At 62.2% G+C, this 60,948-nt stretch overlaps 9 protein-coding genes across 21 annotated transcripts in view; 5 read left to right on the top strand and 4 right to left on the bottom strand.

Moving 5' to 3' along the window:
* Window positions 1-1,058: 1,058 nt before the first annotated feature.
* IQGAP3 (IQ motif containing GTPase activating protein 3) lies at window positions 1,059-14,650 on the bottom strand. The gene is made up of 38 exons (XM_066986203.1): window positions 14,491-14,650; window positions 13,649-13,736; window positions 13,240-13,396; window positions 12,713-12,790; window positions 12,379-12,455; window positions 12,123-12,190; window positions 11,834-11,947; window positions 11,516-11,694; window positions 11,255-11,342; window positions 10,865-11,028; window positions 10,683-10,770; window positions 10,411-10,574; window positions 10,125-10,285; window positions 9,797-9,921; window positions 9,491-9,654; window positions 9,286-9,376; window positions 9,036-9,203; window positions 8,751-8,893; window positions 8,506-8,676; window positions 8,071-8,154; window positions 7,650-7,721; window positions 7,102-7,171; window positions 6,782-6,990; window positions 6,541-6,693; window positions 6,270-6,433; window positions 5,873-6,097; window positions 5,654-5,794; window positions 5,203-5,287; window positions 4,693-4,925; window positions 4,482-4,614; window positions 3,818-3,920; window positions 3,153-3,297; window positions 2,876-2,963; window positions 2,422-2,634; window positions 2,077-2,243; window positions 1,824-1,925; window positions 1,435-1,543; window positions 1,059-1,307 (listed from the first exon to the last, which is right to left on the bottom strand). The coding sequence occupies exons 1-38, from the start codon at window positions 14,519-14,521 to the stop codon at window positions 1,194-1,196; spliced, it is 4,929 nt and encodes a 1,642-aa protein (XP_066842304.1). The 5' UTR covers window positions 14,522-14,650; the 3' UTR covers window positions 1,059-1,193.
* Window positions 14,651-14,774: 124 nt separating this feature from the next.
* TTC24 (tetratricopeptide repeat domain 24) lies at window positions 14,775-20,329 on the top strand. Of its 10 annotated transcripts, XM_066986205.1 has the most exons (11): window positions 14,775-15,823; window positions 16,295-17,323; window positions 17,403-17,615; window positions 17,688-17,816; window positions 17,962-18,083; window positions 18,196-18,303; window positions 18,569-18,639; window positions 18,754-18,821; window positions 19,249-19,645; window positions 19,744-19,884; window positions 20,133-20,329. In XM_066986205.1, the coding sequence occupies exons 2-11, from the start codon at window positions 16,309-16,311 to the stop codon at window positions 20,188-20,190; spliced, it is 2,322 nt and encodes a 773-aa protein (XP_066842306.1). In that variant the 5' UTR covers window positions 14,775-15,823; window positions 16,295-16,308; the 3' UTR covers window positions 20,191-20,329. The 10 variants fall into 10 exon arrangements, 9 of the variants coding, with proteins under 9 accessions (XP_066842306.1, XP_066842311.1, XP_066842312.1 ...); XR_010827115.1 differs by lacking the exons at window positions 14,775-15,823; window positions 20,133-20,329 and having other exon boundaries at window positions 16,519-17,323; window positions 18,488-18,639; window positions 19,249-19,378; window positions 19,527-19,645; window positions 19,744-19,881; XM_066986204.1 differs by lacking the exon at window positions 14,775-15,823 and having other exon boundaries at window positions 16,519-17,323; window positions 18,515-18,639.
* A 134-nt stretch (window positions 20,330-20,463) lies between these two features.
* NAXE (NAD(P)HX epimerase) lies at window positions 20,464-22,587 on the top strand. Of its 2 annotated transcripts, none has more exons than XM_066986226.1 (6): window positions 20,464-20,666; window positions 21,213-21,351; window positions 21,429-21,539; window positions 21,663-21,776; window positions 21,864-22,011; window positions 22,095-22,587. In XM_066986226.1, exons 1-6 carry the CDS (start codon window positions 20,521-20,523, stop codon window positions 22,295-22,297), a joined length of 861 nt encoding a protein of 286 aa, XP_066842327.1. In that variant the 5' UTR covers window positions 20,464-20,520; the 3' UTR covers window positions 22,298-22,587. The 2 variants fall into 2 exon arrangements, with proteins under 2 accessions (XP_066842327.1, XP_066842328.1); XM_066986227.1 differs by having other exon boundaries at window positions 20,467-20,666; window positions 21,243-21,351.
* Window positions 22,543-25,189, bottom strand: LOC125181017 (G patch domain-containing protein 4). Its single transcript, XM_066986225.1, has 7 exons — window positions 25,054-25,189; window positions 24,269-24,342; window positions 24,022-24,114; window positions 23,737-23,844; window positions 23,498-23,598; window positions 23,359-23,409; window positions 22,543-23,229 (listed from the first exon to the last, which is right to left on the bottom strand). The coding sequence occupies exons 1-7, from the start codon at window positions 25,127-25,129 to the stop codon at window positions 22,848-22,850; spliced, it is 885 nt and encodes a 294-aa protein (XP_066842326.1). The 5' UTR covers window positions 25,130-25,189; the 3' UTR covers window positions 22,543-22,847.
* A 3,291-nt stretch (window positions 25,190-28,480) lies between these two features.
* Window positions 28,481-40,176, bottom strand: UBQLN4 (ubiquilin 4). The gene is made up of 12 exons (XM_066986230.1): window positions 40,107-40,176; window positions 39,968-40,062; window positions 38,053-38,204; window positions 35,394-35,593; window positions 34,814-35,076; window positions 33,419-33,577; window positions 32,475-32,700; window positions 32,167-32,306; window positions 31,638-31,721; window positions 30,868-30,983; window positions 30,092-30,269; window positions 28,481-29,663 (listed from the first exon to the last, which is right to left on the bottom strand). Exons 1-12 carry the CDS (start codon window positions 40,159-40,161, stop codon window positions 29,511-29,513), a joined length of 1,821 nt encoding a protein of 606 aa, XP_066842331.1. The 5' UTR covers window positions 40,162-40,176; the 3' UTR covers window positions 28,481-29,510.
* A 318-nt stretch (window positions 40,177-40,494) lies between these two features.
* LAMTOR2 (late endosomal/lysosomal adaptor, MAPK and MTOR activator 2) lies at window positions 40,495-41,903 on the top strand. The gene is made up of 4 exons (XM_066986229.1): window positions 40,495-40,650; window positions 40,979-41,141; window positions 41,268-41,357; window positions 41,691-41,903. The coding sequence occupies exons 1-4, from the start codon at window positions 40,583-40,585 to the stop codon at window positions 41,745-41,747; spliced, it is 378 nt and encodes a 125-aa protein (XP_066842330.1). The 5' UTR covers window positions 40,495-40,582; the 3' UTR covers window positions 41,748-41,903.
* A 135-nt stretch (window positions 41,904-42,038) lies between these two features.
* On the top strand, window positions 42,039-45,854 carry RAB25 (RAB25, member RAS oncogene family). Its single transcript, XM_048054330.2, has 5 exons — window positions 42,039-42,575; window positions 43,600-43,795; window positions 43,890-44,083; window positions 44,264-44,344; window positions 45,061-45,854. The coding sequence occupies exons 1-5, from the start codon at window positions 42,536-42,538 to the stop codon at window positions 45,189-45,191; spliced, it is 642 nt and encodes a 213-aa protein (XP_047910287.1). The 5' UTR covers window positions 42,039-42,535; the 3' UTR covers window positions 45,192-45,854.
* A 996-nt stretch (window positions 45,855-46,850) lies between these two features.
* Window positions 46,851-51,933, top strand: LOC106048960 (ras-related protein Rab-11A). The gene is made up of 5 exons (XM_066986228.1): window positions 46,851-46,961; window positions 49,458-49,653; window positions 49,737-49,930; window positions 50,003-50,083; window positions 50,287-51,933. Exons 1-5 carry the CDS (start codon window positions 46,922-46,924, stop codon window positions 50,424-50,426), a joined length of 651 nt encoding a protein of 216 aa, XP_066842329.1. The 5' UTR covers window positions 46,851-46,921; the 3' UTR covers window positions 50,427-51,933.
* A 4,583-nt stretch (window positions 51,934-56,516) lies between these two features.
* The window catches only part of MEX3A (mex-3 RNA binding family member A), a 17,956-nt gene continuing 13,524 nt past the window's right edge, over window positions 56,517-60,948 (bottom strand). The window contains exons 2-3 of one of the 3 annotated variants that reach the window (XR_010827116.1): window positions 60,167-60,948; window positions 56,517-59,789 (exon numbers count right to left, since the gene is read on the bottom strand). The exon at window positions 60,167-60,948 is cut by the window's right edge and continues 1,931 nt beyond it. The gene's annotated coding sequence lies outside the window, so the exon portion shown is untranslated. The other 2 variants (XR_010827117.1, XM_066986212.1) reach the window with 2 other exon arrangements.

Here is a 60,948-nt window from a genome sequence, read left to right as displayed (position 1 = left end):
CATAGTATTTATTTAAGAATTAAGCTCGTCTGAAAGTGGCCTAAATTCCCCCTGCAAGAGCTGAGTCGGTGCCTCAGCAGCTGACTCAGCACCGCTCCAAGGGAGCCAGGACCCGGCTCCCGGGGGAGGATGCTGCAGGGTGGGGGGCCGGGGGGCAGCACCCCCTGGGGCTGGGGTGCAGGGGGAGAGCACCGAGCCTGGCGGAAGGAGGGGGAAGGAGCCAGAGCAGTTTTTCCTTTCTTATACATCTTTATTTAAAGTAAATGAGCAAGGGCAGCACAGGGGTAAAACGGTTGCAGCTTTTACAGGACAAAAAAAAAATCCATAAAAACCTCACAGACAGGACAAGACGTAAAAACCTTCTTGAGACAAGACAGACAGACAGCCTAGCCCTCGCTACGTTCGGTACCGCTGAGCCCAAGCAAGGGCTCGTCCTCACTGCAGGAGCTGAAGCAGCAATGGGGACTGCCTCAGGTCCTAAAAAAAGCTCCCAAGGGTGCCTGGGACCAGTACCAGCTCCTTTTCCCCCATCCCTGCGATGGGGCAGGAGCTCCTGGAGAAAGTGCTTTAAGAGCAGCCGTGGCAGTCTTAGAAGGAGCGATCCCACTCCACCCACCTCAGCCAGAGAGCAGGCACTGAAATTCAGCTAAAAGGGAGGAAAAAAAAATCAAAGGAATATCACTTATTGCACTCGGTTTACTAGCGAACAGTGCAGGGGCGTCCGCACAAGCCCTTATCGCCTCTGTGTTATAGGGAGCGTGCAGAGAGGGAGGCGAGTCTCATTCTGACCTTCCCCGTCTTTAAAAATAGTGAAAGAAAAAAAAATTAGAGAACCTTGATGGCATCACTAAAAACGTGCCTAGTGTCCAGAGCTCCGTAGTGTCCTCAAGCAGCCAGCCGTTAGCAACGCGGGAACTAAACAGCCACGACGCCGTTCAGTATCCCCCAAACCTAAATTATTATTTTTTTTTTACAAGCTACGCTGCAAAGCCGCAGCAGCTGCAGCCTCTGCTCTTGCAGGGCTCACGCCTGCTCCCGGGGGACACACAGGTGGGATTTTGGGGTGCCCAAGCCCTCCGTTCCCCCAGGCCGACGCCGTTTGCCACGGGAGCAGAAGCACGCCGCATGCACGCAGAAAAGAGGGGCCCTGGCAGGTTTGCATCGCCCCCAGTGCCCCCTGCCCCCCCCTCCTGTTACTTCTTGAAGAACTTCTTGTTGAGGAGGAAGATGAGCAGGTTGACGTTGACTTTGGCTTTGTCAAACATCTTCATGACGGCTACGCCCTCGTACTGCAGCTGCAGCAGGTCCTGCAGGAGGGGCGGCCGTCACCATGGGCCCCCCGCGTAGGGGAAAATGGGGCAGGGGGAGGCGTCCCCACAGCACGACTGCCCCGTCCCTGGGGCAGGACCCCCCCCCCAGCCCCCAGCTCCCCACCTGGTAGTGCAGCTGGAACCTCTCCATGTCGATCCCCATGAACTTGGCTTTCACCTGGAACCTCCCGGACTCCTCGCAGGGCACGATGTCGAAGATGACGTTCCTGAACCTGGAGGGAAGGGAGGCACCCGCTGCCCAGGGGGGGCTTCGAGGCTCTAACGCAGCCCGAGGCGACCACGGAGCAGGTCACGCATTCGCTGCAGCCCCAAAAGCACGGCTAAGGCCGGATCCACACCCCAAACCCACCTCCAGCTCCGTCCCAGAGATGCCCAGAACAACTCTCCCCATCCCTGGGGTGCCCACGGCTCCGGCGCACCCCTGCCACCTCCCTCCCTGTGCCCGAGCTCTGTGCTGCCACAGCTCTCCCCCCCGGGGGCAGGGGTACGTACTGGCTGACCGGCAGGTCCTCGATCTCCAGCAGCACGCCCTTCTCCAAGAGCCGCGCCGCCGTGTAGCGCAGCGGCTGCAGCTTCTTGCTCTTCCCGCTGGCCCTGGAAGAGAAGGGACCACGCGCTCAGCTCCGGCCACGGGGAAAGTCCCCGTTGCTCATCACAAAATCCAGCTAGGAACGCAAAATGACATATATATTTCAATTATTGGAGTTTTTCCTTGAAAAAAAAAAAAATATATCTATATCCGCACCTGTTACTGGCTGCCAGGTTGTCGAGGCAGGTCCTGATGTACTGGTTGTAGTAATCGATTTGCTCCTCATAAAACAGGGTCTTGGAGTCGAGGCCTTGCAGGGTCTGCCTCAGCTTCAGCAGCTCGCCCTTGCGGTGCTGCCGGTAGCGCCGCTGGTTGCGGATGTCCTGGAGGAAAGCGAAGCCTCTGAAGCTGACAGAGCTCGCGGGGAGCTTTAACGGAGCAGCAGAGCACGGTGGTGGGTGGGCTCAGGAGGCAGCCTCCCCTCTCGGAGCGGTGCTGCACGGATAAAGTCCTCCCATCGCCCCTGAGTGCACCTGAAGGGCCGCCCCAGCCCCAGCCCACCTTGGCCAGCTCGTTAACGAGCTCCTGGTACTGATGAGCAGAGTCCACGAGCCCCAGGCTCTCCAAGCGCCGCAGGTTGCGGACGATCTTGCGCTTCTTCTCCTCCATGGAGAGCTGGCTGTTGGCGGCCAGCGAGCGGTTGCGTTTCAGCTTGTCGGGGGTCTGGGCATCCCGCAGCGCTCGCCTGCGCATCAGGTGCTCGTGGGAGGCTTCCTGGGGACCAGGAGGGGGACGTTTGACGCGAGGGACTGGACTGGGACCCCAGCAGATGGAGCAGACCAGCTCCCAGCCCACGCTTTGACCCCAGCCCCAGGCTCTCCAAAAAAAACGAGCCGGCCACTGCTGGAGCACACGAGCAGGAGCCAAGCCGTCGAGCAAGGCAGGACGGCGTAGTGCTCGCAGCCTGCTTGCCTCTTCCCCATGTGATCGTGATTTTATCTCATGCCCATCCTACCTCGAGGTCCGAAGCCGGTGTCTGCAGGATCTCTGGCAGGGACCCTCCTGGCTGGGACTGGATCACGTCCACCAGCATCTGCTTGGTGCTGGGGACAAGAGAGAGGTCGGGCGCCTGCTCCACACCGCTGTGGCAGCTGTGGGTTATTCAGGTGCCTTCCAAGGGATTTTTTTGCTCCCCTCGAGCCTCCTGCCCCCAGAGACGCCCAGGATCCCGAACGGCCCAGGCTATGGGGTGGCCGTCGCTGTCTGTCTGTCCCCAAGGAGCCCGTGCTCACCTCAGCAGCAAGCTCCTGGCGTCGCTCTCCTCGCTGCTGGCCTCCAACAGTGGCTTGCCGGAGAGGGTGAGGGAGATTTCCATCTTGCTGAGCTGGGCGAGCACGGCCCCGGCGCTGCTCTCCGCTGAGCTGGGAGCGCTCTCCCCTGGGGGGCACAGAGCAGAGCGGGGTCGGGGAGCGGAGCCGGCATCCCCTGCCCAGCGCAGGGTCGTGCCCAGAGCCACCGTGCTAGAGCTTCGTGGGGAGGAAAAAAAAAACACCACAAAGCCAAAAAACAAAAGCACGCATCCCTCCCCTCCGTCCCGTGATGGGTGTGCAGAGCTGCTGCCCTCCCCAGGCCGAAGGACAGCACGTAATTACCGGGAGATTAAACCTCCCCGGCGAGATAAGGCAGGCACCACGCTCTGCCTCCTACCACGGGCACGTCCCTGCTGCTCCGGTCCTGCACAACCCCAGGCTGCCAAACGCCGACGTGGCAGAAACCTCTGCAAAAACTGCTCGGCAAAGCCCCGGCGAGCTGGAGCGGGGGCTTGGCAGGGAGATGGGATCCGCTCGGTGCGCGGGGAAGGCTGTGACCGGCACGAGGCGCTGCCTGCAGCGGCTCCGGGAGATGCTGAAGCTCTCGAGACCCGCTCCGTGCCGACGAGGGGCCGGGCGCTACGTACCGACGAGGGACTGGACGGTGGGAAGCTCATCGAGGTCTTCCAGGAGCTCGTGCAGGGGATCCCCATGGTGCGGGGCGATGGAGTCCTGGTGCTCGAGCAGGAGCTGGGTGGTGCAAGGGAGAAGAGTCGGTGGCAAACGGGCGCGTGAAGAAGCAGGGCTATGATCAAAAACCCCCAGGGAACGATGCGAATGTGGAAGTCCCTTCGCAATCCCCTCTTGTGCGCAAAGTTAGGAGGTTCAGGGGAAGACAAACAGCAAAGAATCCCACAAAATATGGATCTGTTGTTTAAAAAGAAGTCCAGGAGGAGCTGTGCTCGTGCTGGCGTACAGGGGAACGGGACAAACCACAGCAGAAAAAAAGCCCAAAGAGCTGGGGACAGCAGAAATGGGACCACTCGCCCTGCCCGGCGAGATGGGGTGGGATTCAGCCCCACGGCTGGCAGCAAAGAGCTCACGAGTCTCTGCTGGGAATTACGAAGTTACACGGGTGGGATCTGGGACACCAATGCCCCACGCTGGCAGCTGGGGACAACAGGGAGACAACAGGAGTCACCAGGGAACCAGGAGCTTGCCTCGGTACGGCGCCACGCGGATCTCCTGAGCTCCAGCGGCTGCTGAGGCTGTTTTACACCAAACCTATTGCAGGTGGCCTCACGCCCTCACCTTGTGCGTGTCGATGAGCTCCCCAACGGTGATGTAGATGACCGGCTTGGCCACCGCCACCATCTCCGAGTACTCGTCCACGTTGAACCTCTCCTCGGGCTCGGGGACGCGGCAGGCGGCGGCGATGAACCTCCTGCGGGACCGGCGGCGTCGGTGAGCCCCAGGGACACCGCCGCCACCCCCCGCGCCCCGGTGCCGACCCGGAGCCCACCTGAACTTGCCGTGGGTGTCCTCCAGGTAGCGGTTGACCGCGCAGAGGTGGGCGTTCTCCCCATCGAAGACCTTGCGGGCGGCCGCGTGCTGCAGGACTTTGGCGACGGAGCCCAGGCTGCGGCGCTGGTCGGGGTGCAGCGTCGCCCCAGCCGAGATGTCCACGATGTCGAAGCCGTCGGGGGCCACCACCGCTGGGTTCATGAAGCGGTAGTAGAGCAGGTTCCCCACGACCTAGGGCACAGGACAGCCAGGTGTCGGAGACCACGGCAGGAGCTCAGCAGGGAAGGCCGCCTTGTCCCCGCACCGCAGGGTGGGACCCTCCCGGAGGGGACATCAGTGCAGGGAAGAGCCCATGGTTGGCATTTCCTTCGCTGCTCCGGGAAAACGTTCAGACTTCAAGGCATTTTTAAGTCAAGAGGGAAATGGCAACCAACACGTGTGTCTAAACAAGATCCTGGCTCCCCTGGGCACGCAGGTTCCAACCCCACCAAGCAGCACAGGTCCCCACCTTGTCGACCTCCTCCTCCGAGGCTTTGGGGAACTTCTCAGCCAAGGATGTCCTCAGGATTTTGGCCACGTAGCGCATGCCGTAGCTGGAGAGAGGGCAGGGAGAGGTCCGTCAGCACGCATCGTCCCTCAGCTCCTTCTCCTGCCCAGCTGCCAGCCCAAATCTCCCTAAAAGCCCTCATCCTGGGACTCCCTCAAAGCTCAGCTTCTTCCTTGCGGGCACCCAACACCGACAGCAAAGCGCTCAAATCCAGAGGTAAAGAGCACCAACCCAACAGGGCGTTAGTGGAAGAGCAGGAACCGATTATTTTGGGATTTCTCCTTGCTGGCAGCTCAATAATGGGACAAGCAGCCCCCCCCCATGGCCCAAGCTCCCTTCCTAGGACCTTGCTGAAGCTGCCTTCCAGCTGAGAGCCCTGCGGGGCCGTGCCCAGCACCCCTCGGATACATACGGGATTTTGTCTACGGAAGAGGTGATGGCAGAGACGAACTTGTCTGTCGTCGCAAGAAGGTTACGGATGGAAATATCGAGCCGTCTTTGGACCTCGGGGTGGCTGAGAGCTTGCTCAGGGCTGACCTCGTAAGGGAGCTTGCTGCAGGCAGAAGACAAGGTCCCCATCACCGTCCCATCCCCCTGTGGCTGGGTTGAGCTCCCTTACCCTGCTCCTGACCTCTTCTGCCCGCTCTGCGACTCCGTCTGGTTGACCCACGCCTTGTAGATGTCCACGGGGTTGGTGCGGATGCTGAGGGTCTTGTCCTGCAGCACCTCCTGCACCGGGCCGCCCAGGATCTGCCGCAGGGCGTTCTGCCCGCGGGCGTTGCGGTAGAAGCTGACCACCAGCCGGATCACCGTGGCGTTCCCCGTCAAGATGTCGTGGATGTGATCCACCTTGGACCTGGGGAGAGGTGGGAAGGAGAGGAGGAACCGGCTCAGTTGTTCCCCGACACAGGGCTGTGAAGGGAGGCAAGGAGCCAGCAGCTGGAGGGAACCACCACGTCCCTGCTGACGTCTCCAGGCCAGGCTTTTTCTGAGTTTGTCCCCAAATCGGGGCACCCCCAGCCACCCACCTGATCTCCTCCTGCAGCGCCGCCCTGAAGAGCTGGAGCAGCAGGTAAGCCTCCCGGGGGTTGGACGCGTAGTTGTAAAGCGTGAAGATCACCGACTCCATGAACTTGGTGGACTTGTTTTGGGGCATCTGGAAGATCAGCCTGGCCAGGTACCCGGGCTGGGTCTGCAGGGAGGGACGGCGAGCACCCCGCTAAGCCCCAGCGCCACGGAGCGGTGCGGGACCGGGGTCCTCCCGTCGTGCTGGGCACGGCCGAGCGCCGCCAGCCTCACCTGCAGCAGGTAGAAGAGGTGCTGGTAAGCCTCCAGCTTCTGCCGCTTCTCCTTGCTGAGCGACTTGAGCCCCTTCTGCTTGTCTAGGGACATCATCTCCGAGAGCTGCTCCTTGTTCTTCTTGGTCAGCTTCTTGCAGTGGGAAACCACCTCCTGCAACGAGGACAGAGCGGCCGTGGCAAGCTCCGACTTCAGCCCAGCCTCCGCGGGGAGGCCACGGAGCTCGCGCCGCGCTCCCGACCTGCAGCGTGATCCGGTTCTTGACCAGCAGCCCGATCTTGATGTCCATGAGGTCCAGGTCGCTCTCCAGCTGCTGGCTGGCCCGGATCCTCTTCACCACCTCCTCCCGCAGCCGCAGCACCTCGGCCTCCTCCCAAAAGTCCTGCTGGCTCTGCTCCAGCAGGTGGATGAAGCGCCGGACGATGCTCAGCGGCGGGCTCCTGGCGTGGACTGCAGCCGGGCACGGCGCCCCATGAGCGCCGCGGCCCCCAGCGGAGAGGGGCAGGGTCCCCTCCCCGATTAACCGGGGTCGCTTCGGAGGGGAGACGAGCAGGCACTTACCTAGCATCCTGTAATCCCCGCGGGCCTTGTTGGCTCTCACAAAAGCCTGGATTTTAATTACGGCTTTAACCTGCCGAGACAAATGAGGGGTGGGGGATGCAGCCCTGCGGCGAGCCGGGCAGCGCCAGGACCGGGGACCCGCCGGTGCCCGTGGTGGGGGCACCCCAAACCCCACAGGGATCTCAGGACGCTACCCTCGGCCTCATGAGGTGCTGCACGCCAGCAAGCGCTGCATTTCACGTGCCCACGGGCAGCAGGCACCTTCCCCTAACCCTTCTCTCCCCTCTGATGGCGATCTCGAAGCCCCTGCTGGCTTTTGAGTGAACCGGAGCGGTTTTTCTCTCCTCGCTCCCCCCCGGAGCCCGCCAGCCTGGCACGCAGACGCGCCGGGCACTTTTTCTTTCCCCCAGCCCTGCGCGAGGACGCAGCAGCTTCTCCCTCCTCTCCAGCCACCCCACACACACTTGGGGGCTTGGCCACGCGTTCAGGGGCCCCCAGGACCTCACCGCGGCGGTGGGCAGCGCTCTCAGCCCCCAGCCCTCACTCACGTTCCTCCTGAAGTAGCGCAGCCTCTCCTGGTACCTTTTCCGAGCCTGCCACATCCTCACGCCCGCCTGGATCTGAGAGAGACGTCGATTCGACCCCGCGGGGACTTGCGTGGGCAGAGCAAGGCCAAGCAGGGGGGGGGAAAGGGGAGGGAAAGCTCTGCTCTTGCGAGCCACGATGCCTCTAACGCGAGCTGGCAACAAGCGCCTGCTGTTTGTGCACAGCGCCTGGGGCAGGACCCGCAGCACTGCAGCCAAAAGCCAGGTTTGCCACGCCGCATCCTCCCCGTCCCCACGCGCTGCCCGGCCACCCTGGGGCTCAGCTCTGCTCCCCCTCAGTGCCTTTTTTTTACCGGGCAGGGAGGGAAACGCCGGCGGGTGGGGATGCGAGAGTGGGAGCAGAGGGCAAAGAAGGGTGGCTGACCTTGACCGCAGCATCCGCGTGGGCTCGCAGGTAGCGCAGGCGCTCCAGGTAAGCTCTGCGCTGCTTCTGCCCCCTCCACCAAGCCTGGAGAGAGAAGAGAACTGCTACCGACCCGCGCGAGGCCACTGCGACGTCCGGCTGGTGCCCTGGAGAACGCACGAGACAACGCAACCACAACACCCAGCACAGAACAGACGAAACCAGAGCCCCGAGCGACTGCGGGGAGAAAAACGAGCCGTGCGCTCCCCTTATCAGCGCTTCACAGCCCCCGAGGCGAGCCTTGGCTGCTGAACGCACGGAGCAGCAGGTGCCCGGTGCTCCACGCACCATGGACTCGCTCCAGGCACCCCAAACCCCCCCGGGGAAATGCAGCAAGCGGCGCCAGCCGCTCGCATCCCCTGCTCGCAGCAGTGGGACGGATCCCGACTGCCTCACCTGGATGCGGAGGGCGGCCGGCTGCTCCTCCCGCAGGACGCGCCAGCGCGCCGCGAGCTGCTGGCGGACGAGGAAGCCTCGCAGCCGAGCCTGCAGCCTCACCACGAAGGGGACGTGGGACGCCCACAGGCGCTCGCGGTCGTGCGCTGCGGTCACTTGGGTGATGACCGACTGCAGGGACACAAGGCACCGGGTCACAACCCGACAGCGCTGCCAGCACCTGCCCGTCCCCGTGCCCCCCGGACCTGGATCTCCTCCCGGCTCAGGTGCGTGGTGCAGAGCTCGCCGTCGCGCGGCCGCTCCCAGCTGCCCTCGAAGGTCTGCAGGCTCAGGAAGTACTCAGCACCATCCTGCAGCCTGTGCTGCACCCAGCGAGGCTTCGTGTTCCCTGCACACCGATGGAGAGATGCTGGGGGCCCCCGCTGGGCTCCTGGGGCAGGGAAGCACCCCAGGACGCCGTCCCCCCCGGGGCAGGGAAGCACCCCAGGACCCCGTCCCCCCCGTGAGGGTTTTGCTTCCCCGGGCTCTACCTGCTTGCCTCTTGGTGGCCGCCAGCGCCGCCAGCTGCTCCTGGTACGCCGCGGCACAGGCATCCACCACGCCACGCAGCGCCACATCGGGGTTGCGCAGCACCCGCAGCGTCTGCGCCGCCTTCCCTTCCTTGATGGCCTGGTTGATGGCGGCGGTGCCCAGAGCCACTGCGGGAGCAAAGGGGGGGGGCTGACGGCGGCCCCTTCCCACCCAGCAGCGCCCCGCTCCCGCGGCACAGGCAGCACTCACTGCGCCTCGCTGCCGCCGCGTCCTCGTTGGCCCCGCAGACCCCGCGCTGGATCTCCTCCCACCAGAGGACGGCTCTGTCGTCCTTGGTGGCCTGTGGGGTGGAGAGACGGGGGTCTAGCAAGCTGGGGAGCCCCCACCCAAGTGGTTTTACGCCACGTCGCCCTCTGGGTGCCTCCTCCTTGGTGCCCCGCGGCTCCCACCCCACCTGGGCTTTCAGCGCCCGCGCCCGGGCGAGGACATCGTGGTAGCGCCGAGCGGCGGACACGGTGACACCGGGCAGGGCGGCCGCGGGCAGCAGCAACGCCGCCAGCGTCTTCTGGGGGTCCGCCTGCAGCAGCGCCTCGTTGATCAGCCGGACGGCGAGGATTCCTGCAAGGAAGGGGGGACACGCGGCTCAGCCCCCCGGCGCCCCAGGGGTGCACGAGGTTTTCCGGCGTCTCTCCCCACGCCGGCTCTCTTGGGGATTTGCAGAAGCATCTGCTCAAGCACGCGCCACGCGGGCACGACTCACTGTCGTTCTCGTCTTGCACCGCTGAATTGGTGGCGTTCACGCAGTCCTGAACGTCGTTCCAGGTCAGGAACTCCGCTCCTGCTTTCCTAAATTGGCCTTTCAGCTGCAGTAAGTCGTCGAAATACCTGCAGGAGGGACACGGGGCAATAGCTTAGAGCATTTTAAGCAGGGAAGCCTTCTGCCAGAACCAGCTGCCTTGCTTCCCCGGTGGGGTAAGGGAGGCACAGAGCGAGGCAGCTGGTGGAAGAAGCCCCAGCGCCGCCAGGATCCCTGGCTGTCCCCTCCCAGGGGATCTCCCCAGACCATCACGCCAGCGCCATCTCCTTACCTCTGCGCGTTTCCATCCTCCACGTCCGACAGCCCCAGGGCAGGGCTGCCCAGGCTGCTCCAGAGCCCGTCGGGGTCCCCAGCGTCCAGGGCTCGGTTCACCAGCGCCACGGCTGAAAGCATCTCCACGGCCACAAACAGCTCCTCCTGCACCAGCTCGCCCTGCGCGGGGCAGGCGGAGATGCTGAGCCCCTGCACGGCCCCGCCGCTCCCCTTCACCCCATCCCGCAGCCCCCACAATCGTGCAGGAAGCGCCGAGATTCCCCGCTGGGAAGCGGAGCCCCCACCCTTGGGTGCTGGCGCTGCAGCAGGGCCAGCTGGTGCTGGTACAGGGGGGCAGCGAGCGGGTGCACGGCGGGCAGCTGCGCCGCCGGCTCCATCAGCGCCTCCAGCGTTCGGTCCGGCGTCCCGCGGCGGATGGCAGCGTTGATTCGGCTCACGGCCTGCAGCACTGCGGGAGACGCCAGGGGACGGGGCTGCAGGACGCGGCCGTGCCCCCATAGCCCCGCGGAACTCGGCCAGGGATGAGCCGAAGGCGCCGTGCACCGCGGCCACTCACTGGCTCGCTCCTCCTCGCCCTTCTCGTTCGCCGCCGCGATGCCCGCGGCCACCTCCTCCTGCTCCAGCAGCTCCACGTAGCCCAGCTCCTGCAGGAGGCAGGAAAAGGGGGAGGCATCTACAAGTGCCCCAGGTCCTGCTTGGCCCCGGCTACCCACGGCCACGAGGTGCAACCCCAACTACCAGGGCCTTCTGCTGCCGGTCCGCGCCGAGCTGCTCCAGGTAGCGGTCGAGGTTGTCCCGCCGGAGGTGGCGCAGGGCGAGGACGGGGTCCTGCAGCGCACGGTACAGCGCCGGTGCGTCCTGTCTCTCCAGGGCATCGTCCACGTCCTCCAGAGCTCCTTGCACTAGGAGAGAGGCCGGGTCACACCTCCGGGATTGAAGCAAGCCGTGGCTGAGACCACCAGCCTCACCAAACCCCACTGATTTCTCCTCGGAAACGCGCACCCAGCCCCGCTCCCTGCCAGCTCTGAGCACCCAGCTCCTGTCTGCGCGCCCAGCGCCCCCAGCCAGGCTCTCCTGGAGCACCGGGACAGCACCCTGGGGCCCCCCCAGCAGGAACGCCACGCTCACCGTTCGCCTTGTTGATGTTCCCCTGTATCTCAGCCTGCGTCAGGCAGCGGTCGTAGATGTCCTCGCCCTCCGGAATCGCCCGCAGATGCTGCAGATGGGGTGCCCCCCCTGAGCTTTCCGCCCTGCCGAGCTCTGGGCTCATTTCCCAACCCAACCCCCTCAACCAGCCCCAAAAGAGAAACCCTTCCCCATCGCTTTTTACCCCCAGATTCCAACCAGGCGGCTCCTGCCCCCCTCGCAGGCCCTCGGCGCCGTCCTCACCCTGTTCCTGGCGTTGCTGCCCTTCTCCCTCTTGGCCCGGTGCAGCACCTCCTGGTAGGCGCCCGCCAGCCCCGGGCGCAGGTCGAGCAGCATCGCGCTGGGGTTGAGGAGCGCCTCCATCGTCTGCGCCGCCACCCCCTGCTCCACCGCCTCGTTGATGGCCAGCACGGCGGCGTGGACTGGGGACGGGGTGGGATGGGGAAGCGTGAGGCCGTGGCGTCCCTTACGGCGCCAGGGGTTTTGGCACCAGCTGGGCTGGCTGCTGGCGGAGACGGCAGCGGGCTGACGCGCTGCACCGCTCCCCCGGGACCCCCTCACCTGCCGCTTCGTCCACCGAGAGCTCGTCGGCCAAAATGCCCCCGATCTTGCTGAAGGCAGGCAGCTGCAGGCCGTACTTGTCCAGCTCCCGCTGCATGTTGTTGATCTCCTCCTCTGGAGCCGAGCAGAGGGGTCACCGCCCGGCCCCGCACCGCAGCAGAGCTCCTCCGGCGAGCCCGAGGGGCGCAGCAAACCCCCAGCGGCACCGAGCAGCTTTGGGAAAGCTCCCGACAGCTCTTTATTCCCTCCTCCCTTCCCCCAGGGGGACCTGAGGGCAGCAGTCCCGTACCTGTGAAGTCCACCTTCCCGTACAAGTCCTGGATCTGCGGAGCCAGCCCCAGCTTGAAGAGGTACAAGCTGGAAGACGAAGCAGACGCACGCCGTGACCGCTGGGTCTCACCTCTCCCTCCCCGCTCCAGGTCCTTTGGGTACCAGGACGGGAAGAGGGGAGCGCGGCAGCCCCGGTGCCACCACGACGCCCGCGGCCACCTCCCCGGGCGATCCCAGGGACGTTTCAGGAACAAACGCGGCGGTTTCGGACCCACCTGAGCGCGTGGATGCAGTAGACCACCCGCGGCATGTTCTTCTTGTCGTAGATGTCGGTGGTCTCCGGGTGGAAGAGCTGCCAGCACGGCGAGGTGGCCGTGAGTGCCACCAAACGCCACCGCGCCCCTCCGAAAAGCAGCCAACGGCACCGGCGGCGAGCCAACCCCCGGAGAAAACGGTGCCGAAGGTGGGAGGGAGAGAGACGAAGCCCCCCCTCCGGGCACCGGCGTTTCCCCCCCGATGCCACGCAGCCCCCCCCCCTCCACCACCATCACCTCCAGCGGGGGTTTTCGCAGGGGGGCGGCGCGCCCCCCGGCCCCGGGGACGCCTTACCGAGGGCAGGCCCACGCGGCTCATGGCGTCGCGCCAGTGGTTGATGTTGTCCGTGTGCCGAAAGTGGAGGCCGCTCGCCTGGGGGGGGGGTGTGAAATCAGGCTGGGCTGAAGCTCCGGGGTTCCCCCTCCCCAGTCTCCCCCAAACCCCAAAGTTAGGCACAAAAAAAAGGCAAAATCTCCCCCCGGCACAAGGCAGCTCGGAGCCCCCGCTAGGCCAAAACACCCCGAGGCCGCTGCAATCAGCCCCTTCCCCCCAATTTTCGGAGCCCCATCAGCTGGGGGCTTTGCACCCCCCCCCCCCCAGGGAAGCCCCACAGCCACCAAAGCCAGGAGAACCCCCCCCCATCAGCTGCCGGAGCAACACATTTGCTTTTTGCTGATTTTTTTTTTTAATGCTGAGTGAGAAGCCCTTTTTTGCGTGCAGACATTGCCCGGATGCCTCAAAACTTGTGTTGTTTTTTTTTTTGGGGGGGGGGTGGAGGCCCTGAGGAACGTGGTCCCCCCCACCCCGTGCCGCGGACTTGCCTTGTACCGCGTCTGCTCGCGGTCATAAATCTTCTTGGCAGGGACCACGTCGGGGGCGAAGCAGTGGCCCAGCTTGGCCAGCAGGACCCCGTTGCGCAGGCTCTCCTCCAGCTCCGTGGGGGGGGGCAGCTCCTCGCCCAGGCAGGCCTCCATCCAGCTGGGAGGGGGGGGAGAAAAGGGGGGGGGGTCACGGACCCCAAAACGCCACCCCAAACGGGAAGGGTGCGCCCAAAGGGGACGCGTCCCCCTCCCTCCGTGCTTACGGGGCCGCTTCGCGAGGGGCTCGGCTGCCCCGTAACGGGGGAAGGGGGATGCCCACCCCACGGGGCTTCTTCCCGTTCCCCCCCCCCCCAAGAAAAAAAATATTTGGGGTCTATTTTGAAGCGGGGGGGGTGGGCTCCGGCCTCACCGCTTGGCTTCCTCCAGGCGGCACAGGTACTGGTAGGCCACGTTCTGCCGCCGCCGCTCGTCCATCTCGTCCGCCGTGAGGCGCTCATCTGGGGGGGCACAGGGACCCCCGTCACCCCCCCACGCTCGGGGGGGGTTTGGGGTGCCCATAACCCCCCCCTCGGAGGAAGGTCGCCGAAGGAAAGCTGGGCTTTCGGCACTTTTTGGGGTCGGGAGGGAGGCTTCCAGTTCCCCCCTTTCCCAAATGGGAGCTGGGGGGGTCCCACAGCTGGGGGAGGTTTTTTGGGGGGGGGGCTGGAAATAGGCAGGGGACCCCAAAAGTGCTGGGGGCAACAGCAGCACGCCCCAGCCCCAAAAACACAACCCCCCCAGCCCCAAACGTCAAACACACACACAACCCCAAAAACAGCCCCCTGGTCCCAAAACCACCCCCCCGGTCCCAAAACCACCCCCCGGTCCCAAAAACCCCCACACGCAGCCCCAAAAACACCCCCCCAGTCCCAAAAACACATCCTCTCGTCCCAAAAACACGCACACCCTCGGTCCCAAAAACACGCCACCCCGGTCCCAAAAAAAACCACACACCCCCGGCCCCCAAAACACCCCCACCCCCAAAACCGCCCCCTCCGGCCCCCAAAAATCAACCCCCCAGCCCCAAAATCACACACCCCGCCCCTAAATAACCCCCCCCCCAGCCCCAAAATCAACCCCTCCGGCCCCCAATAACCCCCCTCCCAGCCACAAACAACCGCCCCCCGGACCCCAAACCCCCACCCCGGCCCTGCCGCCCCCTCCTCGCCCCCTGCACCCCCCCCCCGCTCCGTTGCCCCCCTCCCCGCTCACTCCGGAGCGACTCCGGCCCCGCTCCCTCCATGGTGCAGCCGCGGCCCCGCCCGCGATTCGAATCTCCCGCCGCAGGGCGGTCACGTGGGGCCGCGCGGGGGCTGTCGGGACTTGTAGTTCTCGGCGCGGGGCTGAGGCCTGCTGTGCCACTGGCCCCAAGTGGCCGCTGGTGTCACCCGTCACGGGTGGCTGGTTGTGTCACCCGCCACAAGTGGGTGGTTGTGTCACCCGTCACGGGTGGCTGGTTATGCCATCCGTCGTGGGTGTCCGGTTGTGCCCCCTGTCACAAATAGATGGCTCTGTCACCCATCACAGGCGTCCGGTTGTGCCACCCGTCACGAGTCGCCAGTTGTGTCACCTGTCGGGGGTGGCCGGTTGTGCCACCCGTCACAAGGGCCTGGTTGTGCCACCCGTCACAAGTGGCCGGTTGTGTCGCCTGTCACGGGTGGCCGGTCGTGCCACCAGGCGGCCGGTCGCGCCCCCTGTCACAAGCAGACGATTGTGTCACCCATCCCAAGCGTCCAGTTGTGCCACCCACCACAGGTGGCCACTTGTGTCACCCGTCACAAGCAGCCGGCTGTGCCACCCGTTACGGCCACTTGTGTCACCCATCACAGGTGGCCGGTCGTGCCACCCACCACAAGCAGCTGGTTGTGTCACCCGTCGCAAGTGGGCACTATTGTCGCCCGTCACGGGTGGCTGGTTGTGTCACCCATCACAAGTGGATGGTTATGCCAACTTTCGTAGGTGTCCAGTCGTGTCCCCTGTCCCAAATAGATGGCTCTGTCACCCATCACAGGCGTCTGGTTGTGCCACCCGTCACGAGTCGCCACTTGTGTCACCTGTCGGGGGTGGCCGGTTGTGCCACCCGTCACAAGTGGTTGTGCCACCCGTCACAAGCGGCCGGTTGTGTCGCCTGTCACGGGTGGCCGGTCGTGCCCCCAGGCGGCCGGTCGCGCCCCCCTGTCACAAGCAGACGATTGTGTCACCCATCCCAAGCGTCCAGTTGTGCCACCCACCACAGGTGGCCGCTTGGGCCACCCGCCACAGCCGCCACGCGCCCGCAGGCCCCCGTTACCATGGCACGGCACGGCCCCATGGTGGCGGAGCTGAAACCGGAGCCTGCGGGGCCATTGCGGCAGCGAGCCCTCCCCGCGGAGCCCTGGCCTCGGCCCCGCGTTCCTGCCGCTCCCCGGGCACCCAAGGGCCGCCGGTGGCCGTCACCAGCCGGCTGCGAGGCCAGGTGGCACTCGGGGACACCTCAGAAAGCCTCATCCTCCGCCCAGGGAGCCGTGCTTCGCTCCCTGCCCGCTCGGAACCTAAAACGACAACAGTAAGTGCAGCCGGGCGGCACGCGGTCCTCAAAGAAAACCCCAAATAAAAGCCTTCCCCGCCGCGCCTCCCCTCTGCCCGCGCACGCGATGAGCAGAGAAGCCGGGCTGGGGTCCCCCGTGGGAAGGTTTTTCCTCCTGTTTTTGCAGCAAACGGGCTACAAACCTGAGTGGTAATGATAATGAGTGATAATAAGAATAATAATGGTAATGATGATAATAATGGTGGTGAGGAGGAGGGTGGTGGTAATAAAAAAAATAAGAGTAGTAATAATAATAGTAATAGTGATTATAATGATATAATGATATAATAATAATGATGATACTAATGGTAATAGTAAAATAATAATAATAATAATAATAATAATAATAATAATAATAATAATAACAACAACAATAGAATCTGCTTGTGTTGAGGAGTGCCAGGACTCTGGCTGTGCTGTGCCAGGCTGCTCGGTGCTTCTTTCTTGCAGGTGTGTCACTGCCCATGGCTGCAGAACTGAGAGCACAGCCCACAGCCCCCGTGGACCCCACAGCCCCCGCGGACCCCACAGCCCCCACAGACCCCACAGCCCCCGCGGACCCCACAGCCCCCGCAGACCCCACAGCCCCCATGGACCCCACAGCCCCCGCGGACCCCACAGCCCCCACAGCCCCCACAGGCCCCACAGACCCCACAGCCCCCACAGCCCCCACAGGCCCCACAGACCCCATGGACCCCACAGACCCCACGGACCCCACAGCCCCCACGGACCCCACAGCCCCCATGGACCCCACAGCCCCCATGGACCCCACAGCCCCCACAGACCCCGCAGTCCCCGTGGACCCCACGGCCAGGAGGAGGAAGAGTCGGAAGAAAGGGAAGGAGAAGCTCGCGGTGGTGGAGGAAGCTGAGGAAGGGGGGAACGGTGCCGCGGGGCGAGCGGCCGAGATCGAGGGGTTGACGCAAGCCGGGCACCGGGCGCTGGGGCTGCGAGACGTGCGGGGGGCCCTGGCGTGCTTCAGGAAGGCGTTCCTGCTCTCGCTGGGCACCGCGAGCCCCCGGCTCCGCAGGGTTTGCGCCTTCAACCTGGGGGCTGCCTACGTGGAGGCTGGGAAGCCCAGAAAGGGCCTAAAATTCCTCCTCGAGTCCCAGCCCGCAGAGGGTGAACCCCTCGGGGGGCTTTATTTCAACATCGGGGCGGCTGACGAGGGGCTCAGGGACTTCCCAAAGGCTCTGGAGTATTTTGGCAAAGCGGCCGGGCCGTGCCGCGCCGGCAGCCAGGCGGTGGAGATGGGCTGCTGCTACCTGGGGATGCGGGAGCCAGCACGAGCCGCCCGGTGCTTCTTGGAGGCCGCGCGCAGCTACGCGGTGGCCGAGAGCCCCGAGGCCGCCGCGGTGGCTCTGAGCAGGGCGAGCGGCTCCATGCTGCAGAGCCGGCGGTTCGGGGCGGCAGAAATCGCACGGATCCTCACCTGGTGTCGCTCGCTCTGCGACAGCATCGCCGACCCGGCCCTGCGAGGTAACGCCGCGCCAGCCCCTTCGCTCCCGGCGCTTGGGAAGCGCCGATCCCCACCCGGCTTCTCCTCTGCGTCCCGCAGGGAAGCTCTACAACGAGGTCGGCCTCGGCTTCTCCCAGCTCCACGTCTTCTCCCTGGCCAGCGAGAGCTTCGAGCGAGCCCTCGCCCTGTGCCAGGGCACGCTGGGGCGGCGAGGGGAGGCTGCACTGCTGCAGAACCTGGGCGCTGCCCGCAACGCGCTGCGCAGCTTCGGCACGGCCCTGGGCTTGCACCGGCGAGCGGCGGTGCTGCACGGTAGCTCGCGCCGGCGTCTCTCGTGATCCCCTCTTCTGGCTCCGAAATGTGACCCCCTCGCTCGCTTCGCAGGTGCCGTGGGGAACCGGAGGGCCCAAGGGCAGTGCTTCGGAAACCTGGCGTACGCCTTCAGCCAGCTCGGGAACCACGAGGCTGCCGCAGAGAATTACCTCCACGCCCTGCAAGCCTTCCGGGATTCGGGTAAGGGGACACAAATCCCGGTCACGACGGCCCCGTCTGCCTTGCCGGGGTCTCCGCAGCTCCCAGCCAAGGGTCCGAAGGGGATCAGCGACGCTCCCTCCCCTGCGCCGTGCCGGCCAGCACCGCCGTCCCCTTCACCTCGCAGGGGACGTGCAGGGGCAGTGGCAAGCATGCGAGGGGCTGGGAGCCGCCCGCTTCCACCTGGGGAACCCCCAGAAAGCCGTCAGGCACTACCAGGAGGCCCTGACTCTGCTGTCCCACTGCCCGGTAAGGGAAACCCCAGGGCCAGACCCTCCGGTGCGTGGTGAGCGCCAGCCCCAGCGCAGGGACAGACTCGCCTGGGGGACAGACTCACCTGGGGGGGCTTTCTCCTCCGCAGGGCACCCCCAGGGCGGCCGGCGAGCGGATCGTCAGCCAGCTCACCCGCGCCCTCCAGCACCAGCTCTGCCTCCACCGCCACCCCTCACGTTGGGGTGCCCCGGTGCCGGTGAGCAGCACCCCGGGGCTGTTTGGGTGCTGGGAGCCAGATGGGGCCTGACCCCAGCTCAGGGTTGCAGAAATGGGGCCGGGGATGGTTGCTCAGGGGTGGGGATGCCAGCAAAGCTCTGCACCGGAGGCGTGCGTTTTCTGCCGTCTCCCCGAGGCGTGCAGCTGCTCGCCTCTCCTGACAGAGCCCTGCTTTGGGGTTTGGCGGACAGGGACACGTGCGTGTGGCCCCCGGGCCACCCGTCCTCCCTGCCGGTGCCCCGCAGGACCTCAGCCCGCTGCAGTTTTGCTCCGTGCTGCCCCGTGCCAGTGGGACACGGCTCCGGGGAAGCGAGGTGTGAGTAGGAAAGCTCCGGCCACGCCGGCAGAGCCCGGTGTCCTGCCCCCCGCTCCTCCATGGCTGAGTTCCCAGCAGCAGCCATGAGATAAATCTTCCTTCCCTCGACCCCAGGTCCTTCAGGGAGAAAGTTGGGGACGAGCCACACCAGCCTGCGCTGGGAGCACAGCCTGGGATTCCAGGTAAGAGGGTGCAGAGTGTGCGCCTGGGGTGGAGCCCACGTGCCCTGGGTGCTGCAGAGGGAAACGCTGTGTTTGCCCCCACACTGGCCACAGTCTTGGGAAGAGAGATTTTCAGAAAGTCAGACTTCCAGAAATCGGGATCAGCATTTTTTCCCTGACTTGCAATAAAAAAACCAGAGGGGCACGTCGCCTGGTGCTGGGCAGAGGAGTGGGGAGGCAGCAGCGGGGAGAGGAGCAAAGTAAAAAAAAAAAAAAAACCCTCCCGGAACAATTATCCGAGCAGCGAGGGGAGAACCGAACCCCATCCTCTTGCCAACTACGACCCAGCTGACATCTGAGCCACGCGGTGGCTTTCAGCCAGAGGCGAGGCTTCGGCACGGCTCGTGCCGGCCTCCTGCCTGTTCGCCCTTCCTCCCCGGTGGCACAGGAGCAGCAGCCCCGGCCCGCGACCCCGCAGCGGAGCCCCAGGCCCCTCGCCGGCACCCGGCCAGCTCCGAGGAGGATGAGGATGGCCCCAGCACACCTCCGGGGCGTCGCAGCCAGCCCCACGTTAACGGGTGGGTGAGAGGCACGGCTCCCTGCACCAAACCGCTGCCTTTTAGCCCTTGCAGCAGCAGCAGAAGCAACGCAGCGAGCGGCATCACTCCGGGGCCTGCTGCAGGCTCCGGGATGAAGGCGAACATCCACGGCGGTGCTGGATTTCAGCCGAAGCTTGCGCAGGGACAGGACGTAGGGACTGCGGCGACGGCTGGCCAAAACACTTCTGGCTGGCATCACACGTTGGATTTTAGAGGCCGCGTAGCAGAGGGAGCGTGGGCGCGGGGGTAATTCAGGCTGGGACGTGGGGACGGGTTGGTGGCAACGGGATCGGGCAGCGTTTGCCCCACAGCGCTCCCCATTTTGCTCTGTGCTTTGCTCCCAGGCACCCGAACAGCACCCGTCCGCGGCCGGGAGGTGCGTGCCGAAGCAAAACCCGAGCCCCCGTGCCCCCAGCCGCTGTCCCCACGCCGCGTCTCACAGGGCACGGCGAGCACCAACCGCGGGGGCCGCGCTCCCCGGAGCGGTAGGTGCTGTGCGGGGCCGCGGGCTGGGGTTTTCGGGCGGTATTTGGGCACCGCAGCTCCTTGCAACGCCCACGTCCCCCCCCCTCCCCAAAACCACTCGCGGCACCCAGGCGCTGAGGTCCGGCACCGGGGAACCCACCCCAAACCCTGGCCCCGCGGGCGGGGCGGCGGGTCCGCGGTGGGTGCCGGCAGCCCTACGAAACCCCCCGGTGGCCCCCACCCTGCACCCCCGCCCTGTGCCTCGCAGGATTTGGGGACCGGGCCGGGGCAGCGGGATGCCGTCCCGCATCTGCAGCCTCCTATGACGGCGGCGGGACGGCAGGAGGGCGGCGGGGAGCCCCCCCGGGGCCACAAGCGGCCCCTTCCACCGGCACGGCCACAGCAGGAGCCGACCTCGGCTGCGCACCCTCCGGACCCTCGGCCCTCCACCGTTTTGCTGGAAACCCCCCCAAAAATAAAGCAAGAACGGCTCGAGGGCCTCTCGCCCTTCCTCGCTCCCACCCCAGCGCCCCCCAGCGGCCCCCCCCAGCGCCCCGAGCCGGGAAACCCGGGGAGGAGCCGGCTCCGGGGCCGCCCCCTGCGCTCGCTCCGTGCTGCTCCGGGCCGAGCAGGGCCGAGCCGGGCCGGGCCGCTGCATGCGGGGTCCTCGGGGGCTGCTGGGGCTGGGGCTGGGGCTGCTGGTGGCGGCGGGGGGGGGGCGCTGCCCGAGCCGGGGCTGGAACTGGAGCCGCCCCCGCTGCGCCATGCACGGCTCCAGCGCGGGGGGGCTGCGCTTCCTCGGGTAAGGGGGCGTTTTTTTTTGGGGGGGTGGGTTGGGGGGGGGGTTGGAGGGGGGTGGAGGGGGTGCAGGGGGGGTGGAGAGGGTGCGGGGAGGTTGGGGAGGGTGCAGGGGGGGGGTGGAGAGGGTGCAGAGGGGCGGGGAGGTTGGGGAGGGTGCAGGGGGGGTGGAGAGGGTGCAGGGGGAGGGTGCAGAGAGGGTGCGGGGGGGTGGAGAGGGTGCGGGGAGGTTGGAGAGGGTGCAGGGGGGGGTGGAGAGGGTGCGGGGGGGGTGGGGAGGGTGCGGGGGGGGTGGAGGGGTGGAGAGGGTGCGGGGAGGTTGGAGAGGGTGCAGGGGGGGTGGAGAGGGTGCAGGGGGCTTGGAGAGGGTGCAGGGGGCTTGGAGAGGGTGCAGGGGGCTTGGAGAGGGTGGGGGAAGTACAAGGGGGGGGCTGACCCCATGTCCCTGGGTGTTTTGCAATGCGAAAGTGGGGTGGGGGGTGTTAGTGCAGCGGCACCCCCGTGCTGGCCCTGGTCCTGTAGCGCTGGGGTCCCCACGGGTGCCCGCAAGGGGTCCCACGGGTGCCCGCTGCGCCCCCAGGCAGGAGGAGGCCCAGGCCATCGACCAGGAGCTCTTCACCGAGTACAAGTTCAGCGTGGACCAGCTGATGGAGCTGGCGGGGCTGAGCTGCGCCACCGCCATCGCCAAGGTGGGTGAGGAAGCGGGGAGCGGCACCCTTGGGTGCCCACCCAGCCCGGTGTAACCCTGCCCTCCCGCCCGCCCCAGGCGTACCCCCCCGGCTCCTTCACCAAGAGCGTCCCCGCCGTGCTGGTCGTGTGCGGGCCGGGCAACAACGGAGGCGACGGCTTGGTCTGCGCCCGCCACCTGAAAATGTTTGTGAGTGTCCCGCACGGGGCTGAGGGGAGCGGGGCCGGCCCTCGCCCCCTGCCCCCAGGGTCCCAGGACCCGCGAGGTTTGGGGTTTCTGCTCCCCCAAACGGCTCCATCCTTGTCCTCGCAGGGCTACGAGCCCACCGTCTATTACCCCAAGCGCCCCAACAAGCCGCTGTTTGAAGGTCTGACCACGCAGTGCCAGAAGATGGACATCCCCTTCCTCTCCGAATTCCCGGCAGAGGTGAGCAAATAGCACCCCAAAACGGCACGCGGCCCCCCCTTGGGGCTGTACCCCCACCCTGGGGCTGGTTTTCCCCCCCCGCCGCAGGCTGCGCTCATCGACGAGCTCTACGGGCTGGTGGTGGATGCCATTTTTGGGTTCAGCTTCACGGGAGCAGTGCGGGAGCCCTTCGGCAGCATCCTCAGCACCCTCGAGCACGTCACGGTGCCCGTGGCCAGCATCGACATCCCCTCGGGTGAGTAGCGGCCGAACCCCTGCGGCAGAAGGCGCCCGGACAGGGTTTCCCCTGCTCCAGCCCGGCTTTGGGGTTCGTTGCAGGCTGGGACGTGGAGAAGGGGAAGGCGGACGGGCTGCAGCCCGACATGCTCATCTCGCTGACGGCGCCCAAGAAGGCGGCGCGGCATTTCGCCGGCCGCTACCACTTCCTGGGCGGCCGCTTCGTGCCCGCGGCGCTGCAGAAGAAATACGCGCTGAACCTGCCCCCGTACCCGGGGACAGACTGCGTCCTGCAGCTCACCTAGGGCTGGGGGAGCTCGGGCGGCCGCGCTGGGCACGGGCACGGCCAAGCAGGGCCCAGTTCTGCCAAAGGTGCAGCTCTGCGCCAAGAGGAGGCTCAGCACCGCGCGGGGTTTCAGTGCTACCCAGCTCCGGCAGCGGGATCCAGGTTTGCTGCAGGCTGCCAGGGCTGGGGTTGGGGTTAGAACCTAATTTGAGTGCTTCTAGGTTTAGACACAATCCAGGATCTGTCATACGGTGCACTTCAGGAGTGTTTCACTGCAATAAAGTTTTATTGATGCCCTCGGGAAACAAACCAGTGCTCGGTGGGCTCTGCCCTTGTGTCCCTCGGCGGTGGACCCGTAACAAACACGTCCCAGCCCTAGCGCTTGGGGGGATCTCAGCGCACCCCAGGCCGGAGGAAGGCTCCGTGGGTGGAACAAAACTCCATCCAGCCCCAGCCCAACAAGCCCAGGAGCCCCACGCAGCTCACGCAGGGCTCGGCCGCAGCTCTGGGTGCCCACCGGTGCCGCAGGCAGGATTGGTGCCCTCCCAGCCAGGCGGTACCGGCGGCATTCACTCCTCCTCCCTCCGCTTCTTCTTCCTCTTCTTCTTCTTGGGGCTGTGCCCAGCCTGCTCTGCCCCTTCTGCCTCTTCTAGAGGTAATTCTGTCTCAGCCAGTTCTTCCTTGTCCTTCTTTTTCTTCTTCTTTCTCTTCACAACCTTCTCTTCCTCTCCTTCCACCTCCTCTTCTCCACTTGGCTCGCAGCTCTGCGGCACCTCAGCCTGAGCTCCATCTCCAGCCCGTTTCTTTTTCTTCTTTTTCTTCTTCTTCTTCTCCTGCAGCTCTGCGGGCTGGGGCTGCTCCCTCTTTTGCTGGTATGTGGCGAGGAAGGCTCGCTCCTGCTCCTCCAGGCGCGCCAGCTTGGCGCTCATGGTCAGGCCGTGACGGGCCCCCCTGCAACAACCCCAGGTTTAGGGTGCTCGCAGCGGGGTCCGGCGCCCCCCGGGGCAGAACGCGCCCCCCTGAGCCCAGCCTGCCAGGAGCGGGGAGCCCAAAAACGCAGCTCCCCCCTCAGCCACTCACTTGTGTGCTCTGCGGCCCCCGCATGCTCTCACCAGCTCCTCGTCCGTCAGCCTGGGGACACAGACGGGACGCGTCACCCCCAGCACCGGCGTGAGCCGCAGCAGGGCTCCCCCTGCCACCCCTGTCCCTCCCTCCTTGCCTCCGGGCCGAAGAGCGGTCCAATTTCTCCTCCTCCTCGCTGCTCTCCGAGCCCGCAGGCAGCTTTGCCGGCTCCTCCCCGCGTGCCGTGAGCGTGGCCGCCTGCCGTGGGAAAGGGGGACGTGGAAAAAGGGGCTGCAAAGGGGCCACAGCAGCAAGCGGCTGCCAAGTCCGCGGCGCAGAGCGGGGGGGGCGCGCGGCTCGCGGCAGCTTTCGCAGAGCCGCGTCCCGAGGCGTCACCTTCACGAAGCGGCCGTACAGCTTGCAGCTGGTGCCGGCGGCCTTGCGGGGCTTCTTGTTGCTGATCCCAGCGCGCTGCTCACCAAGGGTCCTCACGCGGACGCCGTCCTGCGGGAACAGAGGTGCAAACGGGCGCGTTTCGTCTGCGCCTGTTGCCTTCATCCCCCCGCGGCGGCGGCGCTGGGGACCGTGCTGCGCCGGGCACTGCGCGCCTCAGGGGCTGCAAAAAACCCCGAAGGCGACCCCAAACCCCTCTTCCCGGTGAAATTCCCTGCCGCCCCCTACCTGCCCGTCCTCCACAGCGATGTTGGCCGCGGACTCGTTGAAGACGTGATCCCACCAGTGGAAGGAGAACTGCTCGGCCGCGTTGTGACCCACCTGCGGGGCGAAAAGGGGACAGACGGCGGGACAAAAAGGGGACAGACAGGGGGACCCTCCAAAGAGGGGACAGCCACCAGGACCCCCAGCACACCCCCCGGGGTGAGTTTTGGGGCCACAACCGGGGCTGGCCCCCTCCCGTCGCCCTACTCACCCCCGCGCTGTCGCACTTCACCCTCACCCTGAGGGCCTGGCTGATGCCGTCCTCCCGCTTGCCCAGCCCCTTGCCTGTGGACGGAGGGAGCGGCGCTCACGGGGGCTCCCCACGCAACCGGGGGCTCCGTGGGGCTGCGGCCCGAGGGGGGGGGATGCCCTGGGGGGGGTTCTCAAGGGAAAGGACCCGAAAGGAGCCCCGAGGGAGCCCCAGGCCTGGCTGCACCGCGCCTCCAGCCGTGCCGCCGCACGAAGGATGAGGACACGGCGTGGCTTGCCCGTGGAGGGCGGCGCCGTGCCCCAGCACCCATGGGGACCTCCAGGAGCCACGGGGACCCCTGAGACCCCTGGGGACCCCTGGGAGCCCTGAGCAGCCACGGGGACCCCCGGCAGCTGTGGGGACCCCTGAGAGCTGTGGGGATTCTCGGGAGCCACCCACAGGGGACCCCCGGTAGCCGTGGGGACCCCTGTGGGGACCCCTGGGGACCCCTGGGGGCCGTGGGGACCCTCAGGACCCCCAGCAGGTGTGAGGACCCTTGGGACCCCTGTGGACCCCCAGCAGCCGCGAGTCCCCCCGGCTCCTACAAGGACCCCTGGGAGCTGTGGGGACCCTCAGGACCCCCCGCGGCCCCCCAGCACCGACGGGGACCCCCAGGACCCGTGGGGACCCCGAGCACCCCCGGGGACCCTCAGCATCCCCGCGGCCCCCCGGTACCCGGGGGGGCCCTCGGGGACCCCCAGCAGCCCCGGGGACCCCCGGGGACCCCCAGCAGCCCCGGGCCGCACCCTGCCTCCAGCCGTGCCGCCTCAGGAGGCCCTCGGCGAAGCTCAGCCCCCGGCCCCCCGGCCCCGGGGCGCTCATGGCGGCGGGCACGGCCCGGCACGGAACGGCCCGGCCGGGGCGGGGAGGGGGAGGCACCGCCCCCGGGGCGGGCCCCGCGCGTGCGCGGTGGGGGGGGGGGGGCATAAAGACCCCCCCCCCCCTCCCCCCAAGGTCTCCCCTGTGCAAGGCAGGACCCTGCAACCGGGGGTCCCGGGGGTCCCCAAGGGTCCCCCCGACGTTTCTGGGGGTCCCCCCGGGTCCTGGGGGTCCCCCACAGCTGCTGGGGGGGGGGTCCAGGGGGGTCCTGAGGGTCCCCAAGGCTTCTGGGGGTCCCAAGGGTCCCCCCGGGTCCTGGGGGTCCCCCACAGCCGCTGGGGGGGCCACCCGAGGGGACTCCCAAGGGTAAGGGTACCCAAGGCTTCTGGGGGTCCCCCCAGGTCCTGGGGGTCCCCAGAGCTGCTGGGAGGCCACGGGGTTCCTGAGGGTCCCCAAGGCTTCCAGGGGTCCCCGTGGGTGCTGGGGGTCCCCACAGCTCCTCTGGGTCCCCCACGGGTGCTCAGGGTCCCCACGGGTCCCAACTTTCGCCCCCCCCAAGGCTGCTGGGGGTACCTGTGGGTGCTTGGGGCCCCCACAGCCGCTGGGGGTCCCCACAGCTCCCAGGAGTCCCAACGGCTCCCAAGCTGGGTCCCTGTGGGTGCTCAGGGCTCCCCTCATGGCTGCTGGGGGTCCCCGTGGGTCCCATAGGTGCTGGGGCACGGTGCTGGCATCCGTGGGTGAGCCACACCGTGCCCTTGTCCTTCCGGGTCCCATCGCCGCCCCGAGCTGTCACCGTGTCCCCACAGCCAGGCCAGGCTCATCCCGGGGTCCCCCCCCTCTGTTCACAGCCCCCGGCCCCCCCACAGGGACGTCAGCTGCTTCAGTTTTTGCTCCGTCTGCTGTGGCCGGTAGGGTGAAAACAGCAGGAATAACCCTCGTGGAGGAGGGGGGACACCGTGAGGCCGCTCCGCTGCTGGCAGGGCAGGGAAACTGAGGCAGCGAGGAGAGGGGCATCCCCCCCAGGAAAACACGAGCAAGGCAGGACCCAGCACCACGAAACCACGCCAAGAGAGACGCCTTCCCCAAAGCAGCAAAAGGAGCACGGAGATGTCCCCCCCTGTCCCCCCAAAGAGGGGGCTGGAGCAGCACCGTGGCAATTCAGCCCCCTCTCTCCATCCCTTCCTTACCGCTCCCAGGGCTGAGCAATGAAGATGTTGCAGCACTTTTATATGTTTTTTTTTTTCCCCCGTAAGCTATCCCCGCGCTCTGACCTCCCGACCCTGGGAGATTTCCCCGTCGCCCCCTCTTGCAGCACGCTCAGAAGTTATTAACTCGAGCAGTCGCTTTGACCTCGCACCCTCGTAATCAGGGCCACAGATGCTGGATGCAGCGCAGGGCATAGCCAGGGAGGTTTAGTAATAAAAAATTAAAAAAAAAAAAAAAAGAAAAGACTTCTTGAAGGGAATTTAGTTGTTCATTTCCTGCAATATCTCCCTCCTCCACATTTAAGAGGTTTGACTTCAAAGTTGAAAGTGTTACCTTCAGTTACTGGGGGAAAATGCTGCCTTTCCCCTCCAGGGAGAGGGGAGGAACAAAGTGAAATTAAGTCTTTTACAGCAGAAACGTCCCCCAATCAATCAGCCAGATTTGCCACTACCTGCTAAGGAAATTGCTCCTTCTATTACATTTTAAAGGAATTACTTATATTTATCAGAGAAAAATGAGAGGAAACAGTCAGCGAGAAAAACACCGTGGGGCAGTTCCTTGGGGAAGGAGAGAGACAACAGCGAGCAAGCACAATTGTTCCTCTAAAAGGGGGCTTTTGAGCAGCTCGTTTCTGAGGATTAGGGAGAGCTCTCCGGAGGGGATTAAGGTTTCACGAAAAACCTCCCTCCCCACCAGCGTTCAAAGCCGCCTTCTCCTCCCGAGCCTGGGCTGACCCAAGGTGAGGCTGTGCGGGGCTGCTGGCGAGCTGAGCATGTCCCAGCCCCGCTGGGGGGGTCCCCAGGGCCAAGTGGCTGCAGCCAAAGCCCCCCCCCGGGGGTCCCACCAGCCCCAAGCCCCTCCACGTGGCTCCAGATACGGAACCGGAGCCCCAAATCTGCGGGGTGCTCCGCACGCAGGCAGCAAAACCCCCAGAGCAGGGAGGGGAGCGGAGGGCGGCAGCTTTGCCAAATTCCCCAGGGGGAACTGGCGAGCCGGTGGGTGGGCATCAGGTGGGAAGAGGCTGCCCCCCGAGATAGCGGGCTGCCCCCTTATCCTGGTTTTGGCACCGTGGCTGGCAGCAGGTGAGGAATGATCTCGAAGTGACGCCGTTGCCAGCTGCCATCTCCTCTCCCTTGCACTTACCTGCTTACCCCATCCTAAGCGCAGGCGCAGGGCGTCCAACAAACCTAAGAAACCACCTGGGATCACGCAGGCCTTTTCGGGAAGCCACTTTCAGCTGCAAAGGGGCTGAACAGCGGCTCGAGGAAAGAGCTCTGCCTCCACCAGCGCATCAAGAACTTCGGCGCCCGTCCGTACGCGCTTGTTGCAAACGTTTGTGGGGTTTTGGTTTTTTACGTTTGAGGAGAGGTTGCAGAAAAAAAATCCGCATATACAAGCACAGCCTCCAAGAGAAGAGATTAAACCTAGGCATTCTGAATCCCTGCCTAAAAAAAAGAAACAGCTTTGTTGTGATGCACATCACACAAAGGCAGGAGCAATCCCAGGCCTCCTGCACTCCCACATCTCCTCTGGCTGCTCCGCCTGCACCCCAACACCACCGTGCCGATCGATCCCGCTCCAACCCAGAAGCAAGCCGGGCGCAGCAGGTCTTACGGGGGTCCAGAAAGCAGCGCTGGGATTTCTCCCCTTCCCTCTCACTGCCCAACCTTCCCCTACCAAAAAAAAATAACGTTAAAGAAACGCAGGACACTAGTGCCGAGCGAACAGCGAGTGCCCTGCTTGCTACTGAAAAGCAGGGGTAAAATCCACGGGGTGCAGAGCTGCCCGGGTTCCCCAGGGCATCAGCACTGCCAACATTTGTGGGGTCAGCGAAGAACCCGCTGTCCTGATACGCTCTGCATCGGGACATCCCGATCGTCCTAAATGCAAAAGCCCCTAATGAAAAGGCAGCACCTGAACGGGCACGTTTAGAGCCAGGTTTGGGGCAAGCCTTCAGCAGCGTTTCTTAAGCACTGAAGCGGCCAAAAGGTTTCCTGCCGCCGGAGCGGAGGAAGCCCGGCGAGGTGGGGAGGCTGCCCGACACCCCGCCTTACCTGCGAGGGGGATGAGACAGATTAATCACAAATAATTAGGGGAACTCAATCAGCTTCGGTGTGGCAATCAAGGAAGATACATGGAGCGCAGGGAGACGGATGGTTGTGCGCATTTATTTTTTTCTTTGATAAAAATGGTATGCAAATTACACAGCCATGGAGGCTCTTGGGAAAATATCACCCTGCTGGTCCTTGGGGAGAGTTTCTTGGAGAGTCGTAACATTCAAACACACCAAAATGTGGGGGGGAGGGTGCTCTAAACTGGGAAGAACATGAACGTCAACATTTTCCAGTGGAAAGAAGAGATCTGTGACTTATTTTTCGACCTCTTCTTGCTTTTACGCTTTCAGAAATGAACCTGCTGAGCCAACAAACCCTTGACATCGCTGCACGAGAACTGGATCGTTTGGGCAGAAACCCACCTTTCAAACACCTCCTGCACGCCGCTTCAACTCGAGTTCAACAGCACGCCTGATCCCTGAAGGCACCCAGGCTACTTTACACTATCCCGACAGCGTAAGGAACCACAGTGCAGATGGGGTTTCCATGCACATCAACCCTTTACCAGGAGATTTGCGTGCGAGGGACACAAGCTCGGTTCATCCAATGAAGTATTAACACAAATGACATCAGAAATTTCCAAGTCGCTTCAATTTTTCTTTTGATCCATTCCCAATAAGATGCTGGGAGAAATAACCAGAAACCAAACTTGGCTCAAGTTTTTAAATATTTGCCTGAAAGGAAGGCTAAGGGAGGGAATCATGTACAGTTAAAATCAAGCTACTCAAAACACAATCATTCAGGTAAATAACTAGAAGTATCGCCTCTACCATCTAGAGAAAGAGAGAAGAGTGTCTGAGACAGAGGGCATATTTAGGAAAAAATACACATCTGAAGTCTTTGTGGCCACGATGAGAACTGGAATCCACATACAAGCCAGTTAAAGAGCATTTCAACATGAAATCTTAACTTAGTAGGAAGGTCAGGGGTTAAGCTGTATCTTTTTGTTTTAAATACATGGACAGCTGTCAGATATGAAAATGATGGTGGGCTTTCCTGAAAGATCCCCCTGCGCATGTGTATGGATGCATGTGCTGACATCTGCGGGGCAGCATGACAAGAGCTTAGGAAGGCTGGGAGCCCAGCAGTCTCTCAATAGCTGCATTGATGTCTCCACCAGTGGCAATAAGCGCCTGGAGGTTGGCCTCACGATTAATGAAGCCCATGGCATTCAGCTGCTCCAGCTGCTGTTGGAATCGCACTTCAGGACTCTGCGCCTACAGGGGAAGAGGACAAAAGGCCTTAGCGGCAGAGAGCAGAGATGACATCCAACGGGGACAGCAACGGCCGCGCAGGGACCCTGTGCCGAGCACTGAAACTCTCCAGGCTCGTTTGGCGACGTTACCGCCTCCCCCAACCCGCCCCAGGCTCTGGTGGAGCCCTCACGCCGCACCCAGTTGGTCCCAGTTCTGTACCTACGGCGACGGCAGCGCTGCGCACGGCACTCTTAATTTTCAAAGCATTACCCCCAACGAACTAACCGCTCTGGGACACCAAATCCGGCAAATTTAGCAGGAAGCCCCGCGCCCAAGAGAAACCCGCTGCGGACCCGCGTCCCCGGAGCCGGGTGGGATCGGGACAAGCTCCAGCTCGCCCTGCAGGTGTCCCCCAGAAGCCCGGCGGCGTGGAGCTGAGCGTTACATACTTGAGAGCTTCCTCCGGCCAGCAGCTGGATCATCTGCTGCATGAGCTGCTGTTGGGGGTTACCACCCCCAGCTGGAGAGGCACTGGCCGGCGTCGAAGCAGAGGGTACGGGGTTCTCCGGGATTGTGCTTCCTCCTGTGGAGGACGGGGGCATTCGAGGCATGCCAAAGGAGCCGAGGCTGCAGAAAAAGGCAGGGTGTGCTCAGAGGCGAGCTGGCGCTTCTGGGCGTCCCCTGCCCGTCTCGTGGGAGTCAGGCAGCACCAGGAAGCCCCTGCCCCAACCCGTGCTTCGGGACAGCTTCGTTGACCTAATTGGCCTCATTTGTACCCCGCTCACGCACGCCACGGGGAGCAGGCAATGCCAACAGAGGTGCGGCCTGAAAGGAACTGCAAAGGCTGAAGGCGACCCGCGCTGTCAGAGAGCAGAGGGCCCGAGGGCTGCTGGCAGACCAGTTTGACCTCACTTCCCCACCCAACCTCCTTGGCTGCGCGTCTCATTTCTCCTCAGAGATAAAATTCTTGAGCCCAACCGCTACCAAAAGACAGGGGAGGGACCAAGCAGCTCCCGGCTCTTTTCTCCGAAAAGAAAGGGTCAAGGACTTCCCCGCACCAAGTGCAAACAAGCAGAAAGTGCTAATTAGCTGGAGCTCACTGAGGCCCGCAGGCACACACACACAGGTCCCCATGACTCTCCTTGATGAATCGACCACTAGTCTGCCTGCTGGTATCAAGCGTGTCAGCTCTGCCTGCAGAAACCCACTCTCCATCCCTCGTTACCTTGGCACTAGTCCTGGGGCCTCCGTTTGCAGCGTCTGGAGTCCCTGCTGGATCTGGAGGAGCGCCTGCATGGCGCGGGGGTTGGTGAGAATGGAGAGGGAGTCTGGGTTCTGCATCTGGGAACAAAGGGGAAAGAAAAAAAAAAAGAAAAAAAAAACACTCAGCGGTACCAAACAGCGACAGCTTCTGCAGCCAGCGAGCCACCAGCTTTAAATCTGAACCAGCCTCAGCACAGAGCTGCGCCTCGAGCCCTGCAGCCAGAGCAACCTGCGAGTCTGGTTTCTCCTTCGAGTCTCTAGACTGCAGGGCTCGTCTACACAGAGACACTGGAAGAGTTTAGATCAAATTTCCTAAATAGGCTAGGTGAATCGGATTAAGAAAGGGGAACACACGCCCTCAGAATTGAAGCGATTCTGTTTGATTTACCTGAGTGAACCAGCTGCTCTAGCACAATTAGCTGTTTTCAGTTTTGTAAGCTCATTACTGCGCGAGACTGTCCACAAAGGGGATTCATGCATCGTGACTAGCCCAATTTCAAGTCCACCTTTAGGTAGCTTAGATCACCTAATTTAGATGGCCTCGTCCAAATGCGCTCTCACTTTCCCTCTCCTTTGCGCAACCCCCTTTCTTCCACAGCCCAAACCACCCAAGCCCACATGCTTCCTACTCCACTTGACGACACAGCCGAGGCGCTCCCTTGCCTACAGAGGATGGAAAAGCTCTGGAGCCCGGGGGCTGAGAGCAGCACAGGGCCAGACAGGGGCCTTTACCTGCTGCAGGAAGACAGGGAGCTGAAGGCGGAGCTGTTCTTGAAGCTGTGGATTCCCAGCAAAGAGGGGGACATTTACCATGATCTAGCAAGAGACAGCACACGTAGGTAGGGTCAGAGGCTTGCTGCCGTTGGCTGTTAGACCCTACGTTAACTAAGCCACGAAGAACAAGTCAGTCGTGCCCCTGACTTCCTCCCTGGGCTTTCAGCACGTTCCCCTGCTCGGGGGAACTGAAATAAGACAGCTCAATTCCTGGCAGCAGTGTTGAACGCAGGATCCAAGGGCAAAGAGAAGGGCCAATGCCACGTGCCTCTGAAAGCCACTTTCTTTTGTTAGGGGCTCACCAAAGACACAAGAGCTCGCTACTTACTGTGACTACCTTCAAGCTACTGAGAAATAAAACAAAGTTGTACACATTCACTCAGCTCTCAGCGAGAAAAACCTCTCCAGCTACAGAAGCAGACTGGTCCCGTGTGTGTCATGCCCAAGGCCTGCCTGGTAATAGCAGATACAAACGCAACGCTTTTACCTGTGCTGCAAAGTCCGGGTTCTGGGCAAGAGTTTGCATCATGCTCCGCATATAAGGGGCAGAGATCATGTTCTGCATCAGCTGAGGGTTTTCGGAAATCTGCTGCAGGAGGCCTTGCATCTCTGGGCTGTTAAACATGCCTATAAGGGTAAACGAAAGAGAAGACAAAGGAAAACCCGTTACAAGCCTGAGCACTGCTGCAGTGCCTGAAGTACAACACCGCCTATCCACTAGGCAACAGGGAATGTGGCTGTAAACAGCCGCAGCTGCCTGCCACCCTCTTTCTGGTCCCTCTCTCGCTTACGTACCAGCCCCAATGCTAGCAGCATTCAGCCCGAAGGGGTTGGATACAGTCGGTGTGCTTTGGGTGGTTGCTGGGCCAGTGCTGCCTTCGCTGTTGGGCGCCTGGCTCTGGGAAGCAGGGGGCGTGGGGCTCCAGGGGTTCGGTAACGGCTCTCTGTTCTCCGTCCGCAAAGGCTGAGAGCTTGAGCTATCAGAGTTCCCCGTCAAGGAAGAGAAAGGATTGTTGCCAAACTAGGGAAGAAGGGGAGAATGAAGAAAGAGCCTTAATCAGTCAGCCCTAACAGGGAATGTTGGACTAACCCCACCACTGCGTGGCTAGAGAACAGCCCATCATATTCATCTGGGTCCAGGATTTGCTAAACACATGCCATAATTTGCCTCCTGAGAACTTTGTAATCCACAACACGCCACATTCAGAAAAACTCCAGGCTCGAGAAACGGCCACAGCCCTAGATTTGGCTCCCAAACACAGGCCTTCCAAACATCCATGTAAAATCAGCACCCGGACATACCAGTAGGTAATGCTAGACTGGAGTATGTCTGCGCAGCCTTCTGCGGCCAGACCTGCGCTCGCTCCTCCCGTGCTCCAAGCCAGCTGGATCCCAGCCAGCTCCAATCCGAAGGCGTCAGGCTTGAGCTAACACAGTAAGCCCTGCCGGGAGCCGAGGGCCGTGCTAACGAAGCTGTGGGGCTTTCGGATCGGCAACGGCTGGCAACCAGCCTCCTCGGAGACCGGGGGAGCAAGGGCAGGTCCCTGCTCAGATACACCCAAACCATGCCGTAAAGGCAGCTGCCCGGCACCGCACGACGTTCTGCTAACGGCTGCGCTCGTAATTGCAAGGGGAGGGGACGAACAGCTGTGGTTTGAGGAGGCTGCCCGCCACCACGGGGGTTAGGGAAAGACCAGCTCCCCGCGCTCGGCACGCTGCGCCCCGTGCACGGCCCGTACCTGCTCCCTGGCTGCGCTGAACATGGGCTCCTGGATGTCCGTGTACATCCGGCGCAGGGCGTTGTAGCCTCCTGGAATGCTCTCGAGGTTGCTCAAAGCACGGTCCTGGTTCCGCATCATCTCCTGCATCATGGCAGGGTTACGAGCCAACTCCATTGTCTGGGAGAAGGAGAGAAAGGTGGGAAGCTCAGGTCCACGTGCACCACGGAAGACTGAAGCGGATCGAGAGCCTGGTGAGCAGCCCAGCGGTATTCTACTGATTTATCGACCAAGCCCTGAAAGAGTTAAGTCTCAGCTCCCAGAAGAAAGAGTATAATTAAACCCGTTTCACAGCCGGAGAGCAGAGAGATCATTTATCCAAGCAAAGAGAGCCCAGGGATCCTGGCTCCTCCCACCCTTGCTCAGCTCTCTTCCTTCATAACCTCAATTCGGCCTTGTTTCGTTTCTAAGCAGTATCGGGACATCCAAACATTTAACACCCATATGTTCCCACTCAAAGCAGGTGGACCACGTTCAAAAACCGAGGTGGAAGAGACTGGATCCTTCCTGTTGCAGAAAAACCAAGTAATTCACCATCTCCCAGACTTCTCGTGGGTCTCCCCTGCTCAAAGAACACCCAGACCTCCTTTGAGGAGACGCATAAATATGGATCGTTCACCATTTAGGCCTGCAACGCTGGAATTTCACATAGGCCCAACAAGGTTGAAAGGAAAGACAACTGGAAGCGCAGGGAAACTACGCTCATACCCGGAAACACCTCCTGAAAAGTCTTCCTGGGGAAACAGCAGCGCCCTGCCAAATATTTAACACCCACACTCTCACTTTTCCCCTCACGCTTCCCTTTCGATAAACCTTTGGAGAGACAGCCAGCTCTCTGGGGCACAAACCCTCTCTGTTCTGGGACAGTACAGAAAAAAGAGACCTCTAGGATCCCAGCCTATGCCTGGCGTAATATTTTACTAGTAAAACATCAACCATACAGCTCTGTAAGTCTGTACTTAATCCGCCAACAGAAAAAGAGCAGAACGAAACCCATTCACAGTAGCTTCATTTCTCCGTGACTGCTTTTGCTCCCATCCATTCCACAGAACACAGCAGCCTTGTGTGTGGCACGCTACAACGATCCGAGTACCCTTTTTTTTGCCCACCACATAATAGATACAACAGCCCTGCGAGGGAGATAAGAGTTGCAGGCATGCGGGTTGTGTAATCGCTATTCACTTAACTCAAGACCACCATCTGTTTGTGAGGAGCTTACGGAGGGAAGGAAAAGGAAGAGATCTCTGAATTCGTCAGGCTGGCATTCACATGCCCCCTTCTGTGAGCAGACACCGAAGCTGGCCCACAAAGACGCTCCCAGACCCGCCTGGACCAGCCCCCGGTGCGCTGACCCACCTGCCTCATGAGCTCCGGGTTGTTCAGCATGTGGCTGATCTCCGGGTTTCGCTCCATGAGCTGCTGCATTTGGGGATTGGCCATGATCATCTGCCTCATGAGGTCCGGGTTGGACATCATGTTCTGCACCAAGGGGTTCTCCATGATCTGCGAGAGCATCTCGGGGTTGGACATCAGCTGCCGCTGCATCTGCTGCTGGAGCTCCATGAAGTTGGCCGAGCCCATCCCGAGGTTGCCCAGCCCGGTGATGCCGCCAAAGCCAGCTGGAGAGGGAACAACACACGGGGAGAGAGGCGTGAGTCAGAAACTGCCAGCAGCTGCAAAAAGAGGACAAGCGCCATCAGCTGAACTGCACCCACACTCATCTTGGGGTATCCTACTCCTACGGCAGCCAGCTCTGAGGGAGGACACCCCCTGCGCACGCTTCACAAAGGGTTTTGCTGTTATCCTGAGCAGGCAAACCGAGCTACGCTGAGGGAAGCGACTCGTGCGAGCGGCAGAGACAATTACAGGGGCTCCCAGCTCCTTCCCGTTCCTAGGAACTTCTCTCGCGTTCCGCTTTCTCCCAGCCAGCACTTACAAAGGATGGACGTGGCGCTGTTAGGGCCTCCATCTCCAGGACCTCCCACAGTCCCTGACCCGCTGCTCCGCCTGCTGCCGGCGTCCGAAGCGGCGCTGCTGGATGTGGAAGGCTGAGACGGGGCAGCAGGAGAAGGGGAGCTCGCGGTGGGGGCAGAAGCAGCATTGGGGGCAGAAGCAGCAGCTGTTGGATCTTGGACCCTGCAAAGAGACGAAACGAGGCGTTAAACTCCTGAGACCGGGGAGGTTGGAGCGGGATCCTCCGCGTGGGACGCGGGACCGCGCACCCCGGACCGAGGCAGCCTCCCTTCAAGCCCGCTGGCCCAGCAGCGGCCAGCCCCGGCTGCTTTCATTCCCGGCCGCAGGGCTGCACAGCTGCGGCTCCCAGATGCCTTCCATCTGTTGGAATCTGCCTCCCACCCTGCTGCATAACAGCCTCTGACATTTCATCCTGGCCCACACGAAGCGGCTCAACTGGTCTTACTCCGAGCTGCATCTAGCTCCCGCCTGAATCACGCTGAACTATTTACCTCGGCCATATCCTTGAGCAATGAGTTTGCTCCAAACAGGAAAATCCTCCTGCTGCTCCCACAGAAACCACAGGAGGTTACAGCAGGGCTAGTGGACGGGGTAAACAAGAGTTGGCTTTGCTGCAACTCCTCTCATGCACTGAACGTTTCTGTCGGTGCTCCTGGGGACAAAGTAAGCGCCTGCCTTACCCTACAGACGGAGGAATGAGGCATGAAGCAGCGAGCATCCACCCTAAACAACACTTCTGGCCGGCAGGGCTATGAATTCGCACCTCCGCTCTCGGTTTTACCTTATACGCGAGACTTCTCCTTCCACCACAAGCTTGCCGTGGCTTCTTTTAACACGCACAGGATCACAAGCCACAGCGTGGCAGATGCAGGACGCCAGCTTTACTGACTAAACCGACCCAAACCAGTACCTCGTACTCACAGGTCTTCCTTGGGATTTTTATGGGCCTTTAAAAAAGGAACACTGCAAAGATTCTCTGAAGCATCTGCAGTCATGGCAGCGAGAGTCCTGGACTAGCGCTGAAGAGCTTTCAAACGAAATCAGATGGCGAAATTCCCTTTACTCACCTCAAAAAAGGAACGCCACTTAAGTCGCTAACGCATAACGAACAGCAAGCTCTTGGTTTTTTGTTTTTTCCCACCCTTTTCTCTTTTCTCTCCTGTCCCAAACCCAGGATGATGCCCTTCTCTAAGCCCCTCTCCCTCTCCACACGTCTTCTAGGACTTTCAGAACCTGAACCCGAAGGCCTCACCGTGTTTTCCAGCCCCATCCGACCGGTGCCGAAAACCAACGGCCGCCGACAGGGAGGCAGAGCATGTGGGGAACAAAGCAAGTAGGAAGCTTAACAAAAAAGGAAGGAGGAAGCTGCAGGAAGGTCACTTGGTTTCTCTCGGCACAGGAAGAGGCTGTAACGACTTCAGTAAGCACTTATCTGTGACTATTAGAGAACAAAACGAGCAGCCCAGGACAGCTCTCTCATTCACCCTTTGAAAAGGTTCCCAACTACCGCAGTTTGCGGCGGGGACAGCGGTAAGCAGCATCAGCCTACCGAGCGACCTGGAGACGCAGGATTCAGGGCGAGACCTCCTGCAGAAGCTGACAATACGCGCGCTCGGCTTTGTAAAGAATACAAAAAAAAAAAAAAGGCGCTAATCTCCACTCTGTCAGCTCTCCCGGGGGGACAGCGGACCTGCACAAAGAGCTGCAGCCCCGTTCGTTTGCCAGGCGCCCCGATCAGCCTGCAGCAGGGAGCCCAGGGAACTGTCGCGAAGGGCGTTTCGAGATCAACAAGACGCGGCTGAGGCACAGCAACGGCTCCCCAGAGCCTCTCGTGCCTTCTGCTTCACTGGGCAGCGCCGGGAGAGGCCTGGCCTCGCAGGACCTCGCGCTCGCCCCGCAGCCCTTGCTCAGGCCAAGTGACAGGGCGCAGGCGGACGCGAGGGAGCTGCGCTCGAGCTGGAAGCCACCGAGGGGTGTGCCCGCAGCGTGCTCTCGAGCCGGTGACCTCACTGCAAGCAGCCAAACGGCCTGAGCCTCCCCAAACTCCCAGCTGCCTGCACGTGCCCACGCAGAGATGCCACAGGGAAGCCCTTTTGCCCCGCGGGGAGCCCTCGGTGTGCGCCGCGGGTCCTCCGCGGCGCCCGAGAAAGGCCGAGCTGCTGGCTAGAGCGCGGAGCAGGAAGCGAAAGGCAAAGCGGGCATTACTCTCAGCCTTAATACAAACCCACCGGGAAGGTCATTTCTGGTAGCAGTGAGTCACCTCGGTAAGAGCTAGGACAGCGTCAAGTTCAGAGGGGATCTCGCAAGATGACCAAGTTAGAGAGGCTCAAACTACGCAAAGCCACGCCTGCGAACTGCGCCGAAGAGCAGCCTGCCCCCGCAGGTACCCGCCACCAGCTGCACAACCCGGGGAAAAGACAGGCCGAGCGATAAACCCCGCAGTTAAACGGCAAAGCGGGGCGAAAACACAGCCTCCGAGAGTTGTCCCGCTCCGTCACCGCCGCTGGACTCGCACACAAGTGCTCTGCTTCAGTCCCCGGCGAAGCTGAGCCGCTCCACCACAGCGTAACCCCATCGCTCCTTTACTCTCAGCCCCCTCCCCGAGCCGAACAGTTCCTTACTTCTGTGGAGTCTTAATGACCAAGTGCACCGTCAGCCCGTCTTTGATCCCGTGTTGATTCAAAGTGTCTCCGTCCTTCAGGATCTTCCCAGCAAAGATCAGAACCAGCTGATCCTGTTTGGCTTTAAACCGCCTGGAAATCTCTTCTTTGAACTGCAAAACAAACAGAGCGCTTGTCAGGCAAACGGCCGTAGACCAGAAATCGAAAGATAACGCTCCAGGTATCACCGATCGACCCCCGCAAACGGCGTAAGGGAGCGACAGTCCTTCAGTACCTCACCGAAAAGGAGCCCATGCAGGCAGCAATTCAGTCACCACTTGCTGAGGATGTCTGAGGCGTTAAGGAAAACAAACACAACAACAACAAAAAAAAAAAAGCAAAGACAAGCTCTACACCGCTTACAAGATGGGGAGTAAATTTCAGGACGTATAGAACAACCACCTCAAGGCGAGCCGGAGGCTTCCAAAGAAAGATCAAGCGTGCCTCTTAGGGCTAACCCAAACACACCAGTTATCCGCAATGACCGAACTTTATTTGTCTGGTTTTTGTTGGTTTTTTTTTTTCAGAAGGAAAGCCCTGCTCTGACTTAACACGGGAAAAGGGGGCTCCGTCCTTCCTCAGCCACCGGAATTAAACCGGGCCTCCTCGAATTCCTACCCCTGTGGGCTGGACTCCCTATGAGTAGGCAACGCCGTGCACCGCTGACATCTCCTCTTTGCTGTGCGACGGGGAGGGATTAACACCTGCCAATAAGCTCGCCACCGCTAGCTCAGCTGGGGCATTCCCGTGTTGATTGGAGAGGGGAGAAAAAAAAAAAAAAAAAAAAAAAAACCTTTGCATTTGGAAGCCCCGGACCAGCGGAAATTCACAGGGAAAGGCCGGGAGGAGAAGCGCACGCCTCTCCCGGAGGAGCTCCGCAGCCTTTGCGCCAAAACCCCGCAAACCCAGCACCCCGGAGGGCGCAGCCCCGAACCCGAGGTTCTCCCGGCCGCAGGGCTTCGCGCTCTCCTCGGCGGGCAGCGGGCGCTTGGCACCCCCCCGAGCGCCGCCGGGTTTCGGGGGAGCTGCCCGGGAAGGAGCAGGAGGGCCCACGCACGCCGCAGCCCCCGCCAACCCCGCAAATCCCCCCCCCCCAGAGCTCCGGCGGGCCGTAAACGCCCTGAACCCCGCATCGAAGCGCGCTCCGGGGCCGACGCCGCTTTGACAGCGCCGGAGCCGCTCCTCGCGCTCCCGCTCCCCCGTGCCCTGCGCAGCTCCCTGGCGGGAGCGGACCTCGCACCCATGGGTGCCAGGCGGGCCCTGGGCTCCCAGCCCAGCCCCGTGCCCCCAGCTCCCCCCTACCCGGGGGGGGGTCCCCCGAGCCCTCGCATCCCCCTCCCCAAAGCCAACCCCTCCCACGCCCCCTCCTGCCACCCTCCCCGCATCCCCAACGACGCCACGTTCCCCCCCCCCGACACCATTCTCCCCCCCCCCCCAGACCATTCTCCCCCTCCCCAAACCACTCTCTCTCCCCACAAACGTTCTCCCCCCAAAAAAAACATTCTCCCCCCCCAAAAACCATTCTCCACCCCCCCCCCGACCTCTGCCCCCCCCCACCTCCCCCTACTCCCCCCATATAATCCAAGGGGGCATTACAGGACCCCCCCCCCCCCAAAAACCTCCGCTCCCCCCCTCAAACTCTTCCCCCCCGAATCTTCACCTCCTCCCCTCAAGCCAACACCCCCCGACCCCCCAAATACCCCCACACCCCCCAAATCCCCAATAGCCCCCCAAATAGCCCCCCAAATCCCCCCACACACCCCCCGAATCCCCAAATCCCCCCAACCCCCCCCACACACGCCCCCCAAATCCCCCCCAGCCCCCCCCCCAAATCTCCCTCAAACCCCTCCCCCCCCCCCCCCCGCCGGCCCCCCACCTCTCGCACGGAGGCCCCGTCCGCGATGACGATCTCCTCCTTATCCTTGGGGGTCTTCACCGTGACGCGGATCAGGGCCCCCCCGGGCCCCCCCAGCTCCACCCCGCCGGGGCCCGGCCCCCTCCTCCTCCTCCTCCTCCTCCTCCTCCTCCACCGCCGCCGCCACCTCCGCCGCCGCCGCTCGGCTCCGCCATCTTCGCCGCCCGCCCGGGCCGCCGCCGACAGAGAAAGGCGGCGCTCGCCGCCCGGGCCCTCCCCGCCTCGGGCTGCCTCTGCCGCCCCCTGGCGGCCCGGCGGGGGGCTGCGGGGCTGCGGGGGAAGGGTTTTGGGGGCGGCCGGGGTGGGGGTGCCCCCGGGGCCGAGTAGGCCTGAAGGGGGCGGTGGGGGGGGGGGGGCTGAACTACAACTCCCAGCGTGCCCCGCGCTGAGCAGGGCCGGCTGAGGGACGGGGGGGGGCGCTGCACTACAACTCCCGGCGTGCCCCGCGCTGAGCGGGCGGCGGAACTACAAGTCCCGGCGTGCCCCGCGCCTGTCAGCGGCCCCCCCCCCCCCCCATGACGGGGCTGGGGAGGAGGAGGAGGAAGGAGGAGGAAGGAGGGGGGGGAGGGCGCCGCCATGCTGCGGCCCAAGGCCCTGACGCAGGTGCTGAGCCAGGCCAACACCGGCGGCGTCCAGAGCACGCTGTGAGCGGGGCGAAGCCGGGCTGGGGGCGTCCCTGAGCCCCCCCCCCTGGGGGCACGCAGTGGGGTTGGGGGGCTGTGGGGGTGCTGCTGGGGGGGGGGGGGGGAAGGGAGCAGAACCCCCCCCCCCCCCCCCCAGGACAGAGCTCCTGAGCCTAAAGCCCAGCGGTTGGGGTCGCCCCCAGCTCCCTCAGCTCAGCCTGGGGGCTGGCGGGGGGCTGCCGAGCCCGGCACCCAGCTCTGGGGGGGTGACAGCCCCACCCTTGGGTGCTGGTGCCCCCCCCGCCATGCTCGGCGGTGCCAAATTTTTGTCGCCCCGTCTCTTCCCCAGGCTCCTGAACAACGAGGGCTCGCTGCTGGCCTACTCGGGCTACGGCGACACCGACGCCAGGGTCACCGCCGCCATCGCCAGCAACATCTGGGTGGCCTACGACAAGAACGGGCACCAGGCCTTCAACGAGGACAACCTCAAGTTCATCCTGATGGACTGCATGGTACGTGGGGGCTGCCCCCCCGCCCACCCCGCCCCCCGTCACAGGCACCCCCAAACCCCCCCAGACCCCCCCCAACGGGTCCCTGCCCAGCCGGGGGTCCGACAGGTGCCGTTTTTCTCCGGGCAGGAGGGACGAGTGGCCATCACGCGCGTGGCCAACCTCCTGCTGTGCATGTACGCGAAGGAGACGGTGGGATTTGGGATGCTGAAAGCCAAGGTAATGCGGCGGGGAGGGGCAAAAAGGGGCCGTTGGGGTAATTCCGGGAGGAAGAGGATGGCGGCGGTGGAGGAAGCAGCCATGCCAGGGATGCTTCGTTCCCCCGGGCAGAGTTTTGACAGCTCCCACGCCAGCTCAGGCGGGAAACCGCACGTTATTAAGGCTCCACGGTGAAATTTAAGCCAAAACGAGAACGCGAACGGCGTCCGTGCAGATCCCAAATATCCCCCGGGCGCTGGGGCAGGATGTGGGTTTGCCCACAGCGGACCGGGTCCCCTGGGGGGCTGCAGCCCTGGTGCGCTCAGCACCCCTCACACCAGTCCCCACCTGCAGGCGCAGGCGCTGGTCCAGTACCTGGAGGAGCCGCTGACACAGGTGGCCGCATCCTGACCCCGGGAGCAAGGAGCTGACGGGCTCACGGGGGGCACCGTGCCACGGCTGAGAGCTCCGACACCTCCGACACCTCCGGCGGCGTTGGCGGGGAGCCCCGGACGGCCGCTTGCTGCGGAGGGGACCAAGGAAGGGGGAATAAAACCGTGTCTGGTGCTCGTGTCCTTCTGTGCGTCTCAGATAAAAGGAGGGTGAAAGGGGGGGGACGGGGCAGCTACCCGCCAGCTCGGGGTCTGCAACAAGCACAAAAAAAAAGCTGCCAAGAGCCCCTCTGCGTTCCTGCGGGGAGGGTCTGGGGGGCTTCTTTCCCCCCAAGCCCCTGCTGCTCCCGGCTTTCACGTGACGGCAGCAGAGGCAAGGAAAAGCGCCGGTGTCCGGCCAGATCCCGGCTGAACCCGGGGCCCTGCTCCTGGCCCCGCTGCCCCAGCCTGCCCCGCGCTGCGCTGGCCCCAGGATCGGGCCCAGCTCCTCCTCCGGCTGCCCCGTGACGGTCCCAGGGGTGACTTTACCTGCCCAACCTGCGCCGCCGCCGCCACCCGTCCCACCCCTTGAGTCAACCCGGCCCGGGCCGCGCTGCTCCGCCGACGCCACCCGCGTCACCTCCGCTTCCCGGCCCAGCTCCCGAGACCCCGCTCGCTTCCCCGCCGCCGAGGAGACTTTGCCCTCCGCATCCCCTCCCTCGGCGGCCTCCACGAGCCCGCCCCGCTCGAGGCTTTGCGGAGGGAAGGAGGAAACCTCGAGCGGAGGGAAGGAGGAAAACCGGCCGGGGCGGGCGGCAGCAGGGCGACATGAGCAGCGCCGAGGAAGACTACAACTTCGTCTTCAAGGGTGAGGAGGAAACTTCGTCCCCTTCCCTTCACCCGAAGGACGGGGTGGGAGGAGGGCGGGGGGTCCTCCCCCCGGGCTGACGTTTCCCGAACCAGGACGGGGCTGGGGGCTACCCCTGCAGCTGACGTGCCCCGCGAGCAGGAAATGGGTGCTGCAGAGGGTCCTGGCGCTGGGGGCTGCGTCCCGAGTGGATGGCGGTGGGGTCGGGGGGGCTGCCTCGCTGCCCGTGGGCTCCGCGGAGGTACTGGGGACCCTCTGCTACCCCCCAGGGCACCGGTAAGCGGAGGGGGTGACACGGCTGGGGCCGTACACGCGAGGTGTAAACGTGCCGGCTGAGGGCGGCGGGCGCTTCAAAGTCGTCCGGCCACGGTGCCCGGTGGTGGCACGCGCAGAGGACGCGGGGTCAGACCCGGCCATGGGGGCCCGGAGCGATGCAAGCACCGGGTGCTGGTGTCCCCCCCCGTGCCACCGGCTGGACCTCGCTTGGGAGGACGGGTGCCACCAGCCCCACGTTCCCACCGCAGGCGTCCCCTGGGCTTGGCAGCGTCCTCGTCCTGCTCCTGCTGCCTGGATCCCCTCCCTGAGCGGTGCTGGGGCCTCAGCGGTGCTCAGGGAGCGCGGGGGGGGGGGGGGCCTACGAGCCCCTGGGTGGCTTTGGAGAGGGGCTGAGAGCTCCCACTGTGGGGCTGGGGCTCTGTTTGCTGTGCCGGGGGTTAAACCCATTTTCTGTCCATGTTTGGGGCCGTTGTCAATAGGGACAGGATGGTCCAGGGGCTGCTTTCCTCCCTTTTTTTTTTCTTTTTCTCCCCTTTTTCCCTTTTCCCCTTCACCCTCCCAGGCTCACGCTGTACTGGGGCTGTCCCTGTGCCAGTCCCCGGGACGGTCCAAGGCAACGGGCCGCTGGCGGGTCTGATCAGGACCAGGAAGGGTTTTCCGAGTTCTTTCCGAAGCCCGTCGGGTGCACGCTTCGGCCTCGGTACCCTCCTCGCCCGGCGCCAGCGGGATCTCTCGCTTCCCTCCCCAGTGGTCCTGATCGGCGAGTCCGGGGTGGGCAAAACCAACCTGCTGTCCCGCTTCACCCGCAACGAGTTCAACCACGACAGCCGCACCACCATCGGCGTGGAGTTCTCCACCCGCACCATCGTGGTGGGCGACGCCATGGTGAAGGCGCAGATCTGGGACACGGCCGGGCTGGAGCGGTACCGCGCCATCACCTCCGCGTAAGGACGGGCTCCCCATACCCCCCCCCCCCCCCAAAACCGAGGCCGCCGTGGGGTGTCCGGAGCACGGGGTGACGGTGGGGCTCTTCCCCAGGTATTATCGGGGCGCCGTGGGTGCCCTGGTCGTCTTCGACATCACCAAGCACCAGACGTACGACGTGGTGGACCGCTGGCTGAAGGAGCTCTACGACCACGCCGAGCCCAGCATCGTGGTGATGCTGGTGGGGAACAAAACCGACCTGGCGCAGGCTCGCGAGGTGCCCACGGAGGAGGCGAAAATGTTCGCAGGTACGGGCGCTCGCCGCTCCCGCCGCCCCCGAAAACAAGCTGGGAGCCTCCAACCCTCCCTGCTAGCGGGTGCTCACGCCGAAGGGGGGGGGAGGGTCCCGAAAATCCCGGCAGGGGCCCCAAAATGAGCCGTGCCCTCGCTGGGGTCCCCATCACCGCGGGGGCCCGCTGTCCTTGCAGAGAACAACGGGCTGCTCTTCGTTGAGACCTCGGCGCTGGACTCCACCAACGTCGAGCAGGCTTTCGAGACCATCCTGAAGGGTGCGCGCTCCGGCACCGCGGGGCGAAGGGGAAGGGGCGGCGCGGGGTCCCTCGTGGGGGGACCCGGGGCCGGGCAGAGGATTCTCGGCGCGTTTCTCCTCCGCCCTGCTCCGCCTGAGCAGTTTTGGGGCTGGTTTCGGTGCCGTCTTTCCGGCTGGTTTGGTTTCCGGCCTTTTTGCGCTGGGCGTTTCGCTCCCCGTCACCCGGTGGCTTTGTTCTCAGGGCCCCGGGGGCTCCTTCTCCCCCCCCCCCTGTAATCCGCGGGTCCCTTCGGGCAAAAATCCCTCGGGGAGGGAGGACGGGGGACTCCTGACTCAACGTCTCCAGCATCCTGCTGAGCCACCCGCAGGGGCCTGGGGGACGGAGAGGGGCGATGCTCGGCCGGGAGCACCTCTCCAGGAAGGTGGGGACAGGCGCACAGCGAGGTGTGCCGTGCCAGTTGTGCCGTGCCAGTTGTGCCGTGCCGTGCCATGCCGTGCCATTTGTGCCGTGCCAGCCCCAGCACGGGCCAAAGCACTAACACAGGTTGGGCAAGAGGAAATTTCAAGGTGTTCCCCGCCACCCACGCTTGGCCACGGGGACGCGACCGCAGAGAGCTGCTCCCTGCCCCCCCCTCCTCAAAGCGTCCTCCCAAAAACGGTGGGGAGCCTTCAGAGGTTTCTGCTCCCCCAGGACACGAACCCGCAACCCCCCCCGGCCCCTCTTGTGTTTTGCAGAGATCTTCCACAAGGTGCAGAAGCAGAAGCAGAGGAGCAGCCAAAGCAGCACGGTGTCGCTCGGCAGCGAGAGCCCCGAGAGCTCGGCCCCGGCGCAGGCGGAGAAGCGCCCGTGCTGCGTGGCCATCTGAGCCCGCCGGGCACCTCGGGGGGGGGGGCCCGGGACGTGCCAAGGGCACGGAGCTGGGGTTGGGGCTGCCTCCGTGCCGGCCCCTTTGGGCCACCAACACAGGCTGGGGGCAAGCAGCCTGCGGTGCCACCCCCCGCCCCGGCGTGGCGGGGAGCCTGGACAGCGGGCAAATTCTGCCTGAAACGGGGAAAAGCCTCGGCGCCGGCAGCTCTGCTCCGTCCGCCTCGTTTTTATCGGGTCCCGATCAATTAACGCCAGCACCGAGCCGCCCGGATCCCGATCCCGGTCCCGGTCCCTCGAGCCCCGCCGTGCAGAGGACTGAGACGCCCTGGGGTGCTGCCGGGGGCTCGCCGGGGCCGTGCCACCCACGGGAGCCGCCCGCGGTTGCTGCCGTGGGGCCTGTGCCACGCGCTGGGGACGTGCCTGTCCCCACAGCTCCGCGCCCCCAGTGGGGACAGCTTCGGGGTCACCGCATCCCAAAGCTCGGGGAGCGACGCAGCAGCGCGCAGCGGGTCTGTCCCCATCCCTGACCCGGGACGCCGTGACGGCGGGACCGAGCCGAGGCCCCCCCCCAGTTTTCAGCTGGCTCCCCGGGCTGGGGCCCGGCACCAGCTCCGTGTCCCGCAGCGCGGTGATGCCACCATTAAAGGACTTGCGAAAGGCGGCTTCGCTGTGCTGGAATCCCTCAGCCCTCGTGGCCTCGGGCCCGGGCCCTCCACCCCATGCCCATGGGGCGCGTCCCGATGGGGGTCCCTGCGCCCCTTCCCCTGTCCCGTCACCCCAGTGGCCCCCGGGGGGAGGCTCGGCAGCCGATCGGCCCCAAAAAGGGGCCTCTCCCGACCCCCCTGGGAAACGGGGGGACGCTGCCGGGTTCCCCGGGTCTTCCCCCGGGTGCAGGCCCAGGGCTGGAGGCTCCGCATGGGGAGCGGGGTTGTGCTGTCATGGGGGAAGGGGAAGGGGGGGAATAGGGGAAAAGGGGAATAGGGGAAGGGGGGAAAGGGGGAACGGGGAATAGGGGAAGGGAGGGAGAAGGGGAATAGAGGAAGGTGGGGGGAAGGGGGGATAGGGGAAAAGGAGGAATAGGGGGAAAGGGGGGATAGTGGGAAAGGGGATGGGGAAAAGGGGTAGTAGAGGGAAAGGAGGAGTAGGGGGAAAGGGGAAATAGGGGGAAAAGGGGAAAGGGGAATAGGGGAATAGGAGAAGGGAGGGAGAAGGGGAGTGGGGGAAGGGGGAATAGGGGGAAGGGGAATAGGGGAAAAGGGGGAAAAGGGGAATAGGGAGGAAGGGGGGGAAGGGGAAAAGGGGGAATGAGGGAAAGGGGGAGTAGGGAAAAGGGGGGACGGGGGAAAGGGAGAATGGGGGAAGGGGGGAAGAAGGGGAAGGGGGGAAAAGGGGAATAGGGAAGGGGAGGAAGAAGGGGAATATGGGAAAAAAGGGGAATGGGGGAAAGAGGGGAAGAAGGGGAATAGGGGAAGAAGTCGAAGAGGGGAAGGGGAAGGGGAACGGGGGGCTGGGGGGCTCGGGGCCCCGCCGCCGCCCCCACGCACCTGGCCCAGGTGAGCCGCCGGGCGGTGACGGACAGCCCCGCCCGCCAATGGCAGCGGAGGAGGGCGGGGGGGGACCAATGGGATCGCGGGGGGTGGCCCCCGTCCCGCCCCCCCCCCCCCCGCCCCGGTCCGGAACTCGGCGGCGGGGCGGGGGGAGCGGGGCCGGGGCCGGGGCCGGGGCAGGATGCGGGGCCGGGACGAGGAGTACGACTGCCTCTTCAAGGGTACGGGGCCGGGCCGGGGTCGGGGTCGGGACCGGGATCGGGATCGGGAACCGGGACCGGGATCGGGATCGGGATCGGCACCGGGATCGGAACCGGGATCGGAACCGGGAACCGGGGACCGGGAACCGGGGACCGAGATCTGAACCCGGGATCGGGATCGGGGCCGGCACCGGGGTCCTGAACCAGGGACCTGAACCCAGGACCGGGAATTGGGGACCGGGACCGGAGACGGGAACCGGGGATCGAGACCGGGACCGGGGTCCTGAACCGGGAACCGGGGTCGGGAACCAGGGATCGGGATCGGGACCTGAACCGGGGACCTGAACCCAGGACCGGGACCGGGGATGGGAACTGGGGATCGGGACCGGGACCGGGGACGGGAACTGGGGATCGGGTTTGGGACCGGGGACCGGGACCTGAACCTGAACCGGGACCGGGGACGGAGACCGGGAACCAGGACCCGGGACCTGAACTGGGGACCGGGCTGGGAACCAAGGACCGGGACCGGGGACCGGGGATGGAGACCTGGACCTGAACCAGGAACGGGGACCAGGGACAGAGACCTGGACCAGGACCTGGGACGTGGGACCTGAACCCAGGATCGGGGACCAGGACCTGAACCGGGGACCGGGCCCAGCTCCCGGTGCTGGGCAGGTGCCGGGTGTCCCCGCACCCAAGGGTGCGAGCAGCTCTTCCTGGCCCCGGCTTCTCGTTAGTGCTGCGGGGGGGGGCAGGACCCCCCTTGGGGGGCAGCACCCATGGGTGCGGGGGTGCTCGGCCCCTGGGCAGCCCCAGGAGGCTGGGGGGGAGTCGTGGGCAGCGGGAGGAGCGGGGAAAAGCCCCGCTGTCCCCCCCCCGGGAAGGGAGCCGGGGGCCCCGGGATCTTCTCCCCAGCCACCAGCACGGGGTCCCGGTGCTGTTGGCTGGAGCAAAGCGGCGACAGGACGTCGCCAAGTCGCAACAGGACGTCCAAAAGTCGCGACAGGAGCCAGGGGATGACCTTGGTGTGAGTCAGCCGCCAGCACCTCCCCTGGCCCCCGCCCAGGAAATCAATCACGGAGTTGGTCTGGGTGGGAAGGGACCTTGCAAATCACCTCGCTCCAAACCCCCTGCCGTGGGCAGGGACCCCTCCTGCCGAGCAGGTGGCTCAAAAATCCTCCCCGGAGCTCTCCTGGGACCCAGCGAGGGGCGGCCCCTGCGTCTCGCCCGCTGCTACGCCGGAGGCACGGCTCTGGGGGGGGCCCAGCGGTGTCCTCCTGCGGTGCCGGGCTCCTAAAGGAGCCGGGGCTGAGGGCAGCTGGAGGTCGGGCTCTGCGTTTCCTTCCCCGTTCTTCTCTTATTCTCCTTAAAAACAGGAGAACCCGGCTTTGAGTCCAGAACCCGTGGGTTCCACCCAAACCAGGGGCAAAGTCCAAGGGAGACGCGGTGTTTAGGGGCACGGAGCTGGGCCAGCGCTCGCTGGGTCCCTGGGGCTTTGCTGGGGCTTTTGTCGCCCAAACGGGTGCTGGTTTCGGTTCGAAGCAGCGTTACTCTGACTTTCTGATGAGGGAGCATCCTGCTCCTAAGGCTTCCTAAGGCCCCTGTCCTAAGGCTTCCAGGGGCATGGCGCACGCGTGCCTCAGTTTCCCCAGCTGCCTTCAGCGCTGCCGTGGGCGTGCACGGGGCCAGTGGAAGCCGGGCTGCAGCAGCACTGCCGGGATCGGAGACGTGGCACTTGAGCCGAGGGAAGTGGCAACTTCCCGTTAATTAAACACCGAGCCGGGATCAAAGCGATGAGGCTCATTAGCGAACCCGGCACGTTGCTGGCCTCCGCGTCTCCAGTGGTTCGTCGAGGGCAGCCCAGCCCATCGTGGTCTTCCCAGGCATCCACGCAGTGCCCCGCGGCGTCAGGAGCCTCCCTTCCCCTGCTGCTGGTCGAGCCCCGAGCTCCTGCTGGTCCCTCGCCGGGTTCCCTTTCCCCCCAGCGTGGTGACGGGGTGGCGGGGGGGCTCGGCGGTGGCCCTGCTGCCGAGAAGGTTTGGTCCCGGCTGGGGAGGGCAAGGTGAGGCCCCCCCCAGAGTCCGCATTCCCCCGGGGAACGGACCGAGCCAGCAGCAATGAAAAAGAAAAGAAATCCAAACCTGTTGAGTCACAAACCCAACAAACTCGACAGGGGAGCCGTGTGACGGAGCCTCCCCGCAGGCCGTTGCGCCAGGTTTTACAGGAACTAGGCAGAAAATGCGCTCGCCCAGCCCACACCCAGGGACTTTCCTCCTCCTCCTCCTCCTTCTCCTCTTCCTCCTCCTCCTCCTCCTTGTCTGGTGCTCACTTCTGGACCAGCTCTTTAAATCCCTGGTTATGCACCGATTCCCTCGGGATGAAAAGGAGATGGGGGCCGACGGGGACGTCCAGGTCCCCGCAGGGCTGGGGGCGGCTCCGCGTGGCTGCGGCGGGGACAGTCGGTGCTGCCCGGTGCTGGGGGTCCGGGGGCCGACGCCGTGCTTGTTCCCCCCCCAGTTGTGCTCATCGGGGACTCCGGCGTGGGGAAGAGCAACCTGCTGTCCCGCTTCACCCGCAATGAGTTCAACCTGGAGAGCAAGAGCACCATCGGGGTGGAGTTTGCCACGAGGAGCATCCAGGTGGACAACAAGACCGTGAAAGCTCAGATCTGGGACACGGCCGGGCAGGAGCGGTACCGGGCCATCACCTCGGCGTGAGTGTCCCCGCTCCCCCCCTGCAATCCCACGTCCCTTCCCCGGGAATCGGCCGTGACCCCGTCCCCTCGCCGTCCCCCAGCTATTACCGGGGGGCCGTGGGAGCTCTGCTCGTCTACGACATCGCCAAGTACCTGACGTACGAGAACGCCGAGCGCTGGCTGAAGGAGCTGCAGGACCACGCCGATGCCAACATCGTCATCATGCTGGTGGGCAACAAGAGTGACCTGCGGCACCTGCGGGCCGTGCCCACCGACGAGGCCAGGAGCTTCGCAGGTATCCCCTAAACCCCATCCCACCCCACCCCGTCCCGCACGACACCTGCCTGAGCTCAGCCTGTCCTCGCAGAGAAGAACGGGCTGTCCTTCCTCGAGACGTCGGCTCTGGACTCCACCAACGTGGAGACAGCTTTCCACAACATCCTCACGGGTAAGGGGGGGGGCCAGGAGGTGCTTTGGGGTCCCTCCCGGGACCTCTGTAAGCTCGAGGGTGGGATCCTGCTCCCCGTGACGGGGAGGGGCGGGTGCTCCCAGCCTCTTGAGCCGTGTGCTTTGGGAGGGGGAAGCTCTTTCACTGAAATCCGCATTTTTTTTATGAAAAAATTTTCCTTCCTTCTCCCCCTTTCTCGGCAGAGATCTACCGCATCGTGTCGCAGCGGCAGATCACCGGGCAGCCCGAGCCCGAGTTCGGCCCCAGCACGACCATCGAGCCCGTCCGCGTGCTGCCCACGCAGCAGGAGGGCCGCCAGGCGCCCTGCTGCCAAAACATCTGAGCCCCCGCCGCCCCCCGCCGCCCCGCGCACGGAGCCGTCGCCTTTCTCACCCTCTACCTCTGCTCGCTGCGGCCCCCCCGGGAACGGGATGGGGCTGGCGGCCGCTTCTTCTGCACGGCCGCTCCTGTGCGTGCTGGCCGTGCCGCCTCGTGCTGCTCTCCCTGTGTTTATGTAGGACCTACAGGAACGGAGAGGAAAAGCTCTCCCCGAGCCGTGCCTCCCCACCAGTGCCTCTCTTCCCCAGGGTTCGGGACGTGCCACCCTTCATGTCCTTGCTTTCTCCAGCCCCGAAGTCACCTTAGGGTGACACTGAACAAGCCCAAGCGCAGCGAATCCCTTGCCTGGTACCCGGGTTTTTGTGGCACCCGTGGGTGCAGCCCTTTGGGGGAGATTTTGGGGGTTGTGGGGGGCCAGGGTGCACCCTTCTTTCTGCCTGGCAAGAGACCGGGTGCACCCAGCCCCGGGCACGGCTCTGGGTGTGGATGGGGCGCCCTGCTGGGGGGGGTGCAGGGGGCGATTCCCTCCTTGGGCCCCGTTTTCGTGCCCTGAGCCCCTCTGAGGCACCCCTGCAGCGCAGCCAGTGCAGAGGAAAAAGCTGCCCTGTCCTTCGGCCGGGTGCTGGGGTGCACGAGGAGGGGAAAAGGGGCTCCCAGGGTGGGGGGATTTGGAAAGGTTTTGCCACTTCTGGGGCTGCGGGGTGAGGACGAGGGACTTGGTGACAGCAGGGCGCAGCCAGGGGATGAGGCTGCCACTAGATGGAGCGTGTGCTGCGCTCACAGGGGGCCGCCAGCCCCGCTCCCCCTGCCCAGGGGACAGAGCCGGGCCCCCCAGGGCTGGGACAGAGCCGGTGCCGCTGGCGTGATGGGCAGGGGGCAATGCGGGGGCTGCAGGGGCCATCCCATCCCATCCCATCCCATCGCATCCCATCCCATCGCATCCCATCCCATCGCATCCCTGTCCCATCCCATCCCATCCCATCCCATCGCATCCCATCCCATCGCATCCCTGTCCCATCCCATCCCATCCCCATCCCATCCCATCCCATCCCATCGCATCCCTGTCCCATCCCATCCCATCCCATCCCATCCCATCCCATCCCATCGCATCCCTGTCCCATCCCATCCCATCCCATCGCATCCCATCCCATCCCATCCCACCCCGTCCCGTCCCATCCCATCCCGTCTCATCCCATCCCATCCCATCCCATCCCATCCCATCCCATCCCATCCCATCCCATCCCATCGCATCCCATCCCACCCCATCCCATCCCACCCCATCCCGTCCCGTCCCATCCCATCCCATCCCATCCCTTCCCTTCCCTTCCCTTCCCTTCCCTTCGCCCCAGCCCCAGGAGCGCATCCCCCGGGGTGTGTTTGGGGTCCTCTCTTTCCACATCTGCCCATGGTCACCCCGTCCCACTCGGCAGGAATTTTGCCTCGGGGCATGGTTTATTGACAAAAACGGGAATTTGGACAGAACCCTAAAATAAAGTTGCTGCTGGAGGCTTTTTCTGCCTGCTGGGGTCGTTGCTTGAGCCCAGGAACCGCGCCAGCTCCGGCCCCGTTGTTCCCCCCGCCTTGGCACATGGCAGCTCGGCGGCATCCCCAGGCGAGGAAGGGCACGAAGAGGAGCGGGGTAGGGAGAAGGTGTGGGGCAAGCCCCATTTTGGCTTGATTTTACCCCTTTTTGAGCAGCCACCGTGGCAGCACCTGACCCTTGGCTGGAGCCCCCCCCCGGCGCAGCGTGACCCCGAGCACCGCCACGTCCCCGGGGCGTCGCGGCTTTTAGCTCCGTTTTGCTCCGATTCCCCCATTTTTACACAATTCCTGCTAGAACGGCGTGGCAGAGAGGGTGACCCGAAGCTCACGGAGACGGGAACTCGCCGCCAGGGCTGAGGGTGGCAGCCGGTTCAGGGGACGGGATCGCCGTGGAAGTAAAATCCCTTTGCTCTGAGCAGGGCCCCGCTCCCACCCGCCGCCGCTGGAGCCCTTCCCAGAGCGTGAACAGACAGAAAACAAGAGCAGATACCAAGTTTCTTAAGTAATAATACTTTAATAAAATTAAGTTCTTAATGTAATTTAGCACATTTAATACATTAACCCTTTCCCTTCTTTGTTTTCTACAAGTTGTGCAACATCATTATTTTAATTTTTTATTTTAATTTTTTTTTCCTTCTCCCCTTATACTATATGCCTCAAAACTCAGACAACGAGCCTAACTCTACTTCTATGTTCGGTTATATCTCTCTCTCAGGCCTTTATTTTTGCGTAATGCCGGAGAGATGAAAATACCTGGATGGAACATGTGATCGGTTTCCAATAGTAACAATCCCGACTACAGGTTTCCTATGACGTTAAAAGAAAAGGAAAAAAAAAAAAAAAAAAAAAAAAAAAAGGAAAACACAACGTAACAGGGAATGGACTTTAAGCGGAGGGGGCCACGGTCGGGATGCCGAGGCCGACACCGGCAGCTCCATGGAAAAAAGCGGATGCACGTGGACTCGTTCGGCATTTTGGAGCGAGGGCGAGAGAAAGTTCAGTGGCACTTGGCGAGCGAGGGCTGCGCGGGGCTGGCATGGGCTGAGCTCCCCTGGAAGCTCCCCGGGGCTGAGGCTTTGCTCGAGAAAACGGGGAAATGGCCCCGGAGATGCTTTGCCGGAGCCCCAGCGGCAGCGAGCTGGAGCCGGGACCTCCAATACCGGGAAGAGCCGGAGGAAACTGCAGCCGACGCCGGGGTCAGCCGGCACCACGCGCCCAGCCGTCAAATCCCACTGCCTTTCACGCCTGCTTAACCCAGGAGCAAACCCTCAATTGCAAAACAGGATCTGGCCCCTGGCTTTTTTTTTTTTTCCCCCCCTTTCTTTACAATTCTCTTGAAGAGAATTCATAAGGAAAAAGGAAAAAAAAAAATCGAACAGGGCCGATCGTCTCACAGCTGGGCGAAGCAGGTCGCGACCGCGGCTCCCTCTCAGCTGCTGGGAGCCGAGGGAAGACCCCGCGGCCACGCGGCGCTGCTCTGCCCCTGCCCCGGTCCTCAGCGAGTTGTCCCCAAGCATCGCTGCGAGACCAGGACGCGTTCTGCCGTCAGCCGCCCGGTGAACTGCCACCGCCACCGCCGGGCAGGGCGGGGGACACGATTGCATTATTTTTTCTTTTTAATCCCTGCGTAGCTGCGCAGACAGCGGTGGAGCAACTCCAGATTTCACATTAGCGTCACGTTAACCGGGGGTGACTTTCAATTTGCTCCATTAGCGGCCCTGAAGCGATGCTGGCCCAGGTCCCAGCGGGGACGCCGCAGCCCGCCAGGGCCGAAGGGACTTCGGCTTCCCGTGGAGTAACCCCACCGAAGCGGGCGAGCGGCGCAGGGACCAAGGCTGAGGCTGCCCAACCTCGGCCGGGCCGACTGACAGCAGAACACGGCTCCCAGTTTCAACCCACAACACACCACAGACCGCTCATGAACATCCTAGGAAGGTTTTGTGGTTTTTTTTTTTTGGAAGAACCCGCCCATCCTGGCTCTGCGGTGCTGACACCGAGGGAAACCTTTGCGGGGACGCGGCAGAGGCAGGACGGGACCCCACGAGCCACGGACAAGCGACTATAAAGTGCATCCGCTCTCCAGTCCAGGGCGCCGCTGCACAATGTCAAGCGCTGACTCTACTTCAAGTATCAAAACCGAAAAACAATGAGGTAAAACGAAAATGAAAGAGCAAACAGGCCGCTCGCTGCCCCGCGGGGAAGGACCGGGCGGAGGGGTCGTGCCTCCGCGTTCCCGAACCGGCGCTGGGCTGACGGGGCGGGCGCAGCGAGCGATCTCGGATTCACAGTGCTATACGCAGAAACCGAATGAGAACTGTCTTCGCTTCCTGTCCTAACCTATTGCATGGCTTTGCTGAATGCTGGTAAGCGGCTGCCTCGTCCCGCCCCGGGTGCGGGCGCTGGGGTGGCCGCCGTGGTTGTCGAAGGCTTTGGGATCCTGGCGGATGCTCCTGAACCGCGGGACAGCCGGGGCTCGCTCCGGCTGAGCCACGACACCGAGGATAGGAGCAAGAGCTAAACCCGGAGGTAACCAGCCACCTTGCGAGGGTGTTTTCTTGGCAATGCTCCGCTCCCTCCGCGAACAACGGGAGCTTGCACTAGGTCATTTATTTTAGCATCATCGCGTGTAAACAGGGGGTCAGTGCAGCGAAAAGCAGCCTCCGAGGGGCCGAGCGCTTGGCTGGGCGCGCACGGAGCAGGGTCCGACCAGCCAGGGCTCGTCTTGCCTGGTACAAGCAACGGGGAGGGCGAACATCTCGCCGCAGTCCCAGCGCTCAAGGGCTGAGCCTCGGCTCCCTCACCGCAGCCTCCAGCACCGAAAAAAGCCACCGAGCCGGAGCTGGCAGCCTGCAAGCTGCCAGCTGCTCACGAAGCACCCTCAACCCAAGCCGTACGCCGCCCGCTGCCGGCACAACCCTTCCCCTTGCTGGGTCGAGATATAACCAAGAAAGCAAGCAAAAAAAGCCCGAAAACCAAAGGGAACGAACCAAACCCTAACGTCCCGTGCTCCGAGCGCGGAGCAGGGCGCGCTCAGCACGGCTCCGCGCTCGGCACCGGCACCTCGCTGCCGCCAGCTCCGGCCGTCACCTTACAGAGGGGAGTTCACCCGCGCCCAATTTTCCTTTCCACCCACCCAGGGACGGTCCCGCCGCCGTCACCGGGACCCGCCGACACCTCGAGTGCCTGGAGGAGCTCCGAAAGCACGAACGGCGCGAGAAAAGTCAACAGCAACGAGATTCTGACTTTTAGCGTCTTTTTCTGAAATTTCCATTTCCGTGCTCCAGGCCCGAGGCTGGAGGTCAGAATAAGGCAAAAATAATGGCCTAAAACTTTCTTCTTTTGTTCAGTGACTAGCCAAATCCTTATACTTTTTATTAGAAAAGCAACATAAAAACCCAAACGCGTCTTTTTTAAAAAAATACATATTATTAGATCCCATTTTTTTTTTCCCCTCTATAAAAATAACTTCAGGACTTTGACAGAAGGTACCAGTCGGTGGTCTGTTATTTTGTTAGGCTTTTCGTTCGTCGACGTGTTTGCTTCAGAAAAATAGTACCAAAAAAAGATGGAATTTCTGGGGAAGTTAAAAATGATAACTGATCTTGTTTACAAGTTTACTTTACATTCTGCTCTGTCTGGGATCACTTGGATCTACTATAGATTAAACAATATGGATAGCATCTACTATTTGAACTAGTTAATTTTATTTTAATCTTTACTCTAGGATTATATGAAATAAATTTGAGCGTTTTTTATTATTATTATTTTAACTTTTTTTTTTTTTAATACCCATCAACGCAAACTTTTTTTTTTTCTTCTTCTCCTTTTTGGTTAAAAACAAACAAACAGAAAAAAAAAAAAAAACAACTTATTTTAACATGCTTCTTTGAAAGGCAACAGAGCAGAAGCATCCCCGCCGCCTCGCGACTGGGGGATGCGGGACGAGACCCCCAACCCCCCCAGCGGGCTCCCGTCCGCGGGGCGGCCACGGGGCCTGGGCCCTGCCAGCCCGGTGGGGACGGGCGCAGCTCGCTGCGTGTCCCGGTGCCCTCCTGGTTGGGGACGGGTTCGAGTTTGGTGCACCCAGGGCTGTGCCGGCTGCGGAGACGGAGCCAAATTCGGCCCAGGGGAGGCAGAGGCCGGAGCTGCCCCGGCGCCGAGCGGCCCCGCGCACCCGCAGGCCCCGCGGAGCCTCCCACGCTGGGCGAGAAGCGGTTTTTACGCCGGGCTCGCCCCGAATCCTGCTTCCAAACGCGTCAATGGCAACGCTTCCCCGTTGGCAACCTGGGGCAGGCTGGGGTCTGCAGGAAAACGAGCGAGAAAGGAGGGCGGAAGGGGCGAGAAAGGTGAGTTTGGCTTTCTGAGCGTGCCCAGCCTGCTCCGAAAAAAGCCCTTTTTCTCCCCGAAGCAGCCACCGTCAGAGCAAAGCGAGGTCACCCGGCGGCGGGCGCGGGGACGGACGGCACCGAGCGACCTCAGGACAGGGCCTGGGAACCGACCGCGCGGCTCCGAGTCGTAGTGGTTTTGTCTATTTCACTTCTCCGGTTTGTAATTTCTTTTTTTTTTTTTTTTCCATTTTTTTTTTTTCCATTTTTAAATACATCCAACTGTGTTAATTTCTTATTCCTGGAAAGGGCTATCTGCACCATAACTATCACCTTTTACATACACACACGCACACACGAAAAAGGAAACATATATTAAAAACACTTTTTAAGCAATACTCTGGATACAAATGTATTTTTTAACCTACATATATTCTAAACCTTCTAAACTTTTAAGGATCACTTTATCATAAAATAAAATATCCTTTTTTCTTATAATAAATTACCTAATAAAAAGTATTTTTATTAGCCCAGTTCCTTGCTACATTTACATGTAATAAATGCATTTATTAAAATAGAATATTAAATTATAAAGAAATGTTCTAATTTTAAAATCTTAATCTTTTTTTCCCTCCTCTCTCTCTCTTTAAAAAACACCAGTAAATGCATCAAAATAAACCCTTCAAATACCAAATAAACAGGTTGGAGCGTTTTGATTTAAGAGGTTCACAATAGTAACAGTCTGAGCCTTTGTATGTATGGAGATTTTTTTTTTTTTTAAGAAAGAAAGAAAAGAGAAAAAAATAATAGATATCCCTCCAGCTGAAAAATACTTTTGCAAATGGGAGCTAGGACAAGATATTTTTATAGTATCTCCTCATTAAATATAAATCCAATTTTGGTTCTCTCTCTCTCTTTTTTTTTTGTTTCGTTTTCTGTTATGCATTATAATACACACTATTCTCTACATAATTTACGTCGATGAGGATGACATCACGGCACGATATTATCTCATCCCTCCGGTTCCCTTTCTCACGTTCCACCACCCGCTCCGCCTCATCGCCTCTCCTCGGGGCGTCCCCTCGCAGAGCCCGGCTGGGACGCGTCCGTCCCTTCCCTGGCTGCGTCCCCGGCACCGGGAAGCCCGATAAATTAGCCGGACGAACCCTGTATTCGGCACAGCCCCCGTTTCAGCGAGCGCCCACCAGCCTCCCCCGGGCCTGATCCTGCCTGCGCCCGGCACCCTGCGCCCGCAGCAGCGCTCCGAGCCCCCCGGGTGCTCGGCGCCCCGCTCTCCGTCCCACCGCCCTGCGCCCCCGAAACACACCCGGGGGTGGCTGGGCCCCCCTGGCAGGATGGGACATGGCGGGGACGAGGGAGCCCCCAAAAAGCCAGGACCGCGACCCCCCTCCCTATCCGGAGGGCTCTGCTTTTAGCGGATGTTATTGCTGGTGAATTGGACCAACAAGCCTTTTTTTTTTTTTTTTTTTTTTTTTTTTTCTTTTTTCAGTCACCTATCAAGGAAGATACAAGTCAGAGCAAATAGTTAAGGTCATGGGCATTTTTCTTGTTTTTTGTTTTTATTTTTTTTTTTAAAGATTTTTTTTTATATATATACATATATTTAAAAAGAGAGAAAAAAAAAAAAAAAAAAAAAAGTTACGCAAATTTGTCGTTTTAAGCCCCGCAACCGGGCTTCCCCCTAGGACAGGGCCCGGGTCTGAGCCTCTCCGGGTGCCCCCGAGGGGCTTGGGGGGCGGCGGGGCCGCGGTTCCCCCCCCACCCGAGCCCCCTGCAGCCCCTCGCGGGCCAGAGGTAGCTCTCGGTGCGTTTACAGCGCCTGGTTTTTTTCTTCCAAAGTTGCTACATCAAAATACGGAGTTGGTGGGGGGGGGCGGGGGGGTGTAGGGTGGAAAAGCAGGGGAAAAGGAGAAATCAAAATAAAACGGGGGCCGAAATACTTCTATTCATTTTAAACTAGAACTGCTACATCAAGCTTTCTTTTAATATATATGTATATGTATATATATATGTATATATATATATATATAAAGGTTATTGGAACTGAAGATTTTATTAAAGGCCAACTTGGAGACTTGAGTAGGAACCTCGTCTGCAGAGAGGGGCAGACCGCCGCCGCCTGGACAGACGGCCAGCCGGCCCCTGGTTCCGATCAGCGAGCATGGATGTTTGTTTGGGTCGTTAATTCCTTTTTTTGTTTTCTAACTTTTTTTTTTTCCTTTTTTTTTTTTTGCGGTTTTTTTTCCTAAAAAGAAAGGTTTTTTGTTTTTTTTTTTTTTTTCTCTAACATTTTCAGCATGCAGGAGGCTTTTACATCGCTTTTCGCTTGCTAGGGGAAGGGGAAGAGATAAAAGGAGCGGACGAGGGCCCCTCTTATCCTCCCCTCACCCCCCCCAAAATCCCTAGGGTCAGTGCTAGCACAGGTCCCCCCCCGCCCCAGGCCCCCACACGGGTGTCTCCTTCCCCCCCCTCCCCGCTCCCCCCCCAACAACCTCTTCACAACCTGGCATCAAAGAAAGACATTGACCAAAAACTTGCTCACATTACCACGAACAGACTTCACTCGGCCAAGAACGACTAGTCACTCAACTAACAGATCGGCCCCGGGGGACTCAGCCGGGGAAGCACTTCGCCATTGCGTTTCCAGCTCGAGCCCCTCCGGTACCGACACGAACATTTCCGAACGCCTCCCCCCCCACCCCCGGAATGGCGGTTGGAGCCCCCCCCCTTTTCCCCCAGCTCTTGCCCCCAACCACTCTCTTGCCACCATCGGGAGGATTTTGGGGGGGGGGGGGGAGAACGGCTCCAACGCAACCCCGGGGGCACAGACGAGCGGAGGCGGTGGCGTGCGGGGCGGGGAGAGGTTCCCGCCCGGCGCGCAGAAATGCTCCCCCCCTCTCTCCCTTACCCTTCTTCTACTGGGACCAGACCAAAGCCAGACTTTGAACAAGAACCAGGCTAGTTTAGGAAGGACGTGGCTGGCCACGGGGCCAAGGCAGCGCCTCCCCCGGGCACACGCTCGCGTCCCGACCCGCTCCGGGCGCCAGCGGCTACGCGCGCCGCAGGGCACGGAGAACCAGGCAGCCGAAGGTTTCTTAAAGCTTTGGGGAGGAGGCGAGTACACATTCGACCTGACAGTGTCCCTTTAGCACAGCATTAGTATTTTTTTTTTCTTATTTTTTTTTTTTGCATCTCTTTTTCTTTCTCTTTCCGAAACATCAGCATCCATTACAGAACCTAGGAACAGCGTCCACCCCTCCATCTCGCCCCCTACGTAACATTTTACCGTCGATGCACGAACGGTGGAGGTACATCATTTCACGCCCCTCCACCCAGTATCTGGAGATTGAAAGCAGACCTTTATCGATGCAGAGCACCGGAGCAGCCTGCCCCGGCACCGGCAGCAAGCGGCAGCAAACCGAGCAGAAGAGGGGATGTTCCCAGGAACATTATTACGATGAAAATAAAGTCTCCTGTAACTGAAGGGAAAAAAAATCTCAGGCGATTTTTATTGGTATTATCATCATTATTATTATTATTTTTTTTTTTTTTGCTGTAGAACTGTCTCTGCCAAGTTGTGAAACTTGCTGGTTCAGTTCTAAATCAGGGTCCAGGATCTGTGAGCAGAAGTCGAGGGGCAGGAAATGGGGAAGCGGTGGTGGTGGGAGAAAAACTCTCTATATATAATTTATATATACATATATATATATAGGTGCTTGATGAGTTAAGTGCCTATATATATATATATATATACACACATATATTTATAGATAGGTATACTGGTACTTGATAGGTTAATCCAACACACATCTTTACCATCACGGCATTTTGGCATCCACAGACTGGTTGAACAAACCTGATGATGTTAAGATGCTGGCTTGCATCTCGTGTGCATTGGCACAGAAGCCAGATTCGAAGCCCGTCCTCTCCCAGTTCCCAATGGTTTAGAAAGTATCTGATTTAACAAAACCAGGAGTCTTGAAATGATTAAAGGATGTTCAACAAGGCAATTCTTTTTTTTTTTTTGTTTCGTTCTGAAAAAAATATAATATATAAAAGTGGCCAACCTCAGGAAGATCCAGGTAAAGGACAGCTGAAGAGGTTTTGGTCCATAAAGAAATACTTTTTCTTCTTTTTTTTTTTCCCCCCACTCGGTTTTGGGTAACAAAAGTTTTGGTCCAGTTTAAAAACGACGACAACAAAATTATATATATAAACTCGGGGTTCTTTTTTGCTTTCTGTTGGGATGCATGTTGGTTTCATATGGGCTCATTGCCTGTATTGCATGATCGTCTTTCTTAGGTTTTGGTGTGATATATATATACTTTTTAAGAAAAGAAAAGCACAATGTTACAAGTGTGTGTGTGTGTGTGCGTGTGTGCACGTGCGCTTGCGTGTTGCATGTAGCTGCAGCTGGCATCACTTGGAAAAAAGGATGAAGAGTGAACTACAGAAACGCGGAAGTCGATACACTCCCCCCACGGATGGGAACTCAGGACTGCTTTTGAAATACCCTGTTAGTGACTCCTGATTCGTCTGATGAACAAATCCCTGCTCGGATAAGGAAAAAAGAACAAAGTTCCAAACTCCATGGTGGCTCAGAATAATAAAATAAATGCTAATCGCCCAGTGTGATTC

Source organism: Anser cygnoides, chromosome 33 (genome assembly GCF_040182565.1).
Source record: "Anser cygnoides isolate HZ-2024a breed goose chromosome 33, Taihu_goose_T2T_genome, whole genome shotgun sequence".
Classification (NCBI taxonomy): domain Eukaryota; kingdom Metazoa; phylum Chordata; class Aves; order Anseriformes; family Anatidae; genus Anser; species Anser cygnoides.
Note: the sequence above shows the minus strand (reverse complement) of the source record. Positions and strands in the feature narration are given on the sequence as shown.

Bases quoted from the DNA above. Each gene is read 5' to 3' on its own strand.
- LOC106048960 (XM_066986228.1), top strand. From the start codon at position 46,922: ATGCGGGGCCGGGACGAGGAGTACGACTGCCTCTTCAAGG. The intron at 49,931-50,002 runs GTATCCCCTAAA...CTGTCCTCGCAG, and splicing joins CGAGGCCAGGAGCTTCGCAG to AGAAGAACGGGCTGTCCTTC. The intron at 50,084-50,286 runs GTAAGGGGGGGG...CTTTCTCGGCAG, and splicing joins TTTCCACAACATCCTCACGG to AGATCTACCGCATCGTGTCG.
- LOC125181017 (XM_066986225.1), bottom strand. From the start codon at position 25,129: ATGAGCGCCCCGGGGCCGGGGGGCCGGGGGCTGAGCTTCGCCGAGGGC. The intron at 24,343-25,053 runs GTGCGGCCCGGG...CTCCGTCCACAG, and splicing joins GCGGCACGGCTGGAGGCAGG to GCAAGGGGCTGGGCAAGCGG. The intron at 23,845-24,021 runs GTAGGGGGCGGC...CTGTTCCCGCAG, and splicing joins TCGCTGTGGAGGACGGGCAG to GACGGCGTCCGCGTGAGGAC.
- NAXE (XM_066986226.1), top strand. From the start codon at position 20,521: ATGCGGGGTCCTCGGGGGCTGCTGGGGCTGGGGCTGGGGCTGCTGGTG. The intron at 21,540-21,662 runs GTGAGTGTCCCG...TTGTCCTCGCAG, and splicing joins CCCGCCACCTGAAAATGTTT to GGCTACGAGCCCACCGTCTA. The intron at 22,012-22,094 runs GTGAGTAGCGGC...GGTTCGTTGCAG, and splicing joins CAGCATCGACATCCCCTCGG to GCTGGGACGTGGAGAAGGGG.
- IQGAP3 (XM_066986203.1), bottom strand. From the start codon at position 14,521: ATGGAGGGAGCGGGGCCGGAGTCGCTCCGGA. The intron at 10,771-10,864 runs GTAGTTGGGGTT...TGCCTCCTGCAG, and splicing joins ACCGGCAGCAGAAGGCCCTG to GAGCTGGGCTACGTGGAGCT. The intron at 7,722-8,070 runs GTCAGCCACCCT...CGTCTCTCTCAG, and splicing joins ACGCGGATGCTGCGGTCAAG to ATCCAGGCGGGCGTGAGGAT.
- RAB25 (XM_048054330.2), top strand. From the start codon at position 42,536: ATGAGCAGCGCCGAGGAAGACTACAACTTCGTCTTCAAGG. The intron at 42,576-43,599 runs GTGAGGAGGAAA...TTCCCTCCCCAG, and splicing joins CTACAACTTCGTCTTCAAGG to TGGTCCTGATCGGCGAGTCC. The intron at 44,084-44,263 runs GTACGGGCGCTC...CTGTCCTTGCAG, and splicing joins GGAGGCGAAAATGTTCGCAG to AGAACAACGGGCTGCTCTTC.
- LAMTOR2 (XM_066986229.1), top strand. From the start codon at position 40,583: ATGCTGCGGCCCAAGGCCCTGACGCAGGTGCTGAGCCAGGCCAACACC. The intron at 40,651-40,978 runs GTGAGCGGGGCG...TCTCTTCCCCAG, and splicing joins GGCGGCGTCCAGAGCACGCT to GCTCCTGAACAACGAGGGCT. The intron at 41,358-41,690 runs GTAATGCGGCGG...CCCCACCTGCAG, and splicing joins TTGGGATGCTGAAAGCCAAG to GCGCAGGCGCTGGTCCAGTA.
- UBQLN4 (XM_066986230.1), bottom strand. From the start codon at position 40,161: ATGGCGGAGCCGAGCGGCGGCGGCGGAGGTGGCGGCGGCGGTGGAGGA. The intron at 38,205-39,967 runs GTGGGGGGCCGG...TTTGTTTTGCAG, and splicing joins ACGGGGCCTCCGTGCGAGAG to TTCAAAGAAGAGATTTCCAG. The intron at 35,077-35,393 runs GTAAGTGCTGGC...TTCCCTCTCCAG, and splicing joins CAGCGCCACGTCCATCCTTT to CTGGCTTTGGCGGCATCACC.
- TTC24 (XM_066986205.1), top strand. From the start codon at position 16,309: ATGGCTGCAGAACTGAGAGCACAGCCCACAGCCCCCGTGGACCCCACA. The intron at 18,304-18,568 runs GTGAGCAGCACC...GGTGCCCCGCAG, and splicing joins GTTGGGGTGCCCCGGTGCCG to GACCTCAGCCCGCTGCAGTT. The intron at 18,822-19,248 runs GTAAGAGGGTGC...CCGGTGGCACAG, and splicing joins AGCACAGCCTGGGATTCCAG to GAGCAGCAGCCCCGGCCCGC.